Genomic DNA, 72089 nt, shown 5'->3' on the forward strand with positions numbered 1-72089 from the left:
TTGGATGTCTTAAGTGTCTTTTTTCCCTTTCTTTCTGATTTACTGTTTGTGTTCTGTTGTTGGTTCTTTGGGTTGTAGATAGTTTTTTTTTTCTTTATTGTTGCCATTTTTATTTTGCTAGTGGGTTTTGATATTTTTGTATTTTTATTGCAGTGGCAGTTATTTTTCAGGTACCAAACCCAGTACTTCCTTGAGGATTTCCTGTAAGGGTGGTCATGTGGTAGTGAAATCCCACAGTTTTTGTTTGTCTGAGAAATATAATATTTGCCCTTCATTTCAGAAGGATAGCCTTGCAGGGTAGGGTATTCTTGGCTTGCAATCTCTTTCTTTTAGTATTTTGAATATATCATCCCATTCCTTTCTGGCTTTCAGGGTTTGTGATGAAAAGTCTGATGTTAGTCTGATTGGGGCTCCCTTATAGGTCATTTGATGCTTCTCTCTTGCAGCTTTTAAGATTCTCTCTTTGTCTTTGGTTTTTGCCAATTTGACTATAACATGTCTTGGAGAAGACCTTTTTGGGTTTAATACATTTGGGGATCTTTGAACTTCCTGAATCTGAAGATCTGTATCTTTTCCTATACCTGGGAAGTTTTCTGCCACTAGTTTGTTGAGTATGTTTTCAATGTAATCTCCTTTTTCCTCCCCTTCTGGAATACCCATGACTCAGATATTTGAGTGCTTAAGGTTGTCTGATATCTCTCTTAGATTTTCTTCAATGTTTTTAATTTTTTTCTTTTTTTCTTTTTTTTTGTCTGCCTATGTTATTTCAAACAGCCCATCTTCAAGGTCAGAAGTTCTTTCTTCTGCTTCTGCAAGCCTGCTGGTTAAAGTCTATGTTGTGCTTTTTATTTGGTTGAATGAATTCTTCAGCTCAGCAAGTTCTGCTACGTTCTTTTTCAGGGCATTGATTTCCTTGTACATTTCTTCTTTCAGGCCCTGTATACTTTTCCTCATTTCATCATGTTGTCTAGCTGAGTTTTCTTGTATCTCATTTAGTTTCCTTAGAATTATCACTCGAAATTCCTTGTCAGACATTTCAAGTGCCTCTTGTTCTATAAGATCTAGATCTTGAGAGTTATTACACTTCGGTTGTGTACTTTCTTGATTTTTCATATTTAGGGTATGTTTCCTTTGATGTTTAGTCATCGTGGCGGGGGATTTCACAGTCCACTGGTTTGACACTATTGTCTGGCTAGGATGCTGCTGCAGCTACCGATTTCATATGGCTGCCTCAGTGTCTGCTCCGTTACCCATTAGTGCCTTGGGTGTGTGGTCATGTCAGATCTTGGGCCTCTCAGGGGAGGTGCCTCTCTGGTCAGCATGCACTCGGCTGGACTGAGGATGGAGTTGGATGGTGGTGGCAAGGCCTAACTGCTGGGTTGCGCACTGTCACCACAGGGCTGGTAGTCTCCAAGGATCATGGGCCTCTCTGGCTGGGCGCCTCTCTGATCAGCATGCACTCGGTGGGGCTGGGGATGGAGTCAGGTGGCAGCGGTGAGACATACCTGCTGGGTCGCACGCTGGCACTGCAGGGCTCGTGGTGTCCACAGATCTTGGGCTTCTCCAGCTGGGCGCCTCTCTGATTGACACGCACTCAGTGGGGCTGGGGATGGAGTCAGGTGGCAGCAGCGAGGCCTACCTGCTGGGTCACGCGGTGGCAGCACAGGGCACGTGGTCCCCACAGATCTTGACTCCTCTCTGATTGGTGTGCACTCAGTGGGGCAAAGATTTATTCACTTTTTGTTGCTCTTTGAAATGCAAATAGCACGTTAGCTGCACAACTTCAAGGATACAGAATCCAACCACAGAATCTCATCAGCACCATGGAGGGGGCAGTAGCCTCTGGAAAATGATGGGAATGGGCAAGCTTAAAATTTTTATTAATTATAAGCTTCAGACTTACCTATCAAGGAAGGGGGAAAGGAATATAATATTGTTCTGGATAATTTTGATAAATAAATAAGAACAAATGCTATATAAGATAGCTATGTTTTTCCTAGATTAAACACAGGAAATAATACTTTCTCATGAGGTTGACAAGACCAATAGTAATTTTATAGTTGAGTTTAAAATAAGAAACTACAATAATTTTAAGTTTAAAAATATAATATATAAGACAGAAAAGAAGGCTTTTTCTATCAGTTTTATAGTTGTACTTCATAAAAATATTATTAATATTGAAAAGGACATTGGATTCCTAAGGGGGAAAGAAAGGAATATATCCTTACAACTAGTAAATCATACAATAAAGAAAATATAAAATGCATGATCAGATGCAACAATAAAAAATTTCTACTTAACACCAGATGATTTCTGGAGCTGCTGACATTTTTCAGTAGTGAGCCAAATTCATTTCCCAAACATGCACACACACACAGAAATCCAATTTATTGAAAATGAGAATAGAGGGGCAAGATGGTGGACTAAAGTTACCCAGGACATGTTTCTCCCATAGCAAAAGACCAGAACAGGGAACAGACACCTTGGTACAAAGGAGAGCATCAGTGGAGGAGCATGGGAGTGCAACAGGAGTCAGGGATGACCATGGGGAGTATCAAAACCCAGGAGGATGGTGTAGAGAGGGGAAAGAGTCACACAGCCTCAGCCACCACATCTCTGACACCAGGATTGGTGTAGGAGGAATTTTTCTTTGTGGCAAAAAGAATCTGCTCAGCGTAAGCACTTCCAAGTGATAATCCACCTCTTGCTCATGCCCAAGCATGCTGCCACCACTGCCGCAGTTTCCAGTACCATTGTTTAGTCCTACAGCCATCACCCATCTCCCCCCAGGGCAGTTTGTCCCACTCCCCACTTCAGACACCTGCCACACAGCCCCTGCTGCAGATACTCATTATATGGCCTCCCTGGCCACCACAGCTGCCCACTGTGTGGCCACTGCCACCTGCCACAACTGCTGCAGGGTGCTTTCTGCCATGCAGTTCCCCCAAGCTGCCACAGCCACCCCCTACATGGCTCCTACCAGCCACTACAGATGCTTGCCACAGCTGCCCACCACATGACTCCTGCCAGCCTCTGCAATTGCCTGCCATGCCTCACACTGCATTGACTCAGAGGGTCAAGAACAGAGCCACTGGAAAGAGGTGAGCTAGTGCAATGCTGTGACCCAGTAGCGCAATGCACAGGGGGAATTATGCTGCCCCCGAGGGGCAGGGAACTACTTGCAAGTCCTCCCAGTGTCACCCACTTTAGCCAAGGAATGACAGGACACATAGGTGCTTTTCCCAAAAAAATCAAGATCTCATCCACATTCTCAGTGACCAAACACAGTGTCACTCACTTCAGCAAGGAACCATTGAGTGCCCCATTGCCTCAGCCACAGAAGCACTCACATGCAACTCTATGGCCAAAGTAACCACATGGAGACTACACTAGTGCAACTACCTGGAACTAAAACACTTAACCCAACAGTCAATGTAATACACATCTACAGGAGGGAGTCTCTCTCCTCAAAAGCCACTCCAGAGTAATAGAAGAAGCCACTGCTCTATCAGATGACCAGACATCAACATAGGAATACTAAGAGAATGAAAAAAAAAATACCTTAAAAAAAGACAAAATAAAACAAGAAAGTATTACACCGCCAAAAGAATACAATAATTTCAAGTACCCCACACAGCAGTAAACCCTTGAAGTGTGTGAAAAGGAATTCTGGTCAACAATCTTAAGGAAATTAAAGCAATACAAGAAGACTCAGACAACACAACAAATGAGAAAAGAAAAACCAGGATATAAAGGAAGAAATTTACAAGGACATAAATAACTTTGAAAAGAATATAGCAGAATTCCTGGGACTGAAGGATTCATTCAACTAAATGAAATATACAACTGAAAACTTAAGCAGCAGGCTAGAAAAAGCAGAGGAAAGAATTTCTGATCTCAGACAGACTTTTGAAATAACCCAGGTGGACAAAAAAAAAAAAAAAAAAAAAAAAAAAAAAAAAAAAAAAAGAAAATATAAAATAAGAAAATTTATGAGAGCTATATGACAACTTTAAGCATATAAACATCCAAGTCATGGGGGTTCCAGAAGGAGAAGAGAAAGGAAAAGCATTAAAAACCTATTTAATAAAAAAAATAGCAGAAGATTTCCCCGGCACTGGGAGAGATACAGACTGTCAGATCCAAGAGGCTCAAGGATCACCAAACACACTTAATACAAAACGGTCCTGTCTGAGACACATTGGAGTCTGTCAAAAGTAAAAGACAAAGAGAAAAATCCTAAAAATATCAACAGAAAAACATCAAGTTAAATTTAAGGGAGTCCCCATCAGACTAACAATAGATTTCTCAGCAGGAACTGTACAGTCCAAAAGTTCATGGGTTGGTATAATCAAAGCACTAAAAGAAAAAAACTGCAGGCCTAGAATACTATTCTAAGCAAGGCTATCCTTCAGAGATGAAGGAGAAATAGTATATTTCCCAGACAAACAAAGACTGAAGGAGTTCGCTACCATATGCCCAGCCCTGCAAGAAATCCTCAGGAGCGTCCTGCTTCTGGAATCCAAAAAATAATAATCAACATCATGAATACACGAGAAGGAACAAAACCCACTGGTAGAGCAGATATGCATATGAGAAAGAGAAAGACACTATATCCTACCATCTCAAAAAACCATCAAACCTCAAAGACATACAAGAAAAGGGAAAAAAAGAAACAAAAAATATGTAAAACAATGAAGCAAAGCTTTTAAAAAATGCCAGGAGTAAGGAAATACCTTTCAATAATAACCCTAAATGAGTTGAATTCCCCTTGCAAAAGACACAGAGTGGCTGATTGGATTAAAAAACTAGACCCAATTATATGCTGCCTACAAGAAATTCACCTAACCTGTAATGACTCATAATAACTAATAGTGAAGGGATGGAAAAAGATATACTATGCAAATGGGAACAAAAAACAAGAAAGAGTAGCTATTCTTATAATGGATAAATTATACTTTAGACCAAAAACCATAAAAAGAGACAAAAAATGTCATTATGTCATGATAAAAGAATCTACCCAGTAAGAAGATGTAATAATCATAAATATATACACACATTCCAATATTGGAGCACCTAGATATATAAAGCAAACACTATTAGACCTAAAGAAGGAAATAGAGCCCTATACGATAATTGTTGGGGACCTAAACACCTCTCTCTCATCATTGGACAGATCATCTAGGCAACAAATCAACAGAGGAACACAGGATTTAAACTATGTGATAGACAAATTGCACCTGGCAGATATCTACAGAACATTTCATGCAACATCTACAGAGAATACTTTTTTCTCATCAGCACACGGAACATTCTCTAGGATAGGCCACATGTTAGGTCACAATCAAGTCTCAACAAAATTTTAAGAACCTAAATCATTTCAAGTATCTTTTTAGACCACAATGGATTAAAACTAGAATCAGTAACAAGCAAAACTCTGGAAATTATACAAATACATGGAATTTAAATAACAAGCTCTGGAACAACCTATGGGTGAAAGAATTTAAACAGGAAATAAAAAATTCCTTGAAACTAATAAAAATGAAGGCACATCATACCAAAACCTGCGAAACATTTCAAACGTAATACTAAGAGGGAAGTTTATTGTAATAAATGCTTACATCAAAAGAATAGAATGACTTGAAACAAGCAACCTAACGTTACACCTCAAAGAAATGGAAAAACAAGGACAATTTAACCCCAAAATCAGTAGACAGAAATAATTGAGATCACAGCAGAACTGAATGAAATAGAGACTGAAAAATGATACAAAAGATCAATGAAAAAAAAACTTGGTTTCTTGAGAAGATAGACAAAATAGATAAACTGTTACCTATACTAACTAAAAGATGAAGAGAGCAGACACAAATAAGAAAAATCAGAAATGAAAAAGGAGGGATTTCAACTAATACCACAGAAATACAGACAAAATAGATAAACTGTTACCTATACTAACTAAAAGATGAAGAGAGTAGACACAAATAAGAAAAATCAGAAATGAAAAAGGAGGGATTTCAACTAATACCACAGAAATACAAAAAATAATTAGAGACTATTATGATCAACCATACACCAACAAATTTGAAAACCTGCAGGAAATGGATAAATTTCTGGACACATACAAACTACCAAGACAGAAGCAAGAAGAAATAGAAAACCTGGATGGACAATTATGAGCAATGAGATTGAAGCACTAATCAGCAGTCTCCCAACAAAGAAACACCCAGGACCAGACAGCTTCACACCTGAATTCTACCAAACCTTTAAAGAGGAATTAATACCAATTCTCTTCAAACTATCCCAAAAAATGGAAGCAGAGGCCACTCTACCAAACTCATTCTGTGAAGTCAATATCACCATATCAAAACCATGATCTCTTACTCTGCCCATCTCTGAAGGGTGCCCTTCACTTTAATCCCAAACCCTAGCATAGTAACTGACACATAGTAACTACTCAGTGTGTTTGTCGAACAATTAAAGATTTGTAAAGAATTATTGATAAAATAAATGACAACAAAAAACAATAAATTTGATAATGTTATGATGCTTTTAGAATGGTGCCTGGAACATAGTAAGCAGTTAATGAATGTTAGTTCATTCTTTCACCAACATAGTTAGATATCTACTATATGTGAAACACTGTTATAGGTGATAGGATACTGTAGGTTAAAGGTGTATTAGGTTATAGCTTTTAGAGCAATAAACAATACAGACCCAAATCCCTGCCATTACAGAACTTAAATTTTAATAGGGGGAAACAGACAATAAGTAAAATGTATAGTTTGTTAGATGGCAAAAAGTGGAGGGACGAAAGACTTAGACACTTCATCAAGGATGATATATAGATAGAAAATAAGCACATGAGAAGATGCTCAACATCAGTAGTCATTAGTAAAATGCAAATTAAAGCCATGATGAGATACCACTAACACCTATTAGAATGGAAAAATCCAATAACAACAAAAGTCTGACAATGCCTACCGAAGGTGAGTGAATTTGTAGAGCGCCCGGGGCTCTCATTTATTGCTGTTAAGAATATAAAATGATACAGCCACTCAGGAAAACCGTTTGACATTTCCTTGTGAGGCTAAATATGTATTTATACGGCCCAGTGATCCCACTCCTAAGTATTTGTCTTAGAGAAATGAATTTCAAGTTCACCTGAAAACCTGCACACAAATGTTTATGTCAGCTTTATTTGTAATCATGGGCAAAGCTGAAAACAATCCAAATGTTCTTCAGTGGGTGAATGGATAAATTGTGTACATTCATATGAATACTATTCAGCAATAAAAATTAATACATACAACAAAAACAACAAAAAAGAAATGTGTGTGTGTATGTGCATGTGTGTATAATCTATTAGACATATAAGGTCTGTATAATAGTTATGTATACTGTATTATAGAATCTAATTATCTCTCTATAAAGGTATTAGATATCATATGTTCTTACTGATACTTTCAAATCTAATTGATTTTCCTAAGAGTTTTCCTTGCCTTTCCCTGTTCTGTATTTTCTCTCTTCCATAGTGAGAACTATGGTTTCCAACAACATCAAAGCATTTACTCCGTTATACCTAAAATAATTTTAGAATTGTTTCATTCATACCACTATAAAAAATACCTACAAAAAATTCAGACTTTCTTTGCTCTTTCTCCCCCCACCCCCACCCCCAGACTAAAGAAATATATTTAAATACTGTTTAAAATTTCTTATATTTGTTTTTTAATTTTCTCTCCAAGTATGATTATGTTATTCATTTGAAATACAGATGTGAACATTTGTTTCAGTTTCCTCCCCCCACCCCCACCCCCAGACTAAAGAAATATATTTAAATACTGTTTAAAATTTCTTATATTTGTTTTTTTATATTCTCTCCAAGTATGATTATGTTATTCATTTGAAATACAGATGTGAACATTTGTTTCAGTTTGCTTTCAGTTTTAGTTTATTCTAATATTTTTCCTCTCAACTCCTTGGTAATTTATTTTTATTTATGGAATATGCAGAACATTAATGTGCTTCCAAAAGTCAAAACTACACAAAAAATTATACTCAGAGAAGTGTCATGCTCTCCCCTGTCACTTTCACTTTCCCCCCCGTTTCATTGTTTTCTAGTTTACCTTTCCCTTTTTTATGTAAACATAAGCAGATGGGTTTGCTTGTTTATTTCTCCTTATTTCCCATACAAAAGGTAGCTCTTTTCATCTAATATATCCTAGAAATTATTTCATATCAGTTCAGACAAATCTTTCTCATTAATATTTACAGCTGCATAGTATTCTATTGTGTACATATAAACTATAATTTATTGAAACAATATCTAATATTTGGACATTTCAGTAGTTTCTAATATTTTGCAATTATAAATATTTTGTAGTATAAAATTTGAAATTACATTGTTTTTAATATTTTGTAAAAATTAATTATCTTGTGCATGTGTATTGGAGATGTATGTTCAAAGTAAATTAAAGAAGTAGGATTGCTAGGTATGAAAAATAAATGAATATGTAATTTTGTTAGTTGTACCATTTTGCACTCCCACAAGCAATGCAAGAATTCTTGTTTCCCTGCCACTTCATTAATTAACAGATTGAATTGTCAAGCTTTTGAATTTTTGCCAACCTGATAGAAAAGTTATGGATCGTATTTAGATGCTAATATTCTCATATCTTTAAGGGACTTTTTTATATGTGCCATTACAAGTTGCCTATTCATGTTTTTTGCTCATTTTATGATATTTTGTGGGGTTTTTTTCTTTCAGTTAAAAAAATTATATTAGAGATATTATCCCTTTATTTGTATTATATATTGCAAGCATTTTTCAGTCAAATTGTCCTTTATATTCCAAATTTGTTTATGGCACTTGTCATGAAAAATAGTTTTTAAAAATTTCATGTAGTTCAGTTTTATCAATTTTTAAAATTACATCTGGAACTTAAGATACTTTCACAAAACCTTCTCCTACACTAAAATTATAAAGAAATTAACCCATTTATTATAGTACTCATATACTTTTACAAAAATCTAGATCTCTAAATCATTTGGACTTTATTCTTATTTTTGGTATTAGGAATGGACCTAAGTTTATCTTTTTCAAATGACTTTCCAGTTGTCCCAACAACATTACATATGAATTTCATCTTTGCCTCCAGTAATTTGAGATACTGTCCTTACTGTATACTAGATTTCTATATGTAATCTGTTTTAGTTTTGTACTTTTATTCTATTCCATTGGTCCATCTATTCATATACTATTAGCACACTGTTTAATTATAGAGGCTTTGTAATGTTTTAATATCTTGTGGGGCTAGAACCTCCTGATAAGTCTTCCTTTTCAGTGTTGTGGTCATTATCTTTGCTAATTTTTTCATATAAACTTCAGTATGACCTTATCTAGCTCTATACAAAAGATCATTGGTATTTTAATTGGAATTGCAATTTATAAATAATAAATTATATATTAATCACTTTATATATAAATAAATATGTTGAAAATTAAGTTAGGGAGAAGTGAAATCTTGATGATGTTGAGAAGTTCTAACCAAGAGCAAAGCATGTCTTTCCATTTGTGAAGGTCTACATATGAGCCTTCATGAGTGTTTTATAGTTTTCTTCATATTGTTTTGAACCTTTCTTTTTAAGTTTATTCCTAAATGTTTTATCTTTTCTATCGCTATTATAAATGGAACTTTCTTTTTCTTTATATCTTCTAAAGGCTATTATTTGTGCATATTAATTCTACTGATATTTGAGTGTTAATTTCATATCCTGCTACTTTGATGAATTCTTCTACTGTTTGAGATAATAGGGTTTTCCACATATACTATATCATTTGCATATAAAGACTGTTTTATTCCTTTTCTAATTCTTATGTCTCTAACTGCTTTATCTTGTCTAAATGCATTGACTTATTCCTCTATTATTATGCTAAGTAGTAGTAGAGATAATGGGCATCCTTGCCTTATTTCTGAAGTTAGTTGCAATAATTCCTGCAGTGTTTCCCAACTAGGTGTAATGCTGATTTAGGACTGTGAGAGAGAGAGGTGTATATGTGTATATGTATATGTATATGTATATGTATATATATATATGTATGTGTATGTGTATGTGTATATGTATGTATATGTACACATATACACATGAGATATATATACACATACATATATAATATATTTAGCTAAATGTTCATAGATTCTTATTGTCTCAGGAGTTTTTAGTTAGGAATGAGTTTGAATTTTGTCAAAGGCTTTTTTGTATTTATTTTTCTTCAAATCTAGTCTTTATTTCTGAAATTCTTTTTTTCTTGCCTTTTTTCTTCTATTTTTATTCCCATGAGTTTTTCACGTTCTTGGTTTATCTAGTCCTATTAACCCATCATAACCCACTGCCATCTCTTCCTGAGTTTGTCTTTCTGTTTTGTGGTTTGCCTTCAGAATGGTGTTTGCTTCATTATTTCTCCAGGAAGCACTGGTTTACAATTTTCATCTGATAGATGATAAGACTGCCTGGTGAATTTTTTTTCTATAGGAATGTTTTGTTGCTCTTTTCTTTTTTTTTTTTTCCTTTTTGTCTTTTTTCGTGACCGGCAACGGATCGCAACCCTCAGTGTCGCGCCCGCACAGGACCGGGACCGGCCACGGGATCGCAACCCTCGGTGTTGCTGCCGGCCCCTCGCTCAGCCAGTGAGCAGCCGGTCTGTATGTGGGATCCGAACCCTCGGCAGGAGCGCCACCGCGCTTCCCAAGCAGCGCACCACAGCAGTGCACCACCGGGCTGGCCCTTTGTTGCTCTTTTCTAATTTTAAAGCATGAAATTGTTGTGTGGATGTGGTGTCTGTTGCTTTTCTGTTTGTCATTCTTGATTAAGTTTTATTTTGAGAAGCCAGCTTTTTACAAGAAACTCATGTTGGGAGAAGAGGAAAGACCATGGTAACCTGGCACCTCTACAACTCAAAGGCTGCCATCTCTGTTGCTGTAATGATGGAACTCTGTGAAGCCATTTCTTCTTTATTCTTGAATCTAACCTGGCTCATTGGAGTCTCTACTGCCATACCTAAACTTCTGCAGGATTTATGCTAGCCTCATGTATTAGTCCATTTCTGTTGCTTATAACAAAATACACAGAACTGGGTAATTTATAAAGAAAAATGAAATTTATTGCTTATGTTTCTGAGGCTGGGAGGTCCAAAGTCCATCTGGTGGTGGTGACAGTGACCCAGCACGTCACATTGCAAGACTGTGGAAGCAGAGAGAGAAACAGACTCTCCTGTCTCTTCTTTTAAAGCCCTCAGAACCACACCCTGACAACCATTTTTAGTCCATTCACTATGGCATGGTTTATAATCTAATCACCTCTTCAAGGCTCCACCTTTCAATTACCATAATAGGATTTCCCACCCTCTTAACAGTCATAGTGGGGGCCAAGTTTCTAATACATAAAACTTGGGGGACACAATTCAAGCTTCAGTGAGTTTTGGAGGGACATAATTCAATCCACTACACCTTGTATCCAAGGAACAATACCACCTTCTGGGAGATCCCTCTTTAATTTAGAAAATGTGTTTTGATGATTTTATGATCTACTGTTCCTGGGTAACTTCTGAGCCCTCTTTCTCTCTGTCTCCCACTGTGATCCTCAGCCTTGCTCATAGAAGTTCTCATTTAGAGTGGGGCTCACTCCTCGTTATGTTTATGTGCTGGCGACTTTTGAGATCTGTTACACTGTTCTCCCCTATTCCCTTCACCCTGCAATCTCCCATGCTCCTCCTTCCCTTCGACTCCCATCACACCCCATCACGGTTTTCTGCAATGCTTTGCTACCAATTTTACTTTGAGCAACATTTACCCAAAGTTTGTAGTTTAGAAGTGTTTTCTCTGTCTTCTGCCTTTTTGAAAACTGATTTGCATTTTTTCTCCTTCCCCTTGTTTCCTTATGGCTTTCTGTACAAATGGATTCATAACTAAGCTGCCACCAAGATTTTACTGGAAGTTAAAACCTATTTTACAATCTTTTCTTTGTTTTACTTGTCATGTGACTCTAGTTCAGTTATTTAAATTCTTTGTACTGCTGTTTAGTCATTTTCAAAGTGGGTTAGTTAATAGCTAGTAAGGTTGGCATAGGAACACATTGAAATATTGAAGTTGGTATATCTGGTATGTGGTAGGTGTTTGTTATGAACTGAATTGTGTCCCCCAATATTCATATGTTAAAGTCTTGTCTTCCAATATGACTGCATTTGAAGATAGGGCCTTTAAGAAGACAGTAAGGTTAAATGAGGTCACAAGGGTGGAACCCTGACTGATAAAACCTGGTGTCCTTATACAAAGAGGAAGAAACAGTAGTGTTCTCTCCCTTTCCACATGAGCACAGAGGAAAGACTGTGAGGGCACAGCAACAAAGCAGCTATCTGCAAGGCCCAGGAAAAGAGGCCTCATCAGAAACCAACCCTGGCACCTTGATCTCAGACTTCTTGCCTCCAGAACTGTGAGAAAATAAACGTTTGTTTAAACCACCCAGTCCTTGGTATTTTGTTATGGAAACCCAAGCAGACTAATTAGACTGTAACTGCTAATAATTATAATTGTTGGTGATGGTGATGATGATGATGATGATGACTATAGAAGTCCAGGTTTCTGGATACTTACTTATAGAGAAGTGGACCATCTGGTTTGAATGATATGGAGTTTTTAGGAGAGATATTATAAACTTTCTAATCTGCTATTCTCCCCTTTCCTTTCATTAACTGGATTTAGAAATATTTTGTTTAATATAACAGTAATACTACAAAAGATCATATATATGACTATTTAATATTTGTGGCTAATTACCATGCAGAAATATAACCATTAAACATATTATTAAAGATGTTCAATTAATTTCATTATATGCCTGATTACAGTACTAAATTTAAGCAATTTGTCACCTCATTTGGCTCAATTCCATGATGGTGTATTCCTTTCTAGAATTAAGTTTGAGAACAGTGAGATGTCTGTGCCTACCTTTATTATGATTTGCTTTTCTTTTATTTATTTATTTCTTTTTTTGAATCTACAATTCATGACTTGGATACCTGAACCAAGAAAATTGTCTTTTTTTCCTCACTGGGATACTTTCCAATCTGCTTTTTTTCCCAAAACATTCATCAGGGCTTTCAAAGTAATTTGCTTGTTTTTAGTGATACTTCCCTTTTGTGCTAACTACCTCTCAAGAGATTTGAAATGATTTTGTGTATCTTCTGTGTTTATCTGTAATTCTAATTTAAGAAGCTAGAAAATCTTGACAATTCCATTGGTATCTCATTGTAAATGAAAATATCATTCCTTTTACTCAGAGCGTACGTTAGATATTGCTTCCCCTGTGAAGCCTTTATGGACTCTCCCAGGGAAATTAAAGAAGTTTATTTTTCTATCAGAGCACTTGCCACACTGGGTTGTATTTTGTGCTTGTGCACAGCACAAGGCATGCAGTAAAGAATTTAATAAATAAATGTTTCTCAAATTAGACTCCATATTTCTTGGGAGTATGGAATGGATCTTTTCACATCCTCAGAACTTCTCTAGTTGATTTTATTATTGTCATACATCATACTTTGTATGCTTTCAATTCTTTTAAATTTAAGTTTCATGACTCAGGATATAGTCTATGTTGGTGAATGATCCAGGTGCAATTGAAAATAATGCATATTCTGCTGGTTTTGGATGTAAAGCCCTATAACATTTTAGTTGGTTGATGGTATTATTCATTTCTGTATCCTTGCCAATTTTTGTCTACTTCTTCTATTGATTATTGAGGAAGGAGTGTTGAAGTCTCCAAATATATTGTGGATTTGTCTATTTTTCTTCTCAGTTCTGTCAGTGTTTGCTTCATGTATTTGTAAACACTTGATATGTACATACACATTTAGGATTGTTAAACAAGGGTACTTCAAAAAGTTTATTGAAAGAGTCATATTACCTTTAATTCTATTTTTCCTTGAACTTTTTGAAGTATATTTTTAATAAAATGACTCTTTTATTATTATGTAATTTTCTCGTTTAGGATTGTTAAACAAGGGTACTTCAAAAAGTTTATTGAAAGAGTCATATTACCTTTAATTCTATTTTACCTTGAACTTTTTGAAGTATATTTTTAATAAAATGACTCTTTTATTATTATGTAATTTTCTCCTTATTCTGCTATATTTCTTTGCTCTGAAGTCTACAGCTATGGTCTGGATGTTTATCCCCTCCAAAGCTCATGTTGGAACTTAATCCCCAACATGATATTTGAAAGGTAGGGTTTTTTGGATGACTGGATTGTGAGGACTATGCCACCATGAATGTATTAATCCAGTCATGGATTAATGGGTTAATGATTTAATGGGTTATCATTAAATATGTAAACTGGGAGTAGACTGAAGCTTCATAGGGAGAGCAAGTGAGCACATTGAAAAACTCTTGCTCAACCTCTTGCCAAGTGATATTCTGCATCTCCATGAGACTCTGCAGAGAATCCCCAAGAAGGCTCACACTAGATGTGCCCCCCTGGACCTTGCACTTCTCAGCCTCCAAAACACTTGGAAATCCATTTTGTATCTTTATAAATTACCCAATCTCAGGTATTTAGTTATAAGCAACAGAAAACTGCCTAATACACCTACTTTGTCCAATATCAGTATATCCACTTCAGAGCTCCTTTGATTAGTGATTTCTTGGTATATCTTTTTCTGTCCTTTTGCTTTTAATGTACCTGTATTATTATATTTGAGGTGAGTTTCTTGTTGGAGGCATATATTTGGATCTTCTGTTTCTTGGTTTTGTTTTTATTACAGATGATCTCCAACTTACAATGGTTAGACTTATGATTTTTTTTCAGAGCTGCAGTGAACATGGGAGTGCAGGAATCACTTCAACATGATGATTTACAATCCTCTGTGTATATACCCAGAAGTGAGATTCCTGGATCAAATGGAAGATCTATCTGTAGTTGTTTGAGAAACCTCTATACTGTTTTCCATAGTGGTTGTACTAATTTACAGTTTCACCAACAGTTCAGGAGTGTTCCCTTCTCTCCACACCCTCGCCAGCATTTGTTATTCACCAGCTTTTTGATTATACCCAGTCTAACTGGGGTAAGGTGGTATCTCCATGTAGTTTTAATTTGCATTTCCCTGACGACCAGTGATGTTGAGCATTTTTTCATGTACCTGTTGGCCATTCGTATGTCTTCCTTTGAAAAATGTCTATTCAGCTCCTTTGCCCATTTTTTAATTGGGTTATTTGGTTTTTTTACTGTGTAATTGCTTGAGTTCCTTGTATATTATGGATATTAATTCCTTGTGGGATACATAGTTAGCAAAAATTTTCTCCCACTCTGTAGGTTGTCATTTCACTCTGTTGATTTTTTTCCTTTGCTATGCAGAAACTTTTTAGTTTGATATAGTACCATTTGTTTATTTTTTCTTTTGTTGCTTGTGCTTTCAGGCTCATGTTCGTGAAGTCTGTGCCCAGACCTAGTTCCTAAAGTGTATCACCTGTATTTTCCCTTAGTAATTTTACAGTTTCAGGTTTTGTACTTAAGTCTTTAATCCATTTTGAGTTAATTTTAGTATATGGTGAGAGGTGGATATCTAGTTTCATTCTTCTGCATATGGATATCCAATTTTCCCAGCACCATTTATTGAAGAGGCAGTCTTTTCCCCAATGTAGGTTTTTGTTGTCTTTGTCCAATATCAGATGGCTGTAAGCCTGAGAGGTGATTTCTGGGTTCTCAATTCTGCTCCACTGGTCTGAGTGTCTGTTTTTATGCCAGTACCATGTTGTTTTGGTTACTATAGTTTTGTAGTATAATTTGAAGTCAGGTGGTGTTATGCCTCTGGTTTTAATTTTTTGCTTAGGTTTGCTTTGGCTACTCAGGGTCTTTTGTTGTTCCATGTGAAATTTAAGATTGTTTTTTCCATTTCTGTCAAGAATGTCATTGGTATTTTGATGGGGATTGCTTTGAATATGTAGATCACTTTGGGTAGAATAGACATTTTCACAATGCTGCTGTGGGATACATAGTTAGCAAAAATTTTCTCCCACTCTGTAGGTTGTCATTTCACTCTGTTGATTTTTTCCTTTGCTATGCAGAAGCTTTTTAGTTTGATATAGTACCATTTGTTTATTTTTTCTTTTGTTGCTTGTGCTTTCAGGCTCATGTTCGTGAAGTCTGTGCCCAGACCTAGTTCCTAAAGTGTATCACCTGTATTTTCCCTTAGTAATTTTACAGTTTCAGGTTTTGTACTTAAGTCTTTAATCCATTTTGAGTTAATTTTAGTATATGGTGAGAGGTGGATATCTAGTTTCATTCTTCTGCATATGGATATCCAATTTTCCCAGCACCATTTATTGAAGAGGCAGTCTTTTCCCCAATGTAGGTTTTTGTTGTCTTTGTCCAATATCAGATGGCTGTAAGCCTGAGAGGTGATTTCTGGGTTCTCAATTCTGCTCCACTGGTCTGAGTGTCTGTTTTTATGCCAGTACCATGTTGTTTTGGTTACTATAGTTTTGTAGTATAATTTGAAGTCAGGTGGTGTTATGCCTCTGGTTTTATATTTTTGCTTAGGTTTGCTTTGGCTACTCAGGGTCTTTTGTTGTTCCATGTGAAATTTAAGATTGTTTTTTCTGGTGACAATTGTAAATGGGCTTTACAATTTCTCTTTCTGTTAGTTCATTATTTGAGTATTTAAATTCAATTGATTTAAGGGCACTTATTTTGTATCCTCCAACATTACTGAAGTTATTAACCATCTCCAGGAGTTTTTTGATATAGCCCATCAACACACTGAAGGACAAAGACCATATGATTATCTCAATAGATACTGAAAAAGCATCTGACAAAATTCAACATCCCTTCATGATAAAGACTCTCAACAAATTAGATTTAGTAGGAAAGTATCTCAACACAATAACAGCCATCTATAACAAGCCCACCGCCAGTATCATTCTGAATGGGAAAAAAACTGAGGGCTTTTCCCTTAAGAACAGGAACAATACAAGGATGCCCACTCTCATTTCTATTTAACATAGTACTGGAGGTACTAGTCAGAGCAATCAGGAAAGAAAGAAATAAAGGGAATCCATATTGGAAAAGATGAAGTCAAACTGTCTCTATTTGCAGATGACATGATACTACATATAGAAAAACCTAAAGACTCTATCTGTGAACTTTTTGAAGTACCATTGTATATAGGTCCTTTACCTTCCTTCTTTAATTCGTAGTTGTCTTATGTATTGCATATACATACATTGCAAATTCCATCAGATGTTATATGTTACAAAATGTTAAAATTTTTGTTTTCAGCCATCAAATGTCTTTTAAAGAACCCATAAGGATAAAAATAGCCTATTATATTTAACCAGCTATTTCCCCTTTCTTTTCTTCCTTCATTCCCAGTGATCAAAGTTTTTTGCTGGTATCATTTCTCTTCTTTCCGAAGAACTTCCTTTAGCAATTCTTTTAAACCAGGTCTACTGGCATGAATTCTCTGTGCCTTTTTTTTCTTCTTTTTTTTTTTTTTTTTTCATCTGAGAATGTCTTCATTTCACTTTTATTTATTTATTTTTACTTAATCCTTCCTTCATTCCAAGTGATCAAAGTTTTTTGCTGGTATCATTTCTCTTCTTTCCGAAGAACTTCCTTTAGCAATTCTTTTAAACTAGGTCTACTGGCATGAATTCTCTGTGCCTTTTTTTTCTTCTTTTTTTTTTTTTCATCTGAGAATGTCTTCATTTCACTTTTATTTATTTATTTTTACTTAATGTAAAATTTTGAGTTGACAGTTTTCTTCTTCCCATACTTTAAAAATGTTGTTCTACTTCTTTCTGGCTTCCATGGTTTCTGATGAGAAATCCACAATTATTTGAATCATAGATGCTGTGGGTTGAATGAACTGTGTCCCCTAAAGGCCATATAGTAGAAGCTTAATTCTCACTGTAACTGTTGAGAGTGAGACATCTTATATGGTAATTGAAAGATGGGGCCTTGGAAGGGGTGATTAGATTGTAGGACCACGCAATAGTTAATGGATTAATAATTGTGATCAGGGATGTGGTTCTGAGGACTTTAAAAGGAGTGCCTGTGAAAGTTTTTCTCACTCTGTTCCACCATTTCATAATGTGATACTGTGTCACTGAAGTCACTACCAAAGAAAGTTCTCACCAGCTGTGTTCCCTGGACTTTGGACTTCCTAGCCTCTGAAACCATAAAAAATAAATTTCATTTTCTTACAAATTACCCAGTTCCAGGTATTTTGTTATAAGCAACCAAAACAGATTAATACAACAGAGTAATGCATTGTTTTCCTGTTACTATTTTCAAGATTATTTCGTCTTTGTCTTTAGCTTTCAGCAGTTTGATTATGATGTCTCTTTGTGTTTATTTCTTTGGGAAGGCTAATTCTGTTTAGTATTTACTAATCTTCTTGAATATGTTGGTTTATATTTTTCACCAAATTTGGAAAATTTCAGGCATTATTGATAGTAATATTTTTCATGCCCCATGATCTTTGTTCTCTCCCTTGGGGATTCTGTTGACGTAAATGTTATACCTTATTTTCTCACAAGTCTCTGAGGCTCTGTTAATTTCTTTCAATATTTTTCTTCTTTGTTGTTCAATTTGGATAATTTATTTTGATATTTTTTCAAATTTATCGATGCTTTCTTTTGTCATTTTCATTTTAAAATTCTGTAGTTCTAAAATTTTAATTTGGATTTTATTTATATCTTATATTTCTTTGCAGATACTTTATACCTAACATTTACTTCATAGTGTGTGACTTTACCTCTATGAGAATATTATAATATCTGCTTTGAAGTTTTTGTCTGATAATTACAGTGTTTGTATTAGCTTGATATTGGCATCCATTGATTATATTTTTCTATTCAAATTAACATTTTTCTGTTTCTTTGAATATGGAATAAGTATGGATTGTATCCTCCACATTTTGAACGTTATATTATGAGACCCAAGGTCTTGTTTATATCCTTTGGAAAAAATTGATAGTTTTGGTTTAGTAGGTAATCCACCTGGTTGGCTTTAGGCTTCATGTTATGACTAGCATATTTCCTATTGTGTCTCAATGTCAGTTCCATCCATAGAGTTTTTGCAATGCTTTTTGGATCTATCCAATATGTGACCAGTCTGGGATTAGGGAAGTGGTCTGTCCCATAGTTTCCATAGTTTTTGACATGTTGTTTAGTGTCTGTTTCATATATGCAGAGCTCAGGGGTAAACTCAGGAGTTCATAAACAATTTTATGGGGTTATTTTCCTGATCTCCTCTCTCACCGTGATCTCCTCAGTTCAGTACTTTGCAGTTCTTGGACTTCCCCATTATGATCCTCTGGCAAAGACCTTTAGTTACTCCAGTCTGCTGCACATACACACTTCTGTTGACTGTGCCCATGTCTGGAGCCCAGCATCAGGGAGGCAGAGAGCTAAACAAATGAGCAAAGTCCCTAAACTGAAAAGCAGATGTTCACCATTTGGTGACCACATCTATCTGTTAAGAGAAGAACTTTCCCCTCTGCTGTTGCCTGATTGTCTATGCCCCAAATTTCTATGCTAAAACCTAATTATTAATGTGATGATGTTAGAAGTGGGGCCTTTGCAAGGTGATTAGGTCATGGAAGCAGAGCCCTCATGAATGGAATTGAGCTGCCTGGTTCCTTTCATCATGTGAGGACGCAACTAGAAGGCACCATCTATGAACCGGGAAATGGACTCTCTCCAGACACTGAGTCTGCTGGTGCCTTGATCCTGGACTTCCCAGCTGCCAGAACTGTGAGAAATAAATTTCTGTTGTTTATACAACACCCAGTCTATGGTATTTTGTTATAGCAGCCTGAAAAAACTAAAACAGAAAATTAGTATGAAGAAGTGGGGGGTGCTGCTATAGCAAATACCTAGAAATATGGAAATGGTTTTGGAACTGGGTAATGAGTAGAAGCTGGAAGAGTTTACAAATTCAGGCTAGAAAAAATCTACATTGCCATGAATGGACCTTCAAAGGCCATTCTGGTGAGGGCTCAGAAAGAAAAGAAGAGAACTATATAAAAAGGCCAAGTCTTCTTAGGGAATACCTAAGTGATTGTGAACAGAATATTAGCTGAAATATGGACTATTAAAGGCCATTCTGATAAGGTTTCAGATGGAAATGAGGAACGTTATTAGAAAGAGAAAAAAGACAATTCTTGTTATAAAGTGGCAAAGAACTTGGTTGAATTGTGTTTGTGTCCTTGTGCTTTGTGGAAGATAGAATTAGCAAATGATGGAATTGAATATTTTTTAGCTGAAGCTATTTCTAAGCAAAGTGTTGTTGGGCAGTGTGGTTCTCTCAAGTGTTTATATGAAATGAGAGAAAAGAGAAATAACTTAAAGACAGAATTGTTAATCAAAAAGGAAGAAGAACTTAAAAGTATGGAAAATTCTTAGCCTATCCATACTGGAACAAATGAGAGAGCCTTTTTGGGAGAGAACAAGTATGTGACCAAGCAACCATTTTATGAGATTAATATGAACCTGCTTCCTCAGGAAAGAAAAATCCAGGTACTATCCTTCAAGACAATGAAAGAATGACCCTGAAGACATTTTGGAGATTACTGCGACTGCCCCTCCTATCACATTCCCAAAGTGCCAGGGCCTGGATAACAGAACTATTTCAAAGGAGAGGACCCACCAGTGAATCTTGTTGTTTGCTGCCCAGTGCAGAATTCTCCCTGAATTCTGGTGCAGTGCTCCTTGGTCACCCCAGATGTGACTATGGTGGGCCCAGGAACAGTGTGGGCTATGGTAGCTGCCCCTCCATAGTGCACAAGTGGTAAACCTTGGCAGAGATCATAAGGTACCATATCTGACAGTTTGGTAGGCATGGCTACCTCAACCTAGATTTCAAAGGATGGAGCACCCTAGAGCCTTGGATGCCTGACCTGTACAGAGGGCCACTGTGAGGCTGGGGCTGCTGCAGAGGGTTCTCACCAGGGCAATGCTTAGTGACACCATGAGGTGGGACTGCCCTGAGACCACAGTCCGATAGGGCCACCAGGGTGAGATTCCATCCTGGGATAGCCTCAGGTACTCCAGTGAAAGGTGCTGTGTGGGCTTCTATCCAGGGGGAGGTCTGCCCAAAGCTGTGGGGGCAAGGCCACGTAGAGCCTTGGGGGCCCAACACTTGCTCATCAAAGCCATAGAGACAGGACCACCATTTCAGTGCCTGAAGGGCAGAACCTCAAGTCAAAGATTATTCTTGAAACTTAAGGCATTGGACTTACTTGGAACCTGTTACCCCTTTTTCTTTTCTATTTCTTTCTTTTGGAATAGAAAGGTCTATTCTATGCCTGTCCCACCATTGTATTTTAGAAGCACATAACATGTTTGATTTCATAGGTTCACAGTTGGAGAGCAGTTTGCCTCAAGGTGAATCATACCTTGAAGTCTCAACTATATCTGATTCAGATGATATTTACATAACAGACTTTAAAGTTGATGCTGGAACACATCGACTTTGGAGGCTATCAGGATGGAATAAGTGTATTTGCACATGAGAAGTACATGGATTTTGGGCAGCCAAAGGCAGAATGCTGTGGCAGAGCCCTCATTAATGGGTATAGTGGCCTTATAAAAGAAACCCCAAAGAGATAGATCCCTTACCCCTTTCACCATGTAAGGATACAGCTAGAAGGTGCCGTCTATGAATCAGGAAACAGGCCCTCACCAGACATTGAATCTGCCAGTGACTTGATCTTGGATTTCCTTGCCTCCATAACTGAGAAATAAATTTCTGTTGTTTATAAGCCACATTGTCTAAGGTATTTCATTACATACCAGCCTGAATGGACTTAGACACCTCCCTGTAGATCCCTACTGCAACTGCTATCATAGTCACAGGGTTATCTTGGGGCTGAAGTGGAAGAGAATGGACAGAAGAGAAAACAAAAGATTAGCAAGGGATTTTCCTACTCTGAGTGTTAGGAGCCCTCTTTCCTGCTCTTTCATCCAGAACTAGAGGGTTTTTACTGGAGCTCTCGCTGCCTCTGTCCAGTTCCCTACTTGGAGATAAAAGAACTTTTACCCAAACACATAACAAAGAGAATATGTGGTCCCCCCCATATATATCAAATATATAATATATATCATAGCAAATCTTCAAACACTGTATGGCATAGTACTTTCTGAATTTGGACCACTGATTTAAATCAGCTTTTATAGGTGCTTACAAGTTAATAATGTCAAAGGGAGCAGAGATATCTTCTAAGATAAGGGCTGGAAAATTTTCACTGAACTAAGCATTTAGGAGAAATCTTGTGACTTTGGTGATATCAGTTTTATCAAGTTGAATTGGCAGGGCTCTAATTTCAGTGGGTAGAGGAATGAATGGTAGAAAACGTGTCCCTCAGCTGCCTGTGCCTCCCTTAGAAAGTATTTCATTGTACTTCCTTGTTTAATTGTTCTTGTCTTCCTTACTAAAAGAAAAGCCCCATGAGAGAAGTTACTGTTCTGTATATTAGCATTTAGCACAGGGTCAAGCACATAGTAGGCATTTAACATCTACTCCAGAAAAAAGAAAGGAAGGATAAACAGACTAGTCTTTCAAGAATTTTAATTGAGATGGAGAGAAGGTAGTAGTAACATTAAGTCAAGGAAAGATTTTATTTTATTTTTCTTACAAGGGGAGAGAAACTTGAAAATGTGTATAAGGTGAGAGGGAAGAACCTGTAGAAATGAGAGAGATTGACATAGGAGGAAGAGGGGGTAGATCCTGGAGGATGTGGGGAGGAGACGGAGTTGAAACCACAGGAGGAGAGATGGGCTTTGATCAAGAGTGAGATTTCTTGCTAAGGTTAATGAAAGGAGGCAAGGAAATCATCACTCAAATCTCGCTCCATTCCTTCATTTACTGAACATAATATGTGCTCAGAACTTTGTTAGATGCTGAGGTAGATGGGTTAGGGGAATGAGAATTCAAAACAGGTACAAAACACTGTTCTTAACAATTATGCAATATATTATAAAGCAGAATTAAGTTTTAGCTTCTTATCGTCTCAGGAGAAAGAAAGACAATCTTGAAAGTTATAAAAGGCTAACATATATGAGCTTAGTAATGCTAGGTTTAAAAAATGTATTTGCAATTCATGCATAGCTTTTCCACAATGCACATTTTCCATGAATTTTTTGAAGACCCCGTGTGTGTGTATGCACATATGCATATATACACATAAAGTGTATAATGGAATATTATTCAGCCATAAAAAAGATGGAAATCCTGCCATTTGTGATGGCATGAATCAACCTGGAAGACATTATGCTATAAGCAAAATGAGTCAAGCAGAGAGAGAAAAACACTGTATGGTATCACTTATATGTGGAATCTAAAAACAGAAAATATATGCAAACTCATAGAAACAGAGTAGAATGGTGGCTGCCAGGGGCTGCAGGGTAAGAGAAAAAGGAAGATGTTGGTCAAAGGGTACAAACTTTCAGTTATATGATGAATAAGTTTTGAGGATCCAATGCTCAGCATGGTGACTATAGTTAATATACTGTATTGTATACTTGAAACTCGCTAAGGGAGTAGATCTTAAGGTTCTCACACACACGAAAAGGTAACTATGCGAGGTGATAGATGTGTTATTTAATTTGATTGTGATAATCATTTCACAATGCATGTGTATATCAAATCGTCATGTTATACATTTCAAATATATATAATTTTATTTGTCAAGCGTACCTTAATAAAGTTGATAAAAAAGAAGAAAGAAATAATATAATCATTTTGAAAGTATAAAAATGGGTACAAATTGATATTTAGCCTGCATTCCTGTTTAATTAGACATTCACATTGAGCTAAAACATTTTTTGCTTATTTGCATTTGAATTCATTTCAAAGGACTCCTTCATTCACAGCTTGCCACAGTCCTTGCTGTTCTCTACTGTGGTACACACACTCCACTCCAGTTGTTTCTGTTTTCTGCCTGGCCTCTTAAGGCATTAAACAATTAAACAATTGGGCTAGAAAATCTGTATGATCTTTTTTTTAAAATTAAAAATGTAAATTTATGGCCGGCCCAGTGGCGCACTGCTACAGTGCGCAGCTTGGGAGCGCGGCGGCGCTCCCGCCGAGGGTTCGGATCCCACATACAGACCGGCCACTCACTGGCTGAGTGAGGTGTGGGCGCAACGCCGAGGGTTGCGATCCCGTAGCCGGTCCCGGTCCGGTATGGGCACGACACTGAGGGTTGCGATCCGTTGCTGGTCATGAAAAAAGACAAAAAAAGGAAAAAAAAATTTAAATTTATTATTAGCATATTCATTCTTACAAATTGTGGTATTTCTTTATGACCTTTACCAGACCTATCACTTCCCAAACTCCCTCCCTCCTCACCCCCCATCTCTAGTATCCTTAGGTGTGTTTTCTGCTTCTGAAAGTTCAACATATTTTTGTGGTCTTTTCTTTCTTTCCTTTGTTCCTTCCTTCTTCCCTCTTTCTTTCCCTCCCTCCCTCCCTTTTGTCCTAGCAGTCAGTTATGAGTGAGAACTAACAAATATTATCTCCAAGAAAGCTGACCGAGCCTCATGATATCCCTTTCTAGCTTTGGATATCATGATGCTCAGACAGCTTTCCTAGAGATAATACTTGTTAGCAGAGAAGTCTATAGCTAGGGGTCACTAGAAACAAAGGAAAAATTTAGGAGAGGAACCAAGAGAGAGAGTTTCCTTTCCTGTTGAAATTGACTGTTAGTACCTTCTTAAGCATCATATATTAGATTCTTTTGTTGTCCTATACAAAGCACAATCTCACTAGACATCTGTTTTCATCTGCTATCAAATTTTTAAATAGAAGAGAATTACTGCCAGAACAAAGTAAAAAATTATTTTATACTAATCTTATCCCATTTAAAATATGTATGTTGCTTAACCCTATAGATAGATGTTTGATTATGAAAGAAGGTAATAGAGGATATTGGTATGATCTGAAAAACTTTTTTAAAAATGCTATCTAGGAAAAAAAGCCAACTATTTAAAATTTGGGGGGGGGTATTCTAACATTATGTACTCAGTGCTTCCTGTTCTATTTGAATGGACTATGTGGGCTAATGAAATTAACTATGCTTTAAGAGAGGAGTACAATTATTAGCATAGCTTATGCCCAAGAAAGTCCTTTTTTATCCAGGAAGACAGTCCTTTTGATGGCAGAGAAAGAAAGGAGAGTCTTCCTGAGTGATCAGAGAATCTAGATCATGATCATTCTCACAGTTGTTCCTTTGTCACTTTCTCCACATACCTTGTTTCACATAATTATGAGACAAATACTGCAAATATGACATATTATACTGTCTTACTATCCTCATTTTTACTTTTGTATAACTTGTCAAGATTTTAGATAATTTGCATTTTTTATTGATTATATATATTTGTGGGATGCAGAATCAAATGTTAATACATGTGTACAATATATCGTGATCAAATCAGGCTAATCTCTCATTATAGCATATTATCAACTAATTCATTGGCATGGCCGTGGTAGGCTCATATGTATTTCCACTTTAAATTTGAATTTCAAAATTAAACATAATATTTATCAACAGTTTTAATCACCATCTCATAGACATATGTGAGAGATAGCTAAGAGAGAGTTCGAACTATATTCAGAGCTATTTCAGAACTTGTTGAAGATGTTAATCTCAAAAAATATTATTCTTTGGCCCACTAATGCCACACGTTTTTAATAATTACAGTACCTACTAACCAATTTTTTTCTCATTCCTTCATTCCTTTTATTTCTTTATTATTTTGCGTTTCATTTTTGACAGTGAAGCTCAAGACTTTTGAATGACCAATGAGAACTATTGAGGTAGAATAATAACTTGAAGTGAAGTTTTAAAGTGAAGTGTCAAAGTGAAACAGTCTATTGGAGGTGCCTGACTGAGAGGCTAGAGTCGAAAACCTGCCCTACTGTGGGAAACAAAAATTCAGATACCACATTGAGAAGCAGAAAATGGGAAAAGGAAAGTAAGAGAACAAAAGAATGAGGTAGACATTCATGGATGCTCTCATTGTGGTAAGATCTTACTAGCTTGGCGCTCTTTCTTCTGTGACTTTTATTTCTGCCTGTAGGAATTGGAATATGTAGGTAGCTATTTATAATGAACAATACTATTATGTTTCCTATTTTAAAAGGTTTGCTGTATTGGTTAAATTGGCCTTTCATAATAATTGGTATGATAAGGAGATAATGACCTCTTCTGAACTCAGATATTGCCATTTAAAAGAAATGAGCTAGTTTCACAAAGAAATAACATAATAAACAAGTGGAAAACATCTTTGTAAATAATGAGTTTGGCAAGGAAGTTGGAAGATTTTGCAATTAATTTTAATTGATTACTCTGATTGTGTATTTCTGTATTTATTTTATCATGTAATTTGCTGCTGATATGGATACATTCTTTGTTTCTCAATAGTAATAATATATGCACATTTATATTTATATGCATGGAAAATTAGTAGAGACAGGTTTTATAGAGAATCTTGCATAATACAGAAAAATTCAATAAATGTATTGAGTATATAATACATTTTAAAGTTCTTATGCCTCAGAGATAAATGAAATATCTGTCGTTATTCATTGGTACAATTTATTTGGGGATTCATTTATTGTATTCTTCATCTTCACTCCTTCTCCTTTACCTTGGAAAAATACTTTGAAAACAAGTTTTGCCGAACTATTGGTTTTCTTAGTGTATTTCATTAGCAACCTTTAATCATGTTAAATCAATCTTAATTGATTTATTTTATTTAAAGGGTCTTTCCTTGCCTATTTCAAACAAACTTTATTAGTCCGTTTCTGTTGTTTATAACAAAATACTTGCAACTCGGTGATTTATAAGAAAATGAAATTTATTGCTTACAGTTTCAGAGGCTAGGAAGTCCAATGTTCAGGGAACACATCTGGTGAGGGTCTTGGTGGTTGTGACAGTGATGCAGGGTGTCACAGTGTGAAATGGCAGAGCAGAGAGCAACTAACCTCCTCATTCACTTTCCTTTTAAAGCCCTCCAAACTATGCCCATGACCACCATTTTTAATCCATTCACTATGGCGTGGTACTACAGTCTCAGCACCTCTTCAAGTTTCCACCTTTCAATTACCATAGTAGGATTTCCCACCCTCAACAGTTACAGTGGGGATTAAGTTTTGGGGGGACATTCAACCCAAGGCATAAACTGATTTAAACATGACTCATTCTTATTTTTGAGATACTGTGTCTTTTTTTTCCCTTTTAGGGTCTTATTATTCCCTGTTGTATTCCTTTATATGTAAGAGTTCACCAAAAAAGAATCTCTTCAGTGTATTTGACATTCAGACCATCTGGTAAATGCTATCTGTTGGCGTAAACAACTGGCTTTCTACAGTAGAAGTTAATTTCTCACTCACCGGAAGTCCAATGATGGTGTTTCTGATGTGGATAGCATTCATCATGGTCTTTCAGGTACAAAGGCTCTTTATAACTTGTGATTCACCACCATCCTCTAGGGTTTCTGAGTCCTCTGTATTTAGCTTCCAGATGAGGAAAGAAAATGGGGAATTTTACATTGGGATTTTTGTGAGCAGGCCTGTAAGTATTGCTCACATTCCATTGTTCAGTGTTTAGTTATATGACCACATCTAAATGCAGGGCAGGCTGGGAAATGTGATCTATTCAAGTGCCTGGGAAGAAGAGGTTGTAGGTTTGGTGAACAGCTTGCCAATTTCTGTCACATGTTGACTTCCTCTGCTTTTTTTCTTTTAAAAATTGTTCTCATTTTCTTTAATTTAATAATTCGTTCATTCAAAAGATGCTTAATGAATTTATACTATATGCTAGGCACATGTTATTGTTCTAGGCACTTGGAATACATTAGTGAACATTTCTCATTTGGGGTTTGTCTGATTTTTTTCATGATTAGATTCAGGTTATACATTCTTGGCCAAAAAGTAGTCCTGGTTCTTTTATGCATGTTAGTTAAACATATTCTATCTTAATTTTATGTTTTAAAAAGGATACACAGCTTGGGAGTAGTTAAGAGAGTATGTGAAAAATAAGGTTACAACATTCTTTGGAGAAGGTATAGCAAGCATTATGTAGCAATTTTCAATTTTAAATAAGCCCAAGAGCTTCTACTTAAATATCCACCAGAAAAGAATATGTGAATATATTTTATTTATAGATAAATTATGCACAACACAGACATATTGATAATCATTACAGTTACTGTTAATAATAACATGGCTCTGTTAATATACATAAAGCTGATTTTTTTCCATGTATAAGAAAGCAGATATGCTAATTAGAAGACTTTAGCATGTAAAATCTCTCTAGGCCTGAGATTCTTAGATTTTAAAATTCTCCTTGTTAGGCCATGCGCTTCTTGAGGTTGGGATCCAGTCTTATTTTTGTATTTCCAGTACTTATCACAGTGCTCAATGAATAGTAATAGAGGTTATAGCTAATATTCATTATGCACTACTGCATATCAGGTGATGTTTAAGCATTTTACATGTACAACTCTTTGATGCAGATACTATAATTATCTCTATTTTAAGGTAGGAAAGCTGAGCACAGAGATTAAGTAACATATGCAATGTTACACACCTAACAAGTGGCAGAGCTGGTATTCAAACTTAGGCAATCTGACTTTAGAGCCCATGCTCTTAACTTCCACACTTCAATAGACCCTATAAATGCTTGCTGAATAGATGAATGAATGAATGAATATGTGAATGAGGGAGACGAAGGGGTAGACCAGGAGAGTTCTAAAATGCCTTCTGGGTTAGAATTTTATGATTCTGTGTTATGTTCATCCATGACTCTTTGGGTTTTGTTCCAATTGATGAAAATTTCTTATTTCACAATAGTAATCATGTTTCACTTTTTTACTATAGGTAAAAAACAACAACAACAACAACAACAAAAAACCTGTTGTGACCCATCTTATTATTTTGGTAGTTATTTACTCATCATTTATTTATTCATTAGATAGGTATTGAGTTTCTACTATGGGCCAGGCATTGTAATAAAAGCACTTAAAACAACAACAACAACAAAATCCAAACTCACGTAAAGTTAATAGTCATGGGAGTACAGTTGATATTGACATAAATGAATGATTACCCAAATAATAATTAACTCCTATTGTGGTGTGTGTGGTTGTAAAGTACAAGATTTTTATTAAAGCTTATAAAAAGGGAACTCAACCTAATTTGTATAGCTCATTTTATACTCTGGAAAAAGATAATGAAAGACTATGACTAAATAATAGCTGATTGAAAGCCAGAGTACAAGCCAGTGGGCCTCCTTTGTAACATACAAAAAAGACCTTATCTTCTGCAGAGGATAGTCAGGGAAAGTTGGACGGGCATAGTATTTAATCATTAGAGTAGGTGAGCTACAAAGGAGGTTGTCCAGTCAAGGCAAGTCTGCTATGAAGGAATAGGACCGTGACACATGAAATGGGAACATCTGGCTTGTTGCCCAGAAACCTTATATCCCTAGATTTCTCTGAAATTTCTAAGATTACAGAACTGGACAGCTCTCTCTACTAAGAGCTACCACCCACCCCCCTTTTCTTAAAGACAATATAGAGGCCTCTTCTTTGCAAGGCAACAGGTGACCCCTCAGAATCTGTCCTCACATCTCCCTGACCACCACTGCAAATGTAACAGCATAATCCAGCTGGAAGTATTGATTGTGAAAATGGAGGAAAGGGGCTATGTCCCAACAGAGCTACATGACCCAGCTAGCCTATATAGACAAGAGCTGGGGGAGTACATGTGGGATTGTATTCTGAAGGTGCTCAATCAGAGGGGCAGGAGCATCAGAATGGATGAAGAAGAGTTTCATTATTCTGGAAATATTCTCCCAAAATGAAGGATTTATGCCCTTACAAGGACCCCAGAAGATAGTGAGGAACTGTTATTAGAGTGGGTTCTCAAAGCATGGGAGAAGCAGTGGCCCATACTAAGTGAGCTTGAAATGCCAGATTTGCTGTGGCAGATGGTCACAAAAGGGATATAAGAATTCAGGGAACTGGGCATGAGGAGTGGATATTCTAATAAGGCAGGAAAACACAGGAGATGGTTGAGTTTTAGGGGAAGGGACAGAGGATACAACATTTACTAAGGATATAAGGAATGCACTGATGGGATGAATATCAGCATCACTAAGTTCAGCGGAGACTCTTCTATAGCCTGGGGCTGATGGTGGAAGAAATCTTTGTAGAACTAGGCTCATTGATAGCAATTGGGATGATAGGAACCGAAACAACTGAAGTCAGGTGGGAGAGAGTAACTTTTAAAAGCCAGGTGAATGCAATTATTATAAAGACCAGGAAGGTCAGAATAGCAGCTAAAGGGGTATGATCCACAGAGCATTATGAAAGTGCTAAGTGGAACACAGTATTGCTAGAGGCAAAATAAATGGGTAGTCAATAAAGATAGTGCTCAAATTGTACCATGAGAAAAAATCAAGGATGGATGGTCAGGGAGATTGAGTACAACTTCCCCAGCAAAAAAGTCAGTCATAACCACTGGTGAAACGTTTGTACCAGAACCAGTGAATGGACCTAGAACCCAATGATTGAAGAAGAGCCTGGGTCCTAATGTACTTGGCAATTCCATAGCAAGTAGTGGCAGTAATAATTTCCCAATGCTTCCTCAAAGAAAGCAGCAGCCATGTTCTAGGGTAACTGCACACAAAGGGGAAAGAGGAACACACAAATATTTTGAAAATTGTTAGACACAAGGTCTGAGTTGACATTGATACCTAGAGACCTGATGTCTTCCCCTACTCTCTCCCTTCCCCATTTTGAATGGGTGCATATGAGATGCAGTCAATGAATGGAATTCTGGCCAAGGTCCATCTCAAAGTGAGTCTTCTGGGGTCCTCAAACCCACCTGGTGGACATTTTCATGATCACTGAAGATAGAATTTGAATAGGAATATTTGATAGTTGGTATAACCATCACATTGGATCTTTAACCTCTGAGGTAAGAGCTGTCATAATGGGGAAAGCCTAGAGGAAAACTTTGAAATGCCCCTCCTTCATCTCCTCTGAGTTAGTGAATCAAAAACAATATAATATCCTGAGGTAAGGGGGATAGTGGAAATTAATACCATCCTAAAGATTCTAAACAACGTAGGGGTGATGTTCCCAGTCATATCTCCATTTAATTCTTAGTCTGGATCCTAGAGGAACTAGGGAGATCCTGGAGGATCATAAAGTTAACCATGTGCTAGTGCCAGTTGAAGCCACCATGCCACATGTGGCATCTTTTCTCAAGCAGGTTACATGCCCTCAGACATTTGGTGTACAGCCATTGATTTGGCAAATTCATTCATCCTCTCCTTATTAGAAAAGAGGACAGAAACAGTGTTTATTTATGAAAAGGACAAGAGTATACATTTAACAATTTTGCCTCAGTAGTATAACTCTCGAGAACCATTCTTGGTCATAACATAGTTTGAAGAGACACGAACTATGTCAATAATATCAAGTTAATTGAGCGAAAGCAAGAAACCTATACCACATTGGAGGCCGAGGGAAGATGCATTTTTTTGAGAAGGTGGGAAACAAACCCTAGGAAGATTAAGGGACTTCCTATATCAGAAAAATTGTTACAACTGCAGTGATCAAAAGCATGCTCAGGCATCCACCCAAAGTAAAGGATAAATTATTTCATCTTGTATCTCCCGACATAAAGAAAGTACAATACCTGGTGGACCTTTTTAGGTTTCAAAATAGCATATTTTACACATGAGAATATATCTCTGACCCATTTCCTGTTTATGTGAAAGACCTCTGCTTTAAATAGGACCTAAAAACAAGAAAGGGCTGTGCAGCAGAGGCAGGCTGCAGTGCATAGAGCTGTGTCTAAGGCTGCCACCTGACAAACCCTGTGGTATTTGAGATATCAGTGCTGTGATGCATTTATGGCAAGTCTCTGGGGGAGAATCACAGTGTAGACTCTGGGATTCATGAGCAAGGACATACCATCCACACTGGAGAACTATATGCCTTTTGAAGAAGAACTTCTGGCATGCTACTGGGCCTTCTTAGAGGGAGCATCTGACCACAGGGCATGAAGACATACAGAACTGCCCATAGTGATCTTGGTCTTGTCAGGCCCAGAAGTCTTAAGGTTGAATAGGTCCAGAAACAACCCACCATAGGATAGAAGTGATTCATCCATGATTTATCATGAGCAGGATTGGAGAACACAAGTAAGCTTCATGAACAAGCAGTATTTCCTACATGTTGTCCACCACTGTTGCACATGCACCTCTTCATCAGCTTACACCTATGACCTGATGGAGGGCAAATAGGCCTAAGCTTGGTGCACAGATGGGTTGGCTTGGTATGGGGGTGCAAGTCAAAAATGGGTAGCAGGTGCATTAGAGTTTCACTTGGATGGCCTTGATGGTGTCAGGAGAGAATCTTCTCAGTAAGCAGAGCTTCAGGACATGTACCTGGTCATCCACTTTGTGTGGAATGAGAAGTGACCCAAGATTGGAATATTTATGGAATCACAGAAGAATCAAATGGCTTGGTCAACTCTTCAGAGGCCTGGAAGGAGCAAGATTGGAAGACAGGGTCCAAGGGTTTGTGTAGAGGCATGTGAATGGATATGTGGGAATGGGCACAGAGTGTGAAGATCTTTTTCTTACATGTTAATATCTACCAGGGAGCATTTATTATGGAAGAGTAACTAGACAACCAGGTAGACATAATGACTTGGTGAGTTGTCTCTGTCATTGGTTACTCCAGTGATGACATGGTGGGCACATGAGTGATGTGGCAGAGACAGAGGCTATACATGGGCTCAGCAACCTAGATTTCTACATACCAAGGTTAATAAATATTACAGGCACTAAATATCCAACATGCTACCAACAGAGAACAATGCTGGGCCCCTAGTATGGCCCTATCAGCTAAGGAGAATGAAACTTACCAAGTCGACTAGAGATTTATTCTCACAGATATAAACACATGTTTTAGATATGTTGTCCTTCCTCTCACAAGGCCTCAGGCAGCATCATTATCTGGAGACCATGGAATAACTGATCCATAATATCATGTCAGACCAGGCACGTAGTGAACTGTCATGCACAGCAGTCGACAAGCCAGGCACATTGCCTGTCCTTACAGCACTGGTCCTGACTAGCCTTGTCGGGAATACAAATGGCTGAACATAAACTGCCATAGAAAACTAAATGCTATATTATAGAAAGAAAAGGGTTATGTTGGTTGATGAAGGACATAGAAGGAAAGCCCCGAACTACTTTTGTGGGGTCAGGGAAAGTTTTCCAGGAAAAGTGATATCTGAGACCTGAAATATAAGCAGGAATTGGCCAACTTGAGATTGAAGGTTTCAGAGAAGGAACAGCATGCACAAAAAAGCCCAGAAATCAGGACAATTTTTAGCAAGCTGGAAAGTAGCGTAGTCAGTAAGAGTCCAGAGAAGTAAGCAGAGGACTAGAGAAGTAAGCAGAGGACCAGTCAATCATGGAGGACCTTGTATACCCATGAAGTGGTGTATACCTGTGAAAGCACCCTCTACTTTTTCCTGGGGCAATGGAAAGCCATTACCGGGATTTTAGTAGGGAGACAGATGACAGATTATATTTGCATTTGAAAAATTTCATTCTGGCTGCATCATAGGTTATAAAGAGAAGCAAGACCAGAGCAGAGGCTGTTAAAATCATCCATGTGTTAGGGGTTAGTAGTTTGGACTAGGGTAGCACTGGGGATAGCAAGAAGTATATAGGCTCAAAGCATGTTTAGAAAACAATAATCGTGCTTAGAGAGTGATATGATGTGGTACTGAGGAAGAACAAAGACGCTGCACTCAGTTCTGTAGGTGTTGCCTAGCACAAGGGTGGCTGCCCAAGAGATAAGTAGGTGCTGAAATCTCCTGAGCCCTGATTGTGTGCTCTGGCATAGCCTGTGTTTGCCAGGAGGAAGGAGGTTCTTGCTTAAAATCACAAAAAGACACCATATGGGCTATTGGTGGCCCAGAGGAAAAGTCAACCATAATGCCAGTTTCTGGTTTGGACAGTTGGATTACTGGTAGCACCATTGGCTGAGGCTGGGAATGGAGATGGCGGTGGGAAGGAAAGTAATGAATGCAATTTGCACTTAAATCCTACTAAAAACCTTACGAAGTAATATTAACCCCATTTCATTATAAAAAAAAGAGTCTTAGAGAGGTAATTCTTTTTCTCAAGAACATATAGTTAGGGAATGATGAAGCTGGGATTCAGATCCTGATATATTTTTTTCATTCTCCATATTTTCTAAAAAATGGGAAAGACAAAAATCACTTTAACGTATTATGGAAACTACTCCATTATGAAAATATATGTAATTTCATTGGTAAATATGCCTGTATAATTTTTCAATCATTTGTATATCTAAATTTTATATTTAGAAACTATTACTTTTTAGAAATGCCTCATTGTTCCTCTCTTCACACTTGCTGTTCTAGTAACTTTCTCACTTTTATCTAAAGCCTCTTGTCTTCTCCATCTTTCTTTTTATTATTATTATTATTATTAATTAATTAATTTATTTTTAATGTTTTGTTTTGTTTTTATTCGTTATGAATATTCATGGGTGATAGAGTTTGGATGTGTTATCCCCACCAAAACTCATGTAGGAATCTGATCCCCAATGTGGCAGTGTTGGAAGCTGTTTGAGTTTTGGGGGCGGATCCCTCATGAATGGATTAATGCTCTCTCTGGGGGTGGTAGTCCTGAGTGAGATCTCGCTCTATTAGTTCCTGCAAAAGCTGGTTGTTTAAAAGACCCTGGAACCTCCTCTCTCTCTCTCTTGCTTCCTCTTGCCATGTGATCTGCTTGTACCCACCAGCTGCCTGCCACTTTCCGCCATGAGCAGAAACAGCCTGAGGCCCGTGCCAGATGCAGCTGTCCCAGAATCAGAAGCCAAATAAACCTCTGTTCTTCATAAATTACCCAGTCTCAGGTATTCTGTTACAGCAACACAAAATGTACTAACACAATGGGGTGCAAATCAAATTGTCATCACTCGTGACCAAGATGTGATGGCCAAATCCATACTGGCAGCATGTCCATTACCACAAATTGTTTTTATACCCGTGTCCCCCACCCAATTACCCCTTCAGTTATCCCAGACCTCCCTCCCCATCGTCCTTTGCCCACTCCACTTTGTATCCCTAGGTGTGTTCTCACCTCCTGCAAGTCCTACACACTACTGTGGTCTTTCTTTCCTTTCTTCTTTATTTCTTAGCTCCCACTTATGAGAGAGTACATATGGTATTTATCCCTCTGTGCTTTGCTTATTTCACTCAACATAAGTTTCTCCAAGCTCATCCATGTTGTTGCAAATGGGAGAATTTCATTCATTTTTATGGCAGAGTAGTATTCCATGGTGTATATATACCACAGTTTCCTTATCCAATCATCCATTAATGGACATTTAGTTTGGTTCCATATCTTGGCTATTGTGAACAGAGCTGCGATGAACATGGGAGTGCAGATATCCCTTTGACATGATGATTCCATTCCTTTGAGTATATAACCAGAGGTGGGATTGCTGGATCATATGGCTTCCCCATCTTTCAAAGTCCAACTGCAGCCTTACTTTCTACAGGGAATGATTCTGACCCTCGTAACCTCCTGCTTGATGTAAACGTTGCTCTCATGAGCTCCCTGGGTATCATATATACATACCTCTTTCACTTGAATTATCACACTGCCCTAGTAGTTGCTTTACTTTTAGTTTTATATTCCTAGTACTTGGCACATAGGTACTACTCAGTAAATAGTATTTGATGGAATATTGTGTGAGTGAACCAGTTCTCAAGGTACACCTCTTCTAATAAGCCTTCATTTATTTATCCAGTCTGTCCCCTAGTTCTGTGTCTCTCAGACATGGCTGAACATAAAAATGAACTGGGATTTTTAAAAATACAGATTTTTTTCAGACTTTATTCTAGACCTACATAATCTGAGACAGGGCCAAGGTATCTGGACTTTGAAAATGTTTCCCACATTGACTCTACAGTCAACTCAGCCATTTAGGAACTACTGTTCCAGGCCACCAAAACAGTCTAATATAACCCTTCTACCAATGTGTGCTTATGGTTATATCTGATATCATATTTATATGATACATTTGTTATATCTTCACTAAAGAATTTTGAGGTCATTATCTGTATCTAAACTTTTTGATGTAATTCCAGACACCCAGCAGGGTTGTTATACGGGCCTGTCCATAGTCACTGGAGAGAATTTTTGTATGTCTTACATCTTAAATTTATTAAGTTACTTAGAGTTGCATGTCATGCTTTGGATACTAAGCACAATCTATACAAACATACACATGAAGCAGATATTTTTCTACTTGTCAGTAAGACATATATTTTTATATGATCATATTGCTATTTTAGAAAATATAAAAAAATATTTTTATCTTACCATCTGTTATGCACTTTATAAATGTGGCCAAAACAGAATGTATCTGGGATAAGGCCAACAGAACTGTTTTACTTCTGCCTTGTTTGTGTATTAACAACACAGCTAATGTCAACATGGCTTTATTTGCTCTTTCTCCTAAAGACCTGACCAAAATCCATGCAGACACCTTACAAATCACCTACATTGTCTCCTGTGCCATTGAGAAACTGTTGACATTTTTAAAAGCAATGTGTTTTTAAGTGTATAGTAATTCTAACTTCGAGCACCAAAATCATATCTAAGCTGACATATATTTTTCTAAAATGCTATATGCCATATCTCCATTTCTTTTTCAACAAGCATGGTTGAATTAAATGAGAAACTGCCTGACTTAACCTCATAAACTTCAGTGTTATGACATTTTTGACTTGGAAGTATGTTGTCATTTATAAGGCATGTTTTATGTTTGTTTTCTCATTTCCTCTGTTAGTAATCTGAAAAACCTGGCATTTATATTGATGCAATAAATATCTCTGTGTCAATAATGTAGTCATAATTTTCTGATGATTTCTCAACACTTCAGCTAATGTGACGTCATTCCAGATGATCTTACTAAGTCTTTTATACTCTCACCGTACTTTCAGATCTAGGATATCACTTGTCCTTTCTACAAGCATGCTGCTTCCTAGGGCTGAGATCTTTGAAGCAGCTCATGATAATTCCAACATCCCAAGATTTTGCTATGTCTTCTTTGTGAAGAAGCATATCTCAAGAGTGACATTTTCCAAATAACCTCACAGGAGCCCTATAAAATGTAAGCAAACTTCTGGAACAAGGTACTTCTCTCTTACCCATTTTTTGAGATGGTATTTCCTGAGTGGGATGAGTCACTGCACCTGTCCCTGCTGCACTGTCCAGTCACGTCACGATTCTGTCATCGAGTTGCCTATCTCACAGCTTGGTGTCCCTGCCTTTATTCTTCCTAATCCTACCCCATCTTCTGCACAACTGCCATGATAATTTCTTCAAGCATCATGCTTAGGTCATTCTCTTGATAACTCTACAGAAATACCTTCCTTTATATTAAGTAAAATTCTCATTTCTCAGTGTACACTTTAGAACCCTCTGTTAGTGGGCTAATCAAGGCCATTCTACTTCATCATTGTCATTGCTAACATGAGCTCTTGGTTCCCAGCCATTCCATTTTTCTGTAAGTTCCTGAACTTGTTCTCACTTTCCATACCCTCAGTCACATTCAGTGCATGCCATTTTATTCATCTTGTTTTGTGCTCCCTCAACAATTATATTTAGCAGTAGCTAAAGGAGAGTTGAATTTCTGAAAATATTTGTGGGGCTCTAAAATTAGCAAAGTAAATCACATTTTGAATTTACTAGAGGGAGCTCAATATTTAAAATAACCTTCCCCAAAATTACTTTATTTAAATTAAAAAGGTCCTTTTAAAGAGTGAAAAATTATTTAGTTTTTTTCCCTGTTAATTTGAAGCTTTGTTTTCTGAGTTTTCCTGTAAATGAAGACCACAGAATAAAAGATGTTTAATCTTAGGAGAACGCTTAGTCTTAAACACTAATTTTAAAGCAATGCAATTGTATGATTATAGTTTGTATTATGTTACATGTTACTTCTGTGTTGCCTTGAGCTATGGTCTGAATGTTCGTGTACCAAAATTCATATGTTGAAACCTAATCACCAATGTGATGGCATTAGAATGTGGGGCCTTTGGGAGGTGATTAGATCATTAGGGTGGAGCCCTAATGAATGGGATTAGTGCTCTTATAAAAGCTTCCCCAGAGAACTGCCTTGCCCCTTCCATCATGTGAGGACACAGTGAAAAGGAGCTATAAGAAAGTGTCTTCACAAGACATCAAATCTGCTGGTGATTTGATCTTGGACTTTCCAGTCTCCAGAACTGTGAGAAATAAATTTCTGTTGTTTATAAGCTATCCAGTTGTATTAGTCAGGGTTCTCCAGAGAGACAGAATCAATAGGATACGTTACAATTATATGAGAGGGATTTATTAGGGGAATTAGCTCACATGACTAAGAAGAAAAGTCCCATGATAGGCCATCTATAAACTGGATGCCAGTAGCATGGCTGAGTCCAAGTCCAAAGGCCTCAAAACCAGGAAAGCTGATGGTGTCCTTGGTATAAGTCCTGGAACCTAAAAGCTGAAGAGTCTTGAGCTCTGATGTCCACCGACAGGAGAAAAGAGTGTATCCCAGCTCCAGTGGATCAAGAGAGCTTCACCTCTTTCCTCTGTTTTTTGTTCTCTCTGGACCCCCAGGGGATTGGATGGTTCCCAGCCACGTTGAGGGTAGGTCTTTCCCATCCAGGCCACTCAGACTCTCATACTAATCTCTGCTGGAAACACCCTCACAGACACACCCAAAAAGATAGCTTTACCAGGTTTCACAACATTCCTTCATCTAACCAAGTTGACACACCTAGAATTAACCTTCACACCAGTTTATGATATTTTGTTATAGCAGCCTAAATGGACTAAGGTGCCTTGTAATTGGTTTCTTAACATTTCCTAACTTGTTTCCCTATTTATTCCTCTTGTATTATCTTTCTCAGTTTATGGCACTATCATCCATTCAGTGGTCCAAGCCAGGAACCTAGAAGTCATCAAGATTTCACTTCTTTGCTCAATTTAATACTATAATCTCTTCCACTAGACTATAACCCCCTTGAGGGCAGTGATAGTGCTTGTTCACCATTCTGTCCACCACCTAGCCCACTACTTGGAATATAGAAGATAGACAATAAATACTTGAATTTAATGAATGAGAATGACCCTTCTCTCCTCCTTAGATCTAAATCATTATTAAGTACTTCTGATTTACCCCCTAAGTAGTTATTTAATCTATTCCCTTTTCTCAGTCATGCTCTGTTCAAGGCCTGTAGTGGATTGAATGTCCCCCCTAAACTCACTGAAGATTGAATTGTGCCCCCAAGTTTCATGTTTTAAAAACTTGGCCCTTACTGTAACGGTTAAGAGAGTGGGAAATCCTACTATAGTAATTGAAAGGTGGGTCCTTGAAGAGGTGATTAGATTTCAGGACCACGCCATAGTGAATGGATTAAAAATGGTGGTCATGGGCATGGTTCTGAGGGCTTTAAAAGGAGAGTGAATGAGGAAGTTAGTCTCTCTGTGCACTGCCATTTCGCAATATGATACCCTGCATCACTGTCACCACCAACAAGACCCTCACCAGATGTGTTCCCTGGACTTTGGACTTCCTAGCCTCCAAAGCAGTAAGCAATAAATTTTGTTTTCTTATAAATCACCCAGTTCCGAGTATTTTGTTATAAGCAACAGAAATGTTCTAATACAGGCCCCTATTATCTCTTAATGAGACTACTGAAATACTCTCTGTATCCAGTCTTATCCCCTTCCCTTTACTATTTCCCCAAATGATTCATCTTGAATTACAATATTTCAATGACACCACTTGCTAAATCCCTTCAATGGCTTTACGTGAACCACAGGATGATCTTCAAGCCTGTTAGCATTGGGACAAGGTCCTCTGTGGCCTGGCCTCCTCCTACATCTCTTGTGCTACTCTCCTTCTCTTCTTTTTTAGTGATACCAAATTGATTTTGGTTTCTCATATACACCATGATGTAAATTTATTTATATAGCAGATGAGTTCTTAGCATAGCCTGGAGAAGGGGTCAGAGAAGGATTCCTGGGTAGGAAGACACATTGGAGAGGTCTTAAGACATTAGTGGAAAAGAAGGCAGAAACTCAGAGAAAATTACAGCCTTTTTTCTCCCTATTTGATTCTTAGTTATGATTATTCAAACCTAGCAAATTTATCACCTGAAGTATAAGCAAGATGTTACTTGAAATCTCTTTTCAGTTAAGTCACGTGGCTGGCTGCATGATCTTATTCATTTACTCATCCAACAAATTATTTATTGAGTTCCTTTTACGTGCCAAGCACTGTGCTATACACTGAGGGTGTACAGGTGAGTAATTGAGACATGCACCCTGACCTCATGGAGTACAGACACAGTATAACTCAGTTACCCTTCAGAGCTTGAAACCCAAAGACTTGATTGGACCTCTAGAGAGGAAATCGGAAATGCCAAATATGTATCTTTAGCCTCTTATCTACATGAATGTTGTGCTAATTCAATAAGGAATGAATAACATTTTACCTCCATGGTAGATGTGGTGAGAATAACTGATACCTTTAACTTCTTGTGAATGATACTATCATGTAGATGAATCACAAGAGATCAGTTTGTTTAGGCCTTATTGTAATAATGGTTAATGGACAGTTTTGCCTTCAGTCGTGGAGTCAGTGTAAGAAAAATCTTAAAAGTTTTTAAAATTCATGTCAATATCATCACAGGTGTTCTTGTTTAGGTGGAATTGATGTTGACTATTCCCTTAAGGCAATAAAACAGCACAGTAAGAGGCTTCACACATCCTTACCAAACTCTCTTACCATCTTAGGAGCTCTGCTGGATACATGTGTTCAAGAATATGTGGTTTCAATGCTGAAAGGTTCTTTGAGGTAAAGTGAGAGACAAAAACTGGCACTGCAAATCCCTGGTTTTGATTTATCAAGGAGGTTTTGGGTAACTTAGATTGCACATGAACAGTACAGATATAGTTTAAGTCTCTCCTATGTGGCTAGCCATTCAATATAGATTTTAAACTCATTAGCTAATTTATGAGTGCCAAGAACATATCCAAAAAATATATTTGCTGCTCTTCTAGAAGTATTTCATTTACTATCTGATATGATCAGTTTACCTTATTGCTTCAATTCCATATTTGCAACATCCAAAAAGTCTTTTATTAAAGTTTTTCAGTATTTCAGTTTCTGTATATTTTAAATGTATTCATCTGGGAAATATGCTAAGCCTTTTAACAATCTGTGTTCATTTTCTTCATGGGATATTAAGCATATCTAGCTACATTGCTACATAAATAAAATTGCTACTAAGGAAGCTAGCAGTAAAAGGGAGATGTAAAGATGAGAAAGGCAAAGTGGAACCTATCTGTACATGTTCTCAGGTAGACACCAGAGAACAAACATAGGCAAAGAGACAGAATAATTGTTTACTAGATGTCAGAGAAAGAAAAGAGGTCCAAAAACTGGAGAATCAAATTCAGAGCCAGGTGTGTAACTGTGGTGCTAAGGTTACCCTCACCAAGAAAAAAGAAGGCATCAGGAAATCCAGTCACAACTAGGATTACATGGTATAAAAAATCAATAAAAGTTATTTCTTCTGATTGGAGAGTAGTAGAATCATGGATGGAAATGAAGGAGAACTGAAATTATGTTAAATCAGTATTCTACCATTAGCATCACTACCACTAATATGACCACTACTTTAACCTTTTCAAATTGTATGCTCACAGGAATATACACAATGGGATGCCTCGATTTCATAGAGGTGTTTGGTTTACCTGCTGTACATGCCAAAAACACTCATCAGGCCCAGGTACCTGTCACTATAAACTGGTAAAGCTGTCTCAGTATTTTCTTTGAATTCAGAATTTTAAGTAGTATTTTTCTTTTCTTTTATTTTTACAATTAGCATGAAGTAGGATCTACTTGACAAAAGTTTCAACATATGCTGAGACATAAGGAAAAGTGGCAGAAACAGAGAAAATCTACATTTAGGAACATAAGGAAGGGAGAGAGCACAGTGAAGGAGATACAGAAAGAATGGTCAAAGAGTAGGAGAGAACTTAAAGCATACAGTCTACTGAAACCAAGAAATAGGTATTAAAAAGGGTAGAAATGTGTGGAGGTAAGAAGTTCTTAATTCTATCAAATACTATAGATGAAAAAAGAATGGTGAATTTGGTAAATAAGACATTGGGGACTTTAGGGAGAGCTGAAGTAATAATTAACATATATTGAGTACCTTCTACATAGTGGTTATTATTTTAAGAATTTTATGTATAACATCCAACTTATTTATTTATTCTTTCTGAAAGTTCAACTTGTTGTTTGTTTGCTTGCTTGCTTCCTCCCATTTATGAGTGAGGACGTGTGGTATTTCTCTTTCTGTGCCTGGCTTATTTCACATAATTTTCTCTAAGCTCATCCATGCTGCTATCCTTGGCAGAATTTCATTCTTTTTTATGGCTTAATAGCATTCCATGGTGTATATACCAAGTTTTCTTTGTCCAATCATCCATCAATGGACATTTAGTTGGTTCCATATCTTGGCTATTGCAAATAGAGCTGTGATAAACATGGGAGTGCAGGTATCCCTTTGACATGATGCTTTCCATTCCTTTAGGTATATACCCAGTAGTGTCTACCTGTAGTTTTTTGAGAAACCTCCATACTGTTTTCCATAATGGCTGCACTAAAGTACATTTCCAGCAAGAGTGTATGTGTTTCCCTTTCTCTGCATCTTCATGAGCATTTGTTATTTCCTGTCTTTTTGATAATAGCCAGTCTAACTGTGGTGAGATGATATCTCAGTGTAGTTTTGATTTGCATTTCCCTGATGGTTTAGGGATGTTCAGTATTTTTTCATGTACCTATTGGCCATTCGTATGTTGTCTTTTAAGAAATGTCTATTCAGCTCTTTTGCCCATTTTTTAATTGAGTTATTTGTTTTTTACTATTGAGTTGTTTGTGTTCCTTGTATATTCTACATATTAGCCCCTTGTCAGTGTGTCGTTTGCAAATATTTTCTCCCCTTCTGAAGGTTGTCCATTCGCTCTGTTGATTATTTCCTTTGCTGTGCAGAAGCTTTTTCATTTGCTATAATCCATTTGTTTATTTTTGCTTTTGTTGCTGGCGCTTTTGGGGTGTAATTCATAAAATCTTTGCCTAGTCCTATTTCCTGGAGTGTTTTGCCTGTGTTTTCTTCTAGAAGTTTTATAGTTTCAGGTATTACATTTAAGTCTTTAATTCATTTGAGTTGATTTTTGTAGATGGTGAGAGATGGGGTCTAGTTTCATTCTTCTACATGTGGCTATCCAGCTTAACATCTAATTTAATCTTCATAACAACTTTAACAAATATAGGAGATAGGTATTAGTTCTACTCTCATTTTCTACATGAAAGACTACAACACAAAGAGGTTGAGTGACTTACTCAAGCATATGACACTAATGGAGAAGCAATGATTTAATCCTTAAAGTCTAGCTCCAGAGCCTAGACTTTTAATGGAGGTTGATTTGAATTAGGTGCTAAAGTCCTTGAGGAAATGCGGGAATAAGCTAGAGATTCCAGGAGGAGATGTCATGGTGAACGAGGAGGGAGTCATAACAGAACGGAACAGATGGCAAAGAGAGTGATTGAACAGGTACACATGGGACGAGAGTCTAGAAGTATTAGAGGGGATTGGGGAAAATGGCATGCAGATTTTCTCCTCCTTAAAGAATGATTTGACTGTGTTGAGAAGGAAGTAGGGTTCTCAAGGAAAACAAATGATTTAATTGAGATGAAGAGGTAAAGATGATAAAAGATAAAAAAAAATTGTTTTGGAGGTCACAATGGTTAAGCATGCCAAAATACCAACAGGGTAAGTTAGGTTAGAGGAAGGGTAGAGCTGCCTGAAAGCAATGAAAGTATGAGACAGCAGTCATAAAGAAAGGGTAGTAAATGGTTATGTACCCAGGATTGAAAGGACCAGAGGTCAGAAGGTATTTGGAGGGACCTGGAAATATAGAGGAATATATTTAAAGTCAGCTTGGAACAGATAGAAGAATACTTTGTTTCCAGGTTCCAAATATAATGTCATGATGGTAGAAGTGTCTCAAAAACTCTGGCCCTAGAAATTAGTCCTAAGAACACTTTAAAAGTGGTACTATCAGTCTTGGGAAATTCATTGTAAAATTAAACTACAAAAGACTAAGAAGATTTTAAAAATTGAGTGGAGAAGTTCTTAATAAGGATGACAAAATGTAGAATCCTTAAAAGAAAAGATTTTTACATTTCCTTAAATTAAAAACAATTTCAAATAGCAAAAAAAAAAAAAAAGAAAGAAAGAAAGAAAAAAGAAAAAGAAAAAAATATTCCAGCAAAGTTGAAAGATAAACTCAGCACATATTGGCAATTTTTATCATAAACAAAGAAATAATTTCTCTGATATGTTAGGAGTTTTATAACTCAGCAAAGGACCATTAGATAATAGTATTATGGTGAAAAAATATATATTAATGTTCACAGAAAACAAAATAGAAATGTTTTTTAAACATAAGGAAGATGTTCAATCTCACCCACAAGAGAAGTGCTAAGTAAATCCATAACCAGGTACCATTTTTTCTTCTTGGCTAACAAAGATAAAATATTTGGTAACTCACTGTGTTAGCCAAGATATGAGAAAATAGACACTTTCATACATTACTAGTGAAAGTGCAAATTGCGCCAATATATTTGGCAATGTATTTAGAATTACTAATGCACTATACTTCTTGACCCAGCAACTTCCTTTGACCTAGCAACTTGCCTTCTGGTAATTTATCCCACACGTATAGTTGCACATATGCAAAATGACATATGAGAAGTTATTCACTAAAGCATTATTTGTAATTGTAAAACATTGTAAGCAATCAAAATGGCAGTAATGCAAATTTGGGACTGGAGAAATACATTATGGTCCAATGGCGTGCTCTTTAGCCATTAAAAAAAGACGATGGAAGGAAGGAAAGAAGGAAAGAAAGAAAGAAAGAAAGAGAGTAAGGAAACTGTATAAGTACCAATTAGGAACAATCCCCAAGGGAAAAAGCAAGTGGTGTATAGTGCATTACTGTTTGTGTAAATATAAGAGATGCAACAAGGATATACTAGGGGTCTTCAAAAATTTATGAAAAGATTTGTATTATGTCTTAATTCTATTTTTTCATTAACTTTTTGAAGTACCCTTGCATGTGTTTATTATTTTTACATACCATATATCTGGAAAAATGTGCAAAAAATCCAGATAAACTTCCCTGGTTGACTCAGGGGACCTGGATGTCATAGGGCACATTTAGCCATTGTGTGCCCTTTTGCATTTTTAGGTGAGTTGAGATTCCCTGGTTCAGGATAAGGGATAGGGCCAAGAGAATTGTTATTTTCAAAAAAAAAAAACTTGATCAAATACAGTGGACATGGTGGCTTAAGGGTAGGTTTATATGAACCTTGAATTCCAAATCAAAGTTTCGTATATTTTATTTGGCAGTCAGTGAAGAATCAATGAGACTTTGAGCAAAAGGATGAGGTATGTGGGGCATTGTTTCGGAAGATTCATCATGCTTTCATGTGCAAATAGACTGGAGGGCAGAAGTGTCAACAGGTAGAAAGGACAGGTATAAGGATATCGCAATACCATTGTATTAGCCCATTTCTATTGCTTATAACAAACTATTCGGAACTGGGTAATTTATAAAAAAATGAAATTTATTGCTTACAGTTTCAGAGGCTGGAAAGTCCAAAGTCCAGGGAACAGAGCTGGTGGTGGTGACAGTGACTGAGGAGTCTCACATGGCAGAAAATGGCAGAGCAGAAAGAGTGAACTTCTCATGTGCTCTTCTTGCAAAACCCTCAGAACTATGCCCCTGACCACCATTATTAGCCCCTTCACTACAGCATGGTCCTACAATCTAATCACCTGTTGAAGATCCCATCTTTAAATTACCATAATAGGGTTTCCCACACTCAACAGTTAACAGTGGGGATTAAGCTTCAATGAGGTTGGGGGGCAGGAATCCAATCTACAGCAACCATATATTGCATATATTGCAAATACTATAATACTATATACAATGTATGTAAACACTTCAAAAAAAGTCAGTTATCCCTAATTTCCTTCCTCCTTTCTTTCTTTCTTTCTTTTTTTTTTTTTTTTTTGTCTTTTTCATGACCGGTAAGGGGATCGCAACCCTTGGTGTGGTGTCGCCCGCACTGTGCTCAGCCAGTGAGCGCACCGGCCATTCCTATATAGGATCCAAACCTGCAGTGGGAGCGTCGCTGTGCTCCCAGCGCCACACTCTCCTGAGTGCGCCATGGGGCCGGCCCCTTTCTTTCATTTTTTACTGTATCGTCTTCCAGAAAGAACTGAAAACACTAATACCTTGCCACCTAACTTCCAGATTACCTTTTTTCACCCCAGTTTTTTGGCACCTTTGACATTTTAACACCAAAAATATAGTTGGAAAGATAAACTAATATGGTCTTTAGAAAAATTAATTCATCGTTATTTGCCTATTTTCACTATATTCTTTTAAGTTGAGCTCACTGTGATTTTGAAGGACCATTCATCATATACTTGAGTTTAAAGTTTGAGATTATGACTTTTAGACTGCGAGTGGGAATTTTTAACAGAAATAGGATCTAACTTACAAAAGTATGATTTGAAATTTTCCTTGGAGCTTACCATTTATGACTACACATGAGTTAGTGAAGACCTTGCTTAAGAATGTGGCAATAAATATGAGGAAGTTGGAGAGGAAGCTTTGACTACGCTTGTGGACTAAGTGGATTTTAGAAAATACAGGAAAGCAGTAATAATTATTGAGCCTGGAGGACTAGGAGAACAACGTTGACTCTGTAACAAAAGGGGAGGGGGGGGTTGAGGAAAACAAGGATTTCATAGAAGTTCTATTTTGTATCTCTAATACATGGAATTTCATTTGACAGTGGACATTGAAGTGGCAATATTCAAGCAACAGACCTTGAGCTCAGGGAGGAAGTTTACAGTGACCCTATAGATTAGGGAATCCTTTGTAGAGAGGCAGGCGAGTTTTCTGAGGGTAGGGAGAATGAAAAGAAGGCACATCTTGTAGGAAATGCTCCTCACCATTTCAAAATCTGTAGCAAAATTATTCAGCTGGTGTTTGAATTGGCGCACAACATCATTCTGATAATGATGGAATTTGTGTAATAGTTTTTCATATGAAAGCTGACACTAAGATAAGCAGTTGCATGCACCATGCATCATAGCAGTTCTACTGACACGTATCTGTCCAGAAACACCAGGATTTGGAAACAGTAATGAAATTGTTCAATGTGTGTCATATGCTTCCATGACTGATTTTTTAAAATGAGGTCAGTGTAAGAGAAATTAGATTAATTCACCCCAATATACTTATCTCACTGTAACACAAAATACAGATTCAGGAATATCAACTACTCTTATTCATTAAACATGCAATCCAATTGTGTAATTTTTGTAGTTAATCCTCTAAATAATGGGAAAACAACAGGCAAAATTATTTCTTAATGTACACACAAAAGGCAGACAACATAACCCTTTGGGTTTACAATGACCCAATTTCCAAATTTTCCTACTTGATACATTTTTTGTATTTCATTATAACTTAACAGAAATATATGATATTTGTTATTCCCAAAATATAAATCAATTGAAATCTATGATTACTCATTAAATAGTTTAATTCTTTTTATAGCAAATTTTAGTGGTATTACTCATGTATTATTTACAAATTATTCAAATTATTTTCTTAAATAATTTGAGATATGAGAACTTTAATGTGGGACTGTATTCTTAAACAGAATTATGGCTTGGCTACTTTTAATAGAAAAATTGAAAAGTGTTCCCATGAGAATTATTTTTCACCTGTTTTACTTAAATGCACTATTAAATTTTTTTTTCAGTTTTAGTAAATGAATCATTATATAGTCACAGATAAATATTACTGAAAAAATTATCACATTTTCAATAAGTATAGGTTAGAAAGTTAGACTCAATAGTAAGGGTAAAAACGTACTATGTTAATATTTAGGAAAACTAGATAATATATTATTAAGAATGAGCACTAATGCAAATTTTAATATTACTATGCAGTTTTTTTGGTGCTTTATCTTGTACAAGAGAAGTCTTCTTGTCTAACCTTGATTTAATTGTACTCTGTGCATAAGCAGTAACCTCACTTGGGTCATGAATGTGAATCAATAGAGTAAAAAATGCCACATTTGACCTTGCCATTATGGCAAAACTTTAGATATTCAATATTGTATTCCTTATTGAATGTGTTAATTTCATTTGGAGATAACATAACTATCTTCATCTTTAAAAACATAAATGAATAATGAATTATACCAAAACAAGCTTTTGAATCATCTTTTAGATTTTAATAGCCTTAAGATTGAATTAAATAGAGACAATGTGAGTAAATTACACTGACATAAAGAGTAAATTTATGGTGCAGATTTAACTACATTCTGTTACAAATTGTGCCTGAAGAGTTTTATAGTTTTGTTTTCAAGGAGGTAGAATTAATAGGAATTGCATCAGGAATACCAAGCATTATGAGGATGAGAAATCTCGAATTACTGTTATGACACTCTGCTACCTAGCAATGTTCAGATATTCATGTAAAGACTCCATTAAGTAAGAATTGTAAGAATTGTAAGTAAGAATTGCTAAGAATTGTAGCTAATGGAACTTAATATGAGCCAATGGTATGAAGGAGTCTCTCAAACTGCTAATGCCCCTTTTGGTTTCATTAAAAAAATAAAGGAATAGGTTTGCAAAAAAAGAGAGAACTAACAATTTTCTTGAACTGTGATCTGATCCAACTTGCATCTCTATTACATTTAGTTCTGGGAGTTCAGAGTAGGCCTGATGAGCTTGAGCAACTCTATTGGAAAGCAAACAGGAAAGCAACACATCAGAAATGACTTTAGATATCACCTGAAGGAGAAAAATGATGGAACCCAATAGAAAAGCCATCAGGAAGCAGATGCGTTTAATTCACCATTATCTCTGCCTTGAAAACAAATGTAGCCTAGCAGTTTCAGTCATTGAAAAATTTCAAGCAAAGTTGAATGAATTCATTTCAGCAAACTTGTATATTAGATTTTGTGTTAAGTAGGGGCTTGAGCTGGATGACATACAAATCACATGTGATTCAAAGATTTTATAATTATTTAGATATACACACATATATAGGCAGATATGCTATGTATATTGATTAAATACTGTTTAAAGATGTAAATTCAACTTTAAGCCTTATTTCATCTAAATTAGCTGCACTTCTCTAAAACACCCATTACATCATAGAAACTTCTGATGAAGAAAGTTACAAAGTGACAAGTGGGATTTGATGTCTGTTTCATTACAAAGGATGTTTTCATTCCTTTTTGTCCCTTGTCTCCCTTACAGAATGTATATTAGAGTAACAAAACAGTTTGATTTCTTTTCCTTTTCAATTTTTTGGCACTATAGAGTTGTAATCCTGCGTAAGTGCAGCATATCTACTTTTGTGGTACTCAGAATAATTAGAATTAGAATTGCAAATTCAAAGTGCTGTAGAGAAGAAGAATTAGAAAGCAACAGTTCTAAAAGAGTCCAATTTGTCCCAATCATTGTGGAATGCATATACACAACCCATAACATCTTCTGGGTTCCTGGACTACATGTGTTCTTGGGACACTCAGAAAAAAGACCTCTCCTGGTGTATGAAATGTAACAAATTGTATGCCAAAGATGTATCTTACTAAGATCTCAGATATCAATTGCCTGTTTATTAGCTCGTTTTCAAAATATACTGTAAAGCAAAAAATTAAATTAATTCTAATAATCCAGTTTAAAGTAAACCTAAGACATATACTACTATAGGGATATAAAAGTCGTGCTATTTCCTTCAATCAGAATATCAATTGTGAAATAATATATGGCCATTATGTTACCAACAAATCTTTTTTAATAGATGTCTTTCAGGGTACTATCAAGCTGGATATTTTCTCTTGACTAATGATGTGTGTGTATATACGTGTGTGTGTGTGTGTATGTGTGTATGTATATATGTATATACATAGAGAGAAATAGATGGTGATATGTATCTGTATTTGTTTAGCTAGGTAGACAAATAGGAAGATAGATAGGGAGATGGATATACAGACATGCATCACATAACATTCAGTCAACAACAGACTGCATATAGGACAGTGGTCCTATAAAATTATAATGGAGCTGAAAAACTCCTGTCACCTAGTCTGTTGTGTCATGGTAGCCATATAGCATTGTAGTACAATGCATTACTCAGGTAGAAGCAATTGGTTATACCTAGTTTGATGGTATAGCCTAGGTGTGTAGTAGGCTATACCATCTAACTTTGTGTAAGTACACTCTACAATGTTCTCACAATGATGAAATCACCTAACAATGCATTTCTCAGAATGTATCCCCATTGTTAAGCAATGTTTGACTGTATGTACATATATGTATATATCTAATATATGTTATAGAAATGCATATGCTATATATAAACATGTGTACACATATATAGCTTTCTGAGAGTGAAGTGTAAATATTTTGAAACAACCCAGATTGTAAACTTAGTTTTTATATTAGTCAATATTACCTACTGGAAGAATTTTTCCAGGATGAATAAAAAAATAAAGTACAAACACATAAAAAATCAGTTCATCTCACATTCATGTTCACATTCATAACATAAAACTTGTTTTATATGTGTACTCTATTATGGAATATTTATTCCCATAAATGGTCTTCCTGGCTCCAACATTGAGCCTCTTAGGTGCCAGGATGCTTTTTGTATGCTTTTTGTATACATGTATGTATGTGTGTGTGTGTGTGCATACATGTATGCTTGTGCATGCATGATTAAAGCAGTTACTTAGATGCAGTTTTAAATTTATCCTCAACTTGATATTTTGCTTGGATTCTTAGTCACTATGATGAAGAACATCCTTGGGAGCCAGAGCTGGGTTCAAATCATGGCCCTCACACTTATAAACTGTATAGTCTGAGAGGCCAGGTAATCTCTACAAGACTCATTGTATCTCTTTGAGAATGTAGAGATAAAGTAATACCTATGTGCAAAGTTAAACATGTATGTAAATTGCCTTGTACAGTGCCTGAATGTTCTTGTAAATCGTATCAAGTCATAAAAAGTAACTTTTTAAAACTCTTTCATTTTTTATATATGACAGCAAACGGATTTTTTTACTGAATTAATTATTCACTCCTTTGAGATTACTGGATATATAATAATCATATAATAAAAGTGCTTAAAACTTCCTTCAAAATATTCTTTCAGAAACTTATTCAACCTATTATCTCTTTTCTGTCGGTTTATGGTTTCTTGCTTTTAGATTTAAAATTTACTGCTTATGTGATTATAGTGTAATTTATAACAAGGTGTTGAGCAAGTGTTATTAGCCAATAGCTGTGCTGAAATCCTAACATATTATCATGTGTTGGAATATTATTATTGTATGCTAGAAAATGGCCTTGTAGTTCCCACAAGTAATGACCATTTTCTGATAGAATCTGTAGTTTTTTTATATTTAATAAATTTGTTTGGTAACTTTAAATTCTTGTTTATTAAAAGAAAAAAACCAACCTTGTCTAACTTTTTTTTTTTTTTTACTGCCAAATAATTCCTTTTATATTTCTTTAGATGAAATATTTTGGTAATAAAACTTTTCCTCCTTTTTCCTCCTTTTGCCTGAGGACTCATGTTTTTATTGGTGATGAAGATTACATTTTATTTGTAACTCTATTTCTTTCCCCTTTCTTTGTCAGAGTCCCTATTCTATCTCTTCCTTGTGTGCTTTCATGCTTAATTTTCCATCTTGTTCTCTTGTGTTTCCATCCAACACAGTATTAATGAGCATAAGACCTTTCATACTCAATTAACCTACTCTCTCCCTTTGGCACTGCATTGTTTTCCTTAAGATTTTCCTTGAAGTTAAGAATTTATATAATACAAATTTATTGTCATTATTCAGTTTGTCCTTCTAGACAGAAATCACCCAAGACCAGGTATTTCCATTTCAAAATTTGTCTATACCTGTCGGTTTCTCCAGCTGACCTCTGAGTTTTAATTTCTCACTACACTCTAGCTCCCACCCTCATGCCATTTCAGGCCCAATTTGGTGTTCTTACTCATCTTACTAATTCTTCCTTAAGATGTCTTGCATCCTTTTTTTTTAAGACATAGTCCAAAGACCATGTTCTTCAAGAAGTTTTGGCTAAATCTGCTTTTCTTGAAAGCTGACAGTATGAAATTTGGTCTACATTTTGCATTCTGTATACTTTTATAATCCACCAATGGTAGATTTCTGAGAACCACCACATCTTCCTGCTCCCTCTTCTCAAATCAGTATATCGATTTATCTCTTCTGCATGAAACTTGATTTCCATCTTCATTTAAGGCTAATCTACATATGCTTCTGGATCTTGAGGTAGTTTTAAGGCATGTCTGCAAATTTTTTGACACTCCTCCACAAAAAGTGGAGTCTGATTCCCTCCTCTTGAAATTTAGGCCAGTACTTAGTATCTCGCTTCTAATGTGTTGGATGAGAAGCAGCATGACATCTAAGGCTACACTAGAAAAGGCAATTCAATTTCTGCCTGTTTCCCTTTCTAGGGACACACATCTTGGGAGCCCTGAATTGACATGTGAGAAGTCAAAGCTTCATGCAGGAGAGACCACGTATAGAGGCCACACTGAGGGGGAGACATCCAAGGAACTCCAGCTGTCACAGCCCCCAAAGGTTTGTCTTTCTAGTGTCAACCGACAGACACATCAGTGAACAAATCAGATAATTCCAGCCTGCAGCTTTTGAGTTGCCCCAGATGACTGAGTGGGACAGAAATGAGATGTCTCTACTGAGTCCTGTCCAAACTTCAGATTTGTGAGCAAAGTGATATACCTTGTAAATTCCAGGTGCTTCAGTTGTGAGTTCCAGTCTCTGACTTCTCAGCTCAGAGAGATTGTTCTGCTCTGCTTGGCTTGACTTCCCAGTGCCATGATCCAAATGTGTCACCGTGAGGAATGTCCGGGCAAACATCATACTCACATGTGCCTCAACTTTTCTCACAAATTACAACCCTGTACTTTCTTTTTGTTGTTTACAGCAGGAAGATGAGTTTACTACCAGTGACTCCATTATGACCAGAAGTGGAGCATTTATTAAGGTGAATCTATAAAATGTTTATTTAGTTTGATGAAGATAAAACTAAAAGGTAGAAATCCCCTGCTGATAAGGAAAATGATTATACCATGGAGTCTTTTTAATTATTATAGGAGACTGCAGAAAAAATTCTTGATAACTTTAATTGCATAAATTTTTTTCATTTTGTTTTCACCCTGAAAAGTGGTAATAAATAATATATGGAAATTTATTTTTCCTCTTTAAGGGATATGAAAAACTATATTTTGAGAGTTTCAAGAGTGATGAAACAAGAAAATTATAGGTACTATGTCACTTTTCTACAAGATGTTTAGAAACGTTATGTTTTGAAGATTTTCTATTTTACATATGTCTCAAAGTTATTACTTAGTTTTCTTTGGAGTGGCTCTTTGAATTTAATTGCCATTACTAATTTTGCTTGTTAAGACTGTTTCACTGTTATAATTATAACTTATTATTTATATGATAGACAACCAAAGTGGCATATAGCTGCAATAAATTCTGTGCAACAATTATACCAGTTAGAAACTATAGCTCAGGAAAGATGCACTGTTAAGTGAAAATTTAGAAATTACTAAATATTTAGTCAAAATGAATCTTTTCTTTCAAGGTAGAAATCCAGATTGAAGAAAACCAGGCAAAGAGTTAAAAATGTTTTTTAGTTTACCAGAATGAGAACGCAAACAGTTTTGGGAGGGTATCTCTTTAGTAATTATTACCAGCATACTGAGGCATTTTGAAAAATAGTGCTAAATGCTCTAAAAATTAGAAAATTAAGCAAAACAAAATAAAACAAAGAAAAGAGATAGTCACAATCACATAAAAAATAAAAACAATATTTTAACTAAAAATATAATTTCAGACAATGCAAAGAATGAAATCTGGAAAAGTTAAATAATTATGAATCTCCTATTTTTGCTTAAATGTATGGCAGGGCTGCCCCCTGATTTGTAGGCTGAGAAAGTAATTGCTTCTGTGATGAGAATGAAGAGGGACATCTTACTAGTGACCATGAATATCTCTAATACAAGGAGCTGAAATTCTAGTCTTTATATTTCTCCTTCTAGGAGTAAGGTGAATTCTGAAGTCCTTTCTGCTACAAATCAAAGAGGAATTGAAACCAATTCTCTACAAACTGTTCCAAAAGATTGAAACAGAGGCAATCTTTCCAAACTCATTCTATGAAGCAAACATCACCCTGATACCAAAACCAGATAAAGATACAACAAAAAAAGAAAACTACAGGCCAATATCCTTGATGAATATAGATGCAGAAATCCTCCAAAAAAAACTAGCTAACAGAATACAGTAACACATATGCAAGATTATACACCATGATCAAGTGAGATTCATCCCAGGGATGCAAGGTTGGTTCAACATATGCAAATCAATAAATGTGATACACTATATCAAAAAAATCAAACACAAGGACCATATGATCATCTCTGTAGGTGCTGAAAAGCATTTGATAAAATTCAACACTCATTCATGATAAAGACTCTTTACAAGTTAGGTATAGATGGAGAGTATCTCAACATAATTAAAGCCATATATGATAAACCCACTGCCAATATCATCCTGAATGGGGAAAAGATGAAATCTTTTCCTTTAAGAACAGGAACTAGACAAGGATGCCCACTCTCACCACTCCTATTCAACATAGTGTTGGAAGTACTAGCTAGAGCAATCAGAGAAGAGAAGGAAATAAAGGGCATCCAGATTGAAAAAGATAAAGTCAAACTGTCCCTGTTTGCAGATGACATGATCCTACATATTGAACACCCTAAAGCCTCTACAAAAATACTATTGGAGTTGATAAATGATTTCAGCAAAGTTGCAGGATACAAAATCAACACACAAAACTCAGTAGCATTTCTATTCTCCAATAGTGAACATGCAGAAAGAGAAATCAAGAAAGCTTTTCCATTTGCAATAACCACCAAAAAAATAAAATATTTAGGAATAGAGTTAACTAAGGATGTGAGCAGTCTCTATAATGAGAACTACAAACCACTGTTGAGAGAAATTAAAGAGGACACAAGAAGATGGAAAGATATCCCATGCTCTTGGATTGGAAGAGTCAAATCAACTAGTTTCTAAATAAAATATACTTTTAAAATGCATTGCTGGACTCAGGGGGTTAAGGAAAGTCTCCAAGAATCACCTCCTAAAAAACAAACAAATATACAAATTAACTTGTGAGCTTAGACCAAAGTGAGATCAGTGAGTAGTAACTGGAGATCAAACTGGAAAAGTGAAGTTGCCTCAAGAGAAAGTGCTAATATTAGTAAGGCAATAACAGACAAATTTGTCTGTCATTTGCAAGATGGGAAACCTGATATTAGCGTATTAAGATCTCTAATGTGAATTCAAGTGATTCCAGATTGTTAGCAACCCCTGGCTCTTAGCAGATGCCAATGAAAATCCTCTCTGAAAGATAGTCACTTCTATTTAGACCGCAGGATTTTCAAAGCTTTTAGTTCAAGCAAATTTAGCTCACAATTAAGATCAACAAACACACTAAAAAAGATGACTTCATGACTGAAATCTAGCAAAAACAACAAAGACATCTACCAAGGACTACAGATAATAAAACTAACAAACAGAGGAATACAATTTAACTGTGAATGAAATGTTTAAAGGTATAAAGAATAGAGTAAAAAACGTGAAAGGAAAGAGAAACTTCAAATACTACCAGGAAAAGTTGAAAAAGAAACCAAATAGAAATTTTAGGTGTAAAGAAGATCATTTAAAAAAAAAATCAATGTATAGGTTAAACAGCAGACCAGATGCAGCTGAAGGAAGAATTAGTGAACTGGAGGATAAATCCAAATAAATTGTCTAGAATATAGTACAGAGAGAAGACAAAAAGGTGGAAATTTCAAAAAGAAAGTTTTAGAAGTATGGAGGAAAGAATAAGGTCCAATATAAATTGAGGGGAACTTCCAGAAAATCAGAATAGAGGAAATGGAAGACAGGGAACATTTGCAGATATAATGGCTAAAAATAATTAAAGTCATGAGTCCACACATAGGGGATGCAAAGTAAATACCAAGCATGATAAATTAGAAAAAATCTATACCTTCAAACTTTGTGATGAAACGACATAAAACCAAGATAAAGAAGTTTCTTTGCAGTGAAGAAGGAACAAAAATGACCACAGACAGAATGTTGGAGATAGAATGATAAATAGTGCTCAAATAATTTGGTAAACATATAAGTAAACATTGTCTTTATAAAATAACAAAAATACTAATGTCTTATAGGTTAGAAAAGGAACAGAACTAAAGAAAAACATGTTAGTTGGGAGGAGAGAGTGATATTAATGTGTTCTAGAGCAGTGCATAATACTTTAAGTTTAATACATAGTACTTTACGCACTTGGAGATAGTTTTAAACAAGTGGATTCTCATTTAGTGGGCTGTGTGGCCACTCTGAAGAAATATTATAGACAACCCCATCCAAAATTTGGTTGAGAAGTAGAGATTAATGAACACACACACACACACACACACACACACACACACACACACCCCACAAGAGGGTATAAAGAGGTTTATAACCCTCTTTATAAGGTTTTCTGAGGAAAACAGAGAAGCTCCCAATCATCCATAAATGGCTCAAGTGACCCAGAAAAGGAAACTAGCTTGAAGTTTTTATGATGGTTAGAGGTAGGACTGGGTCAATGTTCCTATGTGTGGTTTTAAATTTCCCAGAGGCACCAAACAATAAAGCACCTAGGCTTTCTTATTTAGCTTACTCAGATACATGGTAGAAGGGGAAGAAGGAGGGTAAGGCTTAAAAGCTGTCAATAGTCAAACATTTAATGAACAAATTGAGTCAGATTCTTTATTATAATTCACTCCTGATATATGACTGATGACTGAAATGTGCCATGTTTAATTTAATCGGTTTGGAACTTAAGTAAACTCAAATGGTGCTCTGTGATGTCTGTAGCCTGAGACCAGTAAGGAAAGTTAAAATTCCTTTGAAAGCCTTATTTGAGAGCTCAACATTTTGTATGATGATAAGTAAAATGAGTGCCTTGGTCACTGCTATGGTTTGAATGTTTTTGTCCCCTCCAAAATTCATGTTAAACTTAATCCCCAGTGAAACATTATTAAAAAGAAAAAATAAATAAATGGGATTATATCACACTAAAAAGCTTCTGCACAGAAAGGAAAGAATCAATGGAGCAGAAAGACAATCTACAGAATGGGAGAAAATATTTGCAAACTATACATCTGACAAGGGATTAATATCCAGAATATACAAAGAACTCAACTATACAGTGAAAAACCAAATAAAGTAAAAAATGAGCAAAGGAGATGAATAGACATTTTTCAAAGGAAGACATAGAAATGGCCAACAGGTACATGAAAAAATGCTCAGCATCACTAATCACCAGATTAATGAAAATCTTGCCCCGATTAGATTGGCCATTATTAAAAAGACCAAGAATAACAAATGCTGGAGAGGATGTGGGGAAAGGGGAACTCTTCTAAACCGTTGGTAGGACTGTAAATTAGCACAGCCATTATGGAAAATAGTATGGAGTTTTCTCAAACAACTACCGATAGAGCTACCACATGACCAACCATTCCAACTACTGGGCATATATCCAAAGGAATGGAAGTCATCATGTCAAAGGCACACCTGCACTCTCATGTTCATTGCAGCTCTACTTACAACAGCCAAAATATGGAACCAACCTAAGTGTCCATTGACAGATGACTGAATAAAGAAAATGTGGTAAATATACACAATGGAATACTACTCAGCCATAAAAAAAAGAATGAAATTCTGCCATTTGCAGCAACGTGGATGAGTCTGGAGAAAATTATGTTTAAGTGAAATAAGCCAGACAAAGAAACAAATACAGCATGTCCTCACTCATAACTGGCTGTTAGGAAGGAAGAAAGGCAAGGGGGAGGAAAGAAGGAAGGAATGAAGGAAAGAAAGAAAGAAAAGACCAAACAATATGTTGAACTTTCAAAAGAGATACCATCTCTAGTATGCTTCAAAGCCTAAGGATACTAGAGATGGGGGAAAGGAGAGAGGGGGTTGGGGAAGTAATGGGTAGGGCAAAGGGAATAAGGAAAGATTATTTGTAAAAATGTACATGCTAATGATTAATAAAAATTTAAAATAAGAAAGAAAAAGAAGTGTGGCCTTTGGGAGGTGATTAAGTAATGAGGGCTCCACCCTCATGAATGGGATTAGCACTCTTATGAAAGGACTCAAGGTTGAAAGAAGTGCTCTCTTGCTCTTCTGCTGTTCTGCCATGTGAGGACACAATGTTTCTCTCTCCCAGAGGACGCAGCAACAAGGTGCCATCTTGGAAGCAGACCTCACCAGACACACTTAAATCTTGGACTTCCCTGCCTTCAGAACTGAAGAAAATAAATTTCTGTTCTTTATAAATTACCCAGTCTAAAGTATTTTGTTAGAGCAGGAGAGGAGACTAAGACAGTGACTGTTTCATAATCAGCTATATTTGCACATTTTTACAGGCTCTTTTGCCATTGTCAATGGTCTAGCTGTCTAGACTGACCAATGGCAAAACCAATTCCTTGTACAAGGTTGCACCCTTTTGTGTAAAGAACTATGGGATTTTCCTGTCTCATATGAAATAAATTATATTTAGGGTGTCTATGAGCTGAAAGACCAAGATGAAGATGTCAGCAGGTTTGGTTTCTTCTGAGGCCTCTCTTTGGCTTGCAGATGGCTGTGTCCTCACATGATCATTCCTGTGTCCTCATATTGTCACCCCTATGTCAGTGTGTTGTCTGTGTCCTAATCTCTTCTTCTTATAGGAAGACTAGTCATATTGAATTGAGACTGACCCATATGACCTCGTTTTACTTACTTACTTCTTCAAAGACCCTATATTCAAATACAGTCATATTCTAGGAACTGAGTGTTAGGACTTCAACATACAAATTTGGGGAAGACACCATTCAGCCCACAACAGATGTACTATGTTCCTTTGAAAGTGAAGGTAAAAATTGTGGCAAGAGGCTGTTGAAATAGGCTCTGAATATTAGCCAAAACTACAGTACCAAAAATATGTACCAGTTGCTAATCTATTGGAGTCAATTATTTCAATAACATCGTGTATGAGTGCCCCAATAGGTGAGACCACTGTATTAAGGTTGTGGTATAACACTGTCAGGCAACATTTATTTTTCCCAACTTTAAGAACAGGCAAAGTAGAACTGTTAAGCGGAGAAGTGATGTGCATACTCACCCCTTCTCAAAATAGTCCTTATATAATGGGTTTTAATTATTGAAGATACTGTTTTAATTTACATTAGACAGTATTAACTTTTAACTAGGTAGGGATGGTTCATAGGGTCCCATTTTTGTAATCCAATTTGTAAGAGCTAAAGATTTAATTTAATTTTAAATTTATTACCTATTGGGTTAAAGCGTCTGTGCCCACTATAGGATATTTTAAGGCAATGGGTGCTATAACCACAGGGAATTTAGGCAAGGTAATAGTTCTGACGATTAAGGTGAGATATACCTCTTTGCCCTCTATTTCATGTTCAGTAGCTCCCTTAAGATTATGCACCTTGTTTAAATTTAGTGGGAACCCCAGGTGTAACTGTAATTTGGACCACAGTACTGATGAAGGCCATGAAGTTTTGCCAATTGGTGCATTTCAGCAGATACTAAAGTTGATCTAGAACCTATACTGTAGAGGGGCAAAAACTGATCATCGCCCTTTAATTTTTTGTTGTATGAATTTTCTTAGTAAATGTTGGATTTCCAATTGGGTCAAATTGTGGACCTGTTTCAGTTTTTTCTTATTGTTTCCTCCTCCTGTATATGTAGGCTTTTTTTTGTTTCCTCCCTCCCTCCCTTCCTTCCTTGTCATTATGGGACTATGGGACTATTTTGGAGGTAAGGGGGTTCTCTCTACCCTGCTCATATTGATAAATTTCCTCTTCAAGAGAGCCTCAAATCAGTACTGTCAGGGTAAGGGGCCTCTCTCATGGCAGTGGTTGAATTAGCCCTTGGCTGTGCAACAGGGTACAATGGGTATTTTCCCTATGACCTTGAGTATCAGCATCCTTTCTGGTGACAGAGGCATACGTGGCAGCAGCAGCAGCAAAGACATTTTGTAGGGTCATAAAGGGCCATCTGTATTTAGTAGTGAGATCTCAGCATGCCACATAGTAACTGCTCTTCCATATGAGCAGCCACCCAATGGGTCCAGTATATTGTACAGGGTATCAGTGTTTCTCCTGAGTGCTCTACAGAAAGGAGCTACCTGGTTGAAGCACACAACCAACAAGCAAAGAGTAAGAGTCATTCCCCTGACGTGGCTTATGCTGGAATCAAGACACATGATTCAATCTGAGACACACAGATAGGTCTGAGATGAAACATGAGAGCCAGGGTTACTTTAAGGAGGGCCCCAAATGCCAGTTGTAACTTCTGACTTAGGTTTGTTAAATCCATAACAAAAGCTTAGTTAGGACTCAGCAAATGCAGTGCAAAATGGCACAATTCAAGAGTGGAAGCTCTCCAGCAGCAGTAGATCCAGTACAAATCAAAGCAAGAGAAAAAGGCTTCTGATGGTGGTAATTGTGGTCTGGACATCCTGCTCACAGTGCCAACTGTTGTGCCTCCTGCCGCACTCCCCCACTAAATTTCCAAGCCAGTCTCTTTTCCTTTTTATTTTTTTTTTATAGCCATTTTAGGACCTATTTGGGACACACCCTACTCTCTCAAGTAATCCTCATTATGTGAGTAATAACCATTTTTAGACCCTCTTCCTGTGTGTGACTCATATTCCGAACCAAGTTTTGGATGGTATTGATCCTTTTTCAGCAGAATGGCTAAGACAGTTGGTCTAGGGTGGGCCTGAGATTGTGCATTTCAAACAAGCTCCCAGGGAAAGCCAGTGGTGATGGTATAGAACACATTTGGGGTAGCGAGATTCTAAAGTCCTTCCACTGTTTGAGGCCTTAAGATTTTCAATAATCTTAATATTTAAAAAGAAAAATATGCATAACATAATTTTTAGGGTAACCACAAAAGGAAAAGTGTATAACAGCCAAAAATCATTCCATGAAAATGAAATTAAGGAGTAAAAGAAGCATATAAAAAGCAAGATAAACAGACATAAAAGAGTAATATGTAACAAATATATCCAAATACAACAAACCCAAATGTATTATTGATCACAGTAAACATATATGGACTAAACTTGACAGGTAAAAAAAATAGAAGTTGTGTATGTTATATTTGAAGACAAAAAAATGTAAGGACAAAAAGCCTGGAAGTTAATGATTAGAAAAAGAGATACTGGGCAAACATTAACCAAAAAAAAAAAAAAAAAAAAAAAAAGCTAGGATAGCTATATTAATATCAGAAAAATGCATCTCTGATAAAAAGAATCCTTTGGTTAATATATAATGATAACAGATCTAATTCACTAGGATTTGATAACAATTCTAAACTTCTATGCACCAAATAAAATAGCCTCAACTGTGTTGATGAAGATTACTAATGAGAACTCTCATATATATATATATATATATATAATTATTGGTGAGAATGTAAATTGGTACAATCTGCTTTAAATTTATATATATTATTGGTGAGAATGTAAATTGGTACAATCTGCTTTAAATTTATGTTTGAAGTTTTACAGATTCATATTTTATGATTATTTCCTAATTATATATGCTAAAGACAATTTTTACATGTGCAAGAATATTCATGATATCATTGTTTGAAAGAGCAAAAAAAAAATAGAAACATCTTAAATGTTCATCAACAGGAAAATAGATAAATTGTCATATATTCTTGCAGTGGAATATTATGTAGCAGCAACAAAGAATGAATTCCAGCTACATAAAACATAGCTATATCTTAAAAAATATTATTTAGGGAAAAATTCAAGTCATTGAAGATTACATAGAATATAATTCTACTTTTTTTTTTTTTTTTAAAAGATGACCGGTAAGGGGATCTCAACCCTTGGCTTGGTGTTGTCAGCACCACGCTCAGCTATTGAGCAAACCGGCCATCCCTATATAGGATCCGAACCCGCGGCCTTGGTGTTATCAGCACCGCACTCTACCGAGTGAGCCACGGGCCGGCCCTTATAATTCTACTTTTATATATCTCAGAAATAAGCAAAAGTAAACATACTGTTTAAGGACCTAAACATATTTCAAAAACTTAAAAATTAAAAAATCAAGGAAAATACACTCTTTGTTTTTCATTTATTTATTTTTTTAATTGTACATTTTTATGGGGTACCATTTGTTGTTTCAATATATGCATATATTGTATAATGATCCAATCAGAATAGTTAGCATACCTATCACCTAAATATTTATCATTTCTCTGTGGTTATAACATTCAAGATCCTCTTTTCTGGCTATCTTGAAATGTACGATATAAAATTATTAGCAATAGTCACTCTAGAGCACCAGAACTTATTCTTCCTATCTAACTGTAACTTTGTCCCCATTTACCAACTTTTCCCCTTCCCCTTCCCTGACTCTGGTAACCACTATTCTACTATTTCTTTTTGTTGTTGTTGTTCTTTTTAAATTTATTTTTTTCTTAATTGACCCACGATAATTATATATTTTTAAGGAGTACAATGGATTCTTGGGTAAATTTATACAGTGTGGAATGATATCAAAGTATTTGGCATATCCATCACCTCAAATATTGTCACCTCTTTATTTGGAAACACTTTAAATCCTCTCAAATAGCTACTTGAAGATATACAGCAATTTGTTGTTTACTGTAGTCTCGCTATATTGTTACAGAACACTAGATCCTATTCTTCCTATCTCTTTACAATTTTATATCCATTTACCACCCTCTCCCTATCCATCCTTGCCCCCACTCCCACCTTACCAGTCTCTGGTGACCACTTTTTTACTCTACTTCTGTGAGATAACTTTTTGATCTTCCACATATGAATGAGAATATGCAGTATTTCTCTCTCTGTGGCTGGCTTATTTCAGTTAATATAATTTTCTTCAAGCTCATCTATGTTGCTGCAAATGGCAGAATTTTATTCTTTTTTATGGCTGAGTATATGTACCACATTTTCTTTATCCAATCATCCATCGATAGACATTTAAGTTGGCTCCAAATCTTGCCTATTGTGAATAGAGCTGCAATAAACATGGGAGTGCAGATCCCTTTGACATGATGCTTTTCATTCCTTTGGGCATATACCCAGTAGTGGGATTACTGGGTCGTATGATAGTTCTATCTGTAGTTGTTTGAGAGACATCCATACTGTTTTCCAAAATGGCTCTACTAATTTACATTTCCATCAACAATATATAAGAGTTCCCCTTTCCCCTTATCCTTGCCAGTGTTTGTTATTGTTACTGGTGCGAGATGATATCTCAATGTGGTTTTGATTTGCATTTCTCTCATGATTAGTGATGTTGAGCATTTTTTCATATACCTGTTGGCCATTGTATGTTTTCTTTTGAGAAATGTCTATTCATCTCCTTGGCCCATTTTAAAATTGGATTATTTGGTTTTTTTTAACATTGAGTTGTTTGAGTTCCTTGTATACATTGAATATTAATCCCTTGTCAGATGCATACTCTTGCTAATATTTTCTCCCATTCTGCAGACTGTCTCTTCACTCTGTTGGCTGTTTCCTTGCTGTATAGAAGCTTTTTAATTTGATATAATCCCATTTGTTTATTTTTGCTTTTTTGCCTGTGATTTTTTAAGTCTTATTCATAAAATCTTTGCACAGTTCTATGTCCTGAAGTGGTTCTCCTATGTTTTCTTGTGGAAGTTTTATAGTGTTGGGTCTTACATTTAAGTCTTTAATTCATTTTGAGTTGATTTTGATATATGGTAATAGGGGTCATTTTATTCTTCTGCATATGGATTTCTGTTTTTCCCAGCACGACTTATTGAAGACTCTGTCCTTTCCCCAATGTATGTTCTTAGCTTCTTTGTTGAAAATCGTTAGGCTGTAAGTATGTGGATATATATCCGGATTCTCTATTCTCTTCCATTGGTCTATGTTTCTGTTTTTGTGCCAGTACCATACTGTTTTGATTTCTGTAGCTTTGTAGTATAATTTGAAGTCAGGAAGTGTGATGCCTCCCAATTTATTCTTTTTGTGTAGGAATGCTTTGATTTTTTAGGGTCCTTTGTTGTAATCTATAAATTTTTGGATTTTTGTTTTTCTATTTCTATGAAGTATGTCATTGGTAGTTTGATGGGGATTGCATTGATTCTGTAGATTTTGAGGGGTAGTATGTTCATTTTGACAATATTGATTCTTCCAATCCATGAACATAGAATGTCTTTCCATTTTTTTTGTTTCTTCTTTAATTTCTTTAATTAGTGTTTTATAATTTTCCTTGTAGAAATCTTTCACCTCCTTGATAAAATTTATTCCTGGGTATTTTATTTTTTTGGTTGCTATTGTAAATGGGCTTGCTTTCTTGATTTCTTTTTCTGCTAGGTCATTGTTGGAGTTAAATGCTATTGGTTTTTGTATCTTGATTTCATATCCTGCCACTTTGCTAAATTTGTTTATCAGGTGTAGGTGGTTTGGGGTGGAGTTTTTAGGTTTCTCTCTATATAAAATCATATCATCTGTGAATAGGGACAATTTGACTTCCTCCTTTCCAATTTGAATGCCCTTTATTTCTTTCTTCTGCCTAATTGCTCTGGGTAGAACTTCCAATACTATGTTAAATAGGAGTGGTGAGAGTCGGCACCCTTGTCTTGTTCCAGTTCTTAGGGGGAAAGTTTTCAGCTTTTGCCCATTCAGTCTGATGATAGCTGTGAGTTTGTCATACATAGCTTTTATTGTATTAAGATACTTTCCTTCTATATCTAATATGTTGAGAATTTTTATCATGAATGGAAAGGGAAAATACATTCTAAAATTAGTATAGTGGTTACCTATTATGGTGGTTGGTATAGTGTCTACTATAACATGCTATTATTTTAGTTCGTGTGTTGAATTAATTATTTTAATTAAAATAATTCTTCTAATTTTTATACTGAACACATATAAGTTACATATAGTCAGTCACATATGAATCAGATTTTGTATTATGAAATTTTAAAAAAATACACAGCACATATCCCATGCCTAACATATAGCAAACAACAAAAAAATTCTAGCTTTTTGATGAGGATATGGAGAAGAAAGAACTCTCCTACACTGTTGATGGGAATGTAAATTGATACAGCCATTGTGGAAAACAGCAAGGAGATTCCTCAGAGAACTAAAAATAGACCTACCTTATGACCCCGCTATTTCACTACTGGGTATATACCCAAAAGAAAGGAAATCAATATATATATATATATCCATGTTCATTGCAGCACTATTCACAATAGCCAAGAGATGGAATCAACCTAAAAGTCTAATAGGTGAATGGATAAAAAAACTGTAGTATATATTCATAATGGAATATTATTCAGCTTTAAAAATAGAGATATTCTGTCATTTGCAGTAACATGTCTATAACTGGAAACCATCATGTTAAGTAAAGTAAGTCAGGCACAAAAAGACAAATATGGCATGATATCACTCATATGTTCTAAAAACAAAAAACAAAAAAAAAAGTCGTTCTCATAGAAGTAGAGAGTAGAATAATGGTTACCAGAAGCTGGGGGGTTGGGGGGCTGGGGAGGAGAAGTAGTGGACTAATGAGTATAAAACTATGATATCTATCCTAAGTGAATCATTGTGTTGTACATGCATGTATTGAAACAACACACTGTACCCCACAAATAGGTACAAGTAAATATTAAAATATTTTGAAATAGAAATTTAAAAATTCTAGCTTTTGCTGCTATAAATAAAGAAAAAAAATCTCAAGAGAATTAAATTTAATAATTGCCTACATTTGGAGGAAATTAGCTGTCAGTCACTGAGCAGCGTGAGGGTACTGAATCCTGTTGGGCTTGTGGGAGGAATGATAATTATGTCTCAAGAGAATTAAATTTAATAATTGCCTACATTTGGAGGAAATTAGCTGTTAGTCACTGAGCAGCGTGAGGGTACTGAATCCTGTTGGGCTTGTGGGAGGAATGATAATTATGGATGGTGGGGGGCTTGGTGAAAGGACACTGAAAGGGAAAAACTTCAGGGTCCTGAATGCAAAGAATTTAGCATTTTCCCACTATGTCTGGCATATATCACCCCACCCATGAGATGTTCAGACAACTCTGGTAAATACTGTATACCGTATTTAGCACTGACTCTTCTGTCATTTCCCAGTTCACCATATACATTAATATTTTATGAACAACGTACATGAACATTTGTGAGAAATCTTATCAGTTAGCAAAACAAAAACTGAAAATCCACTTAGCTTTATTTAACTAAGCATTTCCCCATTTGAACATAGGCTCTTCTCCCCCTTTGTAACAACATCTTAACAACTGATTTTTCTTTAGAGCCTGCATTGAGAAAGGCTGACCTACTTAAATTTACCTAAAACCTGCAGAGATGTAGAGCCGTGTGTCAGCCAGAGATCTGAGATGGGGTGAAAGAACTCGGCTTCACATGGGAAAGATTATAAAAAATTTAAAATCTGAAAGTTAAATCAGGCTTTGGCTTAGTTGCCATATGTTAGTTTACATATTAAAATTCCTCTTTATACTTACCTTTGTGATAATATGGACTTACTCCGTGCTCCTAAAGGAATTGTGTGTGTGCATGGTTGGTTGGTGTGTGTGTGTGTACATGCGAGTGTATATGTGTAACATTACTTTTTCTGCTACATGAACTGACAGCAACATGTAGCCAGCCATATCCTTTCTCAGTCTGAATTTGGGAATTTAAATTATTAAGGAGTTGATGACCGGAACAAGCAGTTCAGCTGGTCAAGGATTTGGAGAAACGAAACTGAAGAGAAACCGAAAAGAGACTCTTACTTCCTGTATTGTGTGGTAAATGAAACATTTTAAGCTACTAATTTCAACTCCTTGTGTTTTGGGGCACAGAATATTCCACTAAAGATTATTCCAGACTTCTTCTAACCTACTTTAAAATCTTCAGTTTTTCTGTGTATTTATGTGTATGCAGTATGGCTGGAGGAGCAAGGGCTTGAAGCCAAACAGGCTGGTGATTTTCTAAAACAGAAATTGCCTAAAATATTTCTGTCTTTCTATGCCCTGGGTCACGGTGTTCTATTGAAAGAGTTCAGGCACAGTACAGGCAACTTCCAAGTTGTTTTCTTTCCCCTCTTTTAGGCCTAGATTCTAGAAGAAACATTTTGAATCTTTAAGTACATAAGCCTATGTTTAAAGCCTAGTGCAAAACATTACTTATCCTAAGGAATGTGGGAATTTGGGTAAAATATATGATCTACAATAATAGAGGAAGGTAAGAATGTGAATAAATGAGCCTAGCTAATATTTCTTGGCAATTTTTAATTTTTTCCCCAAATTGATTTTGGGGACCTTACAGATGTGCTGGTATGAAAAATTGCTTTCCTACACTGTATTTTATAACCACACTGATTAACTGATGTGCCTATTCTGGATACCAGAAATATTATGCAGTATAAGTTAGTGATCATTTAATTCAGAGGCAATATATAACAATAATTGGGGAGACTTCTGAATATTTTGAAAAAAAGCATTGAGAAGGACTGTACTAACACTAGTGAGACCATTACTAGACAATTAGAAGGCAAATTATACATTACAAACTATTCCAATGTTAGTTTTAAGTTTCATCTCCACAGGGCTAGCTATGCCTGACTAAAGTAGTAGTGTTCGTTTAAACAAAGAAGATAGATCTACTCTGGTTTACACTTTTATTTTGCTCTTCTTATTCAGGTTCTTCCAGTCCTTTTCAGTGTATCCTGGGCTGGTCTCTGACACAAGCTTCTTGGGCATCTTTCCCATTATGACAATCACTAACTGGAGTTAAGTAAATGCAGGTTGGATAACTGTTGACTGCATATACTTCAATAGTCATGTTGTTATGAAACTTATTTACCGAAAAGCTCTCATTCTTAGCTTCTGCATTTCCTCAAAGTTCATTTTAGAAACTTTACTCATTTTATCATTAGGAAAAACATGCTTTCTTCATGCAGCTCTGCATAAATATCTTGCATTAATTACTCAGAAATGACCTTTTTCTGCTTGTTCCATATAGCACTCTCTGACATCAGTGCTCTCTGTATTCCACTTGATCAGCATTCTTTATTCTGCCTGGGAAGTTGCTTTTCTGGTGGGAAAAGTAACATCATTATCGAATTCTGAACTGAAAATAGATTGCCTTTAGTTCAGGAGAAGTCTGGATACCAGGACACTTCCTGGATAACATTATCAAATCTCTCCCATTGGCTGTTTCTTAGCCATTTTGCATCCAGGGATACTCTTCCATATTTATTGTTTAATTTAATTGTTATACTATATAAAATGAGGTCAATATTAATACTATTTTCAATTTAAGGAAACTAAAACAGAAATATTGTGTGAGTTGTTTGAGCTCCCACAGTTAATAAATGTCACACCCTAGATTCTAATCCTACAGATTGTCTGGCTCCCAAGCTATGGCTTCCCCATTATGGCATATTGAACTTGCACTTGAACTGTTTACTGTACATTGTGTATATAATCACACATATACGATGACTCCGTGTTCATTGATATGACACTGTATTTCCTTTTCTACAAAATATATGTTATTATGGTGAAAATCATTGATCTGGACATGTAGGTTTTTAAATTTTAAAGCAGCTTTCTCTCTCTCAGAGATTTGCTTTTATTTTGTTAGATCATAGTGCCTTGGGTTGAATGTTCCCCCAAAACTTAATCCCCACTCTAACTGTTGAGGGTGGGAAATTTTATTATGGTAATTGAAAGGTGGAGCCTTGAAGAGGTGATTAGATTGTAGGACCACGCTGTAGTGAATGGATTAATAATGGTGGTCAGAGGCGTTGGTTCTGAGGGCTTTGAAAAGGGAGTGAATGAGGAGGTTCGTCTCTCAGCTCTCTCTCTGCTTCCACCATCTTGCAATGTGAGGGGTCACTGTTGCCACCACCAGATGTATTCCTTGGACTTTGGACTTCCCAGCCTCAGAAACTATAAGCAATAACTTTTGTTTTCTTTATAAATCACCCAGTTTCAGGCATTTATGCTATAATCAACAGAAACTGACTAATACACATAGCAAGGAGCCAATGCCATGTATATTTTAAAAGACAACTCCATATTTCAGCTTGATTTAAAGGATGAGTGAAATGTTGGCCAGGTGAAGGCAGAAAGGATGAACTGGCCAGGTAGAAGGAGTACCAAGTATAAAGGCATCGCTGTGTGGAAGCATTTGATGTGTTTAGAGATATATGTATCTAAACACATGAAGGTTATCAAAGCATTTCTCAGATTTTCTGTTATAGATTCTAGGTGATAATTTGATAAACCATTTAAAATAAATGTACAGGGAAACTCCACTGTGAGAAATTGACTTGAAGCCTTGACAACTAATTGACCTTAATTACCGTTTAAACAGATTAACTTACTACCTTCATTTTGAAACTCAGAATCATTGTAATGATTCAACATCCGGAATTCTAATACAGCTGGATTGTAGCTGAATCATATTAAGCAAAAGACCATATATAATTACTTCTTGGAATTAATATTTAATTGTATATTGGAAGACAAAATGTATAAGGACATTTTTTCAAACCCATCTTCTAGCAGTTTTAAAATATCCTCAAATGATGACTGCCTACATCTTTTTAAAAAGATCTCTGCAACTTGCCTTTTGTATACTGTTACAGGTTAATCACTTATATAATAAGTAAACTCTTTATTTCTAATTAAGTTCTGCATCCTCCCAGAAAGGCCCTGTTAATGTCCACAGTGATTTGTTGTATGTTAGAATCTGTGCTCCTTTCTCTCAGAGCACACAAAATTGGCATGAAGAAAGGAACCTGAGCTCCATTTCAGCTCCATCCTTTTAACTAGACATACCTGTGCAGAGAAAGACCAGCACAAGCTCTCTTACTGGGGGAGTTAAAATACAGATTACTGGGCTGCGCTTAACAACTATTGAGTCAATCTCTGATGATTAGAACCTTTAATTTCACTTGCCCAGTGATTCTTTTAGAATCAGCATTACCATTATACAGAGACTGAGGTTTGGGAACCACTGCTCTCTTTAGAAACAAAATGGAAAAAGTCAGTGCATTCATTAATTCATTCGTTCATTCAAGAAACAGCCACGGATAGCCCCATGTGTCAGAAGTTGGGGAAATGAACAAGGCATAATCCCTGATCTTAAGGAGCACCAGGCTATATATATCAATACATTTACAGATAACTAGTTAACCATATAAATGTTACAGTGGAAGGATGGACAGAATTCTGTGGGAAACCTAAAATTAACGGAGTCTAAAAAAGCATCATAATGAGGAAGATATTTGAGCTGGTATTTGTAGGATGAGTAAAACTTTGCCAGGCAAAAAAGAGGCTGAGCCATCCAGGGAAAGGAAATAAATAACATTGAGTGGTGGAAATTTCTGATGGGTTTAGGGAATAGCAAAATATTTAGGGTGGCTAGGGTATGGAATATATGGGTAGGGAAATGATAGCAGAAGTTGAGTGTGGAAAGATAATTAGAAAACAGAAGTTCCACATTGTGAATTTGTCCTTTATCCTTTACTGGGGAGTCAACCAAACTTCCTAATGCATGTTTTAACAGAACATTTTGCTTTTAAGATGGTAACTCTCCTAGCAGTATGAAAGGGGAACTCAAGAGTAAGAAATTGTTGAAAAGAAAGCCTGCTTGTTTTTCTCCTTCCTGTCTCACTTTTTCTTTAATTTGTTTTCTTTTCTTTCCCTTTCTTCTTTCCATCAACCTTTCCTTCCTTCTCTCTCTCCCTCCCTTCCTCCTTCCTTTCTTTCTCCCTCCTTCTTTTCTCTTTCCTCCCTTCTCTCCCTCCCTTCTTCTCTTTCTTTTTCCTTTCTTACAGCAAATATCTATTGAGTAGCCACCATGTGTTAGATCCCTGTTAGGATTTGAGAATGAATAAATAAGTAAGACAGCCCCTGCGCTAAAGATCCCATTGTCCAGAAAAGGAGGCAGACGACTAATTCACCACTGGTGTGATAAAAGTTATGAAGAAGATGGGAAAACTGTCATTCAAGTAGGAGATGATGAAAGTCTGCAGTAAGATAATGGTAATGGGAGAAGAGAATAAGTTCAGAGATGGTGGATTACCCTGAAGTAGAATCTGTAAGGTTTAAAAATATCCATAATAGAGAGCATTTGTATAACACCCAATGCACAACTGTTCTATGATATGTTTGTGTGTGCGTGTGTGTGTGTTTAATCCTCACAAGCACCCAGTGGAATAATATATTCAATACCCATTTTACAGATGTGGAAACTTAAGCACAGAGACACTAAGTGACTTTGCTGGGGGTGTTCATGGCTAAGTAAGTGGGAGAGCCCAGATTGAATCAAGCCATTTAGCTTTGACTGTAGAAGAGTTTTTATTGATTTTTTTTTATGAGCTTGGAGTTCAGAAAATTAATGCAGTGTATTCTGGATTTTAGTTCATGATTAGACTTTTTATAATTGCATTTTTATATTTTTTCTGTTAAAAAAAATTCACTCCTGACATGATCGTTGAATTTTTATAATTTTGAAAATTGTAAGAAAATCTCTGCAAACCTTGTTTAATT

At 36.2% G+C, this 72089-nt stretch overlaps 1 long non-coding RNA gene across 1 annotated transcript; it reads left to right on the top strand.

Moving 5' to 3' along the window:
• Positions 1 to 27369: 27369 nt before the first annotated feature.
• On the top strand, positions 27370 to 54546 carry LOC103604483. The gene is made up of 4 exons (XR_551721.1): positions 27370 to 27508; positions 52850 to 52976; positions 53341 to 53400; positions 54464 to 54546. It is a non-coding gene; the product is annotated as an uncharacterized LOC103604483 (long non-coding RNA).
• The last annotated feature ends 17543 nt before the right edge of the window (positions 54547 to 72089 follow it).

The sequence above is a fragment of the Galeopterus variegatus genome, unplaced genomic scaffold (assembly GCF_000696425.1).
Source record: "Galeopterus variegatus unplaced genomic scaffold, G_variegatus-3.0.2 Scaffold5175, whole genome shotgun sequence".
In the NCBI taxonomy this organism is placed as follows: Eukaryota; Metazoa; Chordata; class Mammalia; order Dermoptera; family Cynocephalidae; genus Galeopterus; species Galeopterus variegatus.